This window comes from Lactuca virosa, chromosome 3 (assembly GCF_052849685.1).
Source record: "Lactuca virosa cultivar CGN04683 chromosome 3, Lactuca_virosa_CGN04683_v6, whole genome shotgun sequence".
Classification (NCBI taxonomy): domain Eukaryota; kingdom Viridiplantae; phylum Streptophyta; class Magnoliopsida; order Asterales; family Asteraceae; genus Lactuca; species Lactuca virosa.
In genome coordinates, this window is record NC_136428.1 from 383105506 (window position 1) to 383177594 (window position 72089).

A 72089-nucleotide genomic window follows, 5' to 3' on the forward strand; every position below is an offset into this window, starting at 1 on the left:
GGCTAATTTTGTCATTCTCATGTTATTGGGCCTTAGTGGCCCATTAATATGCTTGATAGGTCCTGAATGCTATCTATTTGTTTATTGGGCCTCACTGACCCATTAACATGCGCGACGGACCTTGGATACTATTTGCGTGCTATTTGGGCCTATAAATACCTTACATGTGAAATGGGCCTTAGTTGTCCTTTTACATATATTTTGGGCCAATGTTATATAATCACATTCCTTTTGGGCCTGAAAATGACTTACGTGTTTAGTGAGCCTCAGTGGTTCGCTTACATGGTTCATTGGGCCCGGAATGAGTTTATATGTTTCTCTTCGCGTAAAATTCGATTAAGGATCTGGTGAGACATGTCGGTTGACACCTATTGAGTGTACGATCGTAGCCTGTAGTTATAACCAGAGTCTCTCGGAGGGAGAGGGGGGTTTTATGTATAGATCTATACGGGGATGACACTCCACACCTGAGCTGTTCGCTACAGTTAGACTACATCAGTCTAGGGTGACGATAACCTTATTCTATTCCGTCGGCGTTCACAAACGCCAAGACAGGAGAAATTGTCATTAATTAGTATGGTTATGACGGCTCACTTAGAGGAATTAACATTATGAAATTTATGGGAGACTATTCATTTTCTTCTTTTACAGGCAACATAGGGTTGTCTGGGGGCATTCTATTTACATTCTCTTCATTCACTTTTGGCATTCTATTAAACAATAACACACATGCATTAATACCAGATCGGACACAAACATACTAAACTATTTTAAGAAAATACAGGATTTTCTTGTGCCTACAAAGTTATACAAATCTTTTTCTCAAACACGCTTATGAACTCACCAACATTTTTATGTTGGCCTTTTTAAATTAACTTGTATTCTTAGGAAACCGCTGAAGCGGGTTGGGATGAACAAACTAATAGATGTGTTGTTATATTTTTATTTCATCAGACTTTAATTATTTTGGCATGTAATATTCAAACACAATACTCGATGTAACCAATGTACGTTGTTATATTACATGTGTGGTGATGATGATGTTATGTTTCAATTATATACTTTGTAATGATACTACAAGAATGAAGTCACGCGCAAGCCCCCCGACGTTTCCGCCGTCTGGGTCGGGGGTGTGACAGATTGGTATCAGAGCATTGTTTATAGTGAACTGGCATATCTAATCATACATGATATGCAACTATAAATACAATGAGAATAAAACACTCTGAATAAAATGCATACCTAGGTGTACATTAAAACTGTAACACTAAAAGTCTCTGGGAGAAATTGAACACCGTGGTTAAACCCAGACAGTTATGTAGTCATATTGGGGATAAATATAGCCTGATCAACTATATTTGTTCAAAATACGACCAACATGTGTTCGGGAGTGATCATGTTGGGAAATGAATCTAGAAACTTACCTCGTATCCAAAAGTTTTAGGGAACTCAAACATAAATAATTAAAATACAATAGGAGTATTTTAAAATGCTATCTACATACACACTTCTCACCCTTCCAGTTTCGCACACAGCCTTCATGGAAGAAGTACAACAAGGACTCCTTTACTATCAGGCCTTGGTAGCCAATAGGCTAATCGAAGGAGACCCTGCAATGGGCCAAGAGGCAGAACCCGGCATGGGGCCTGAGGAGTATATGGAAACAGACTATGAGTTCGGAGAATCCGATGAGGTTATGGAGGTGGAAGGGGACACTAATGAAGTTCCCAGCGAGCCTCCCACTTCAGAGATAGTACAGGATCACTCTGCAGCACCACGATATCCCATCGATAGGACTCACTCCTTAGAGGAGGAGGTTACCACCCTTCGGAAACAGTTATTAGCAGCAGAGGCCCGAGCCGTACAGGCAGAGCATGAGAGGGACGAGGTCGTCAGGGAGATGACCGAGATGGCTGATCTTGTGGCACGACATTTTGGCATGTGATTCCCCCACTAGACCCTTCTCGTCACGACTAGCATCCATTACCGTTATGATTTTCTTTTATGTACTACCCTATGTACTATCGACTACATGATTAAGTGATCACACTACTCATGGAGTCGTTACTCTGTCGGATTTTATTTCACTTCATGTATTGTATGCCTTATGTAGGCAAATTTTCATGTACTCAAAAGAATATCATTAATGAAAATGGCTATATATTTTCTCGAGATGTTGTTATCTATTATGTGTTTTGTTGCTATTCTTACATGTTGATTGCATGCACTCACTTGCTTATACATAACCAAATCACCGACACCATTCTATAATCAAGAAATCGTGAAACTAAAATACACTGGATACTCAACATCTTTCCGTTTCATGACAGAAAGATCTCTCGAAGGCAGACACGCAGAAACCGCAACGCAACACCACCACCACCACCTCCACCAGAAATGAACTCAGCAGCATTTCAAGCAGCAGCTTCAGCTGCAGTTACAACAGCCCTGACTCATATTCACCACGGGAACAACGGTGGAGTTAATGGGCAAGGGACCGGAAGCTCAAACCACGGGATGAACCAAGGACCTACTAAAACCTGCACCTACAAAGACTTTGTAAACGCCAAGCCTCAAACCTTCAACGGGACAGGAGGCTTGATAACTCTAAAGAGGTGGTTAAAAAGGTGGAATCAGTGTTCGAGATCTGCGGGTGTCCCGAGGAGTGCAAGGTGAAGTTCGCGGCTTGCACATTCATCGATTCAGCTCTCTCCTGGTGGAATGGCCACGTGGAGGCCATAACACTCCCTGTGGCAAATGCGATGCCATGGGAAGAGCTCAAGGAAATGTTGATGGCTGAGTACTGTCCAATGGGAGAAATCCAGAAGTTAGAACAGGAACTGTGGAACCTCACAGTCCAAAATTCTGACATTGATGCATACATCTTAAGGTTCGGTGAGTTGTCACTCTTGTGCCCAGGAATGATCACGTCGGAAGGGGAAAAGATTGAAAGATTCATTTGGGGATTGACCTCTCCAATTCAAGGAAATGTAATCGCAGCAAACCCTGGAACGTATGACAGTGCTAAAAGGCTAGCCAAGAAGTTATACGACCATGGAAACAAGAAGGGTGCCAAGGCAGGAGAAGCTGAAGTTAAAAAGGAAAGTGACAACAAGAAAGGTAGAACAACAAGCGAAAAGGGTGACAAAACTCAGAGTCATCAAAGAAACAACAGACAATAGCTGGCCATGCTGCTACTGCTCAAGTTACCGCAACACCACATCCTCCAGCCTCATCGACACCAAATGCTCCCAAACCATACTCAGGGATCCTACCCAAGTGCAGCAAATGCAATTTTCACCACCATGGAGAATGCAAGGAGATGCATTGCACAAGTTGCAATTGAAAGGGTCATACTACAAGATACTGTAGAACTCAGCCATAACAGAACCAACAGTCAAACAACAACAACAACAACAACAACAATCGCAACAACAGTAACAACAATAACAATGTTGGGGCCAGTTACATTGCTATGGGTGTGGAGGAACTGGTCATTCCAGACGCAATTTCCCCAAAGCCAACAACCAGGGGGCGGGTGCATCAAGAAGAGTATTGACAATGGGTCAAGGCGAAGCAGTTCAGGATCCAACGGTTGTTACTGGTACGTTTCTACTTAACAACACTTATGCATGCATTTTATTCGATAGCGGAGCCGAGCGAAGCTTCGTTAGTTGCAAATTCAAACACTTACTAAATCAACAACCCCAGAAGCTCAACGAAGCCTTCACGGTGGAAATGGCTAATGGGAAAACCAAAACAACCAAAGATGTTTATGTAGGATGCACGTTAACACTAAAAAATCATTCGTTTCAAATAGATTTGATGCCAGTAAATATTAGGAGTTTTGATGTGATAATCGGCATGGATTGGTTAAGCCCCCATCATGCTGATATTATGTGTCGTGAGAAGGTCGTTCGCCTTCACCTCCCCAATCACGAAATCCTAATAATCTATGGTGATAAACCTGGCGTCAATCTTCGACTTATCTCGTGCATCAAGGCACAAAAGTGCCTACACAAGAAAAACTACGCATTCCTCGCTCATGTTGTGGATAAAACCAAAGAAGAAGTAAACATTAAAGACATTCCAGTGGCATGTGACTTCCCTGATGTATTTCCAGAAGACCTTCGGGAGTACCCCCAGAAAGACAGGTCGAATTTCGAATCGACCTAATACCCGGAGCCACATCAATTGCCAAATCACCCTATAGGTTAGCTCCTGCCGAAATGCAGGAGTTATCCAGCCAACTAAGTGAGTTGTTGAGCAAAGGATTCATCCGACCAAGCTTCTCACCCTGGGGAGCTTCGGTCTTGTTTTTCAAGAAAAATGACGGATCTTTCAGAATGTGCATCGATTATAGGGAATTAAATAAGCTCACTATCAAAAACCGATACCCACTTCCTCATATCGACGATCTATTTAACCAGCTTCAAGGAGCTAGTTACTTCTCCAAAATAGACCTAATATTCGGTTATCATCAACTTCGAGTCCGAGAAGAGAACATTCCAAAAACTGCCTTTCGAACTCGATACGGTCATTACGAATTTGTTGTGATGCCCTTCGGTCTAACAAATGCCCCTGCTGCATTTATGGACCTCATGAATCGAGTATGCCGCCCATTCCTAGATAAATTCATGATCGTCTTCATTGACGATATTTTTATATACTCTCGAAGCAAAGAAGAGCATGGTCAACATCTCCGTTAAATCTTGGAAACCCTAAGAGCTGAAATATTGTATGCGAAGCTCTCCAAATGCGAGTTCTGGATCCGCAGTGTAAACTTTTTGGGTCACGTAGTCAGCAAGGAGGGGATTCACGTAGATCCTTCCAAGATAAAGGCCATTGAAGGTTGGGCGATCCCGAAAACCCCAACAGAAATCCGACAATTCTTGGGACTCGCAGGCTACTACCGAAGGTTTATTCATAATTTTTCCAAGATAGCCAAACCCCTCACCACCTTGACACAAAAGGGTGTGTCCTTCAACTGGATGGAAAAGCAAGAAGCCGCATTCCAAACCTTGAAACGAGACCTCTGTAGTGCACCATTGCTATCCTTACCATAGGGAACAGAAGATTTCGTAGTCTACTGCGATGCTTCAAATCAAGGGTTAGGTTGTGTCCTCATGCAGCGTGGAAAGGTGATAGCTTACGCATCCAGGCAATTAAAGATGCATGAAGTAAATTATACTACTCATGATCTCGAGCTGGGAGCTGTGGTCTTCGCTCTAAAAATTTGGAGGCACTACCTCTACGGTACAAAGTGCACCATCTTCCCCGATCACAAAAGCCTCCAGCACATTCTAAACCAAAAGGAGCTAAATATGAGGCAGCAAAGGTGGGTTGAGCTGCTAAATGATTATGAATGCGAAATCAAGTACCACCCAGGCAAGGCTAACGTGGTAGCCGATGCCCTGAGCAGAAAAGAATACTCAGACCGCCGGGTGAAAACCCTATCAATAACCATCCAATCCCACCTAACCTCGCAGATCAAGGAAGCACAATCGGATGCAATGAAGCCAGAGAACGTCGCGAATGAAACATTGTGTGGGATGGATAAGAACTTTGAAGCCAAGGAGGATGGAACTTACTACTTCATGAATAGAATCTGGGTCCCAAAACTTGGGGGATTCAGAGAAATGATCATGAACGAAGCCCATAAAACTTGATATTCCATCCATCCAGGTTCGGATAAGATGTACCTGGACATCAAGTAACATTATTGGTGGCCAAATATGAAGGCAGAGATCGCCACTTACGTGGGCAAGTATCTCACTTGCGCCAAGGTGAAGGTGGAATACCAAAATCCCTCAGGACTATTACAACAACCAGTAATACCCGAGTGGAAATGGGAAAGCATTACAATGGACTTCGTAACCAAATCACCCAAGACGGCAGATGGATTGGATGCTATTTGGGTGATTGTCGATAGGTTAACTAAATCCACTCATTTCCTGCCAATAAAAGAATCGTACAAGATGGAAATATTAACACGAATTTATATCAAAGAGATCGTGAGACTCCACGGAGTGCTGATATCTATAATCTCGGATCGGGATAGTAGATTTACCTCACGATTTTGGCAGTCACTCCAGAAGGCCATGGGAACGCAACTGGACATGAGCACCGCTTACCACCCTCAAACCGATGGCCAAAGCGAACGAACCATCCAAACACTCGAAGACATGCTTCGAGCCTATGTGATCGATTTCGGCAAGTTATGGGATACCCACTTTCCCTTGATTGAATTCTCGTACAACAACAGTTATCACACAAGCATAAGGGTTGCTCCTTTTGAGGCCTTATATGGTCGCAAATGCAGATCGCCTCTCTGCTGGGCTGAGGTGGGTGACACCCAGCTAGCAACTGGAAGGCTCTCCCGCGAGCCTTCGGTGCATCGGCCTTCACCGACCGAACCTCAGTAGCTCGCACGGTGGCAGGGGCAGATCCCTGCGGTGCTCCCTGTGCTGTCCCCCGCAGCTGCGGACACTCGGCCTTCTGATGGCCTGTCTGGTTGCAATGAAAGCAAACCATGAACCCCTTGGGGAAATCCTTCGCGATATGCCCCTCTTTGCCACATTTGTAGCAAGCACCCGATCGACACACCCCGTCATGTCCCTTGCCGCACTTTCCGCAAGTGCGGCCCTTCTGGCCTCCAGATCTAGAATCGGTGGGCTTTGCCCGCTTGGCTGCCGGCTGAGACTGTGCCGGCCGCCGATCCGTCCCCAGAGACTCGGCCTCCTCCCTGGCCTGAGTCTCCAACTCAATCTCCCTCTTCCGGGCATTTGCCTGGAGCTCAGCAAATGTCTGGTAAGTCGAGTTCGACACGAACTCCCGAATATCCCTCCTCAAAACGCCCAAATATCGGCTCATGCGTGCCTGCTCAGTAGACACCTGCTCAGAGCAGAACATCGCCCTCTCATGAAACTTCCTAGTAACCACAGTAACCGAATCAGTACCCTGCTTGAGGGTCAAGAACTCCTGAACCAACCATTCCTTCTCCACGGGGGGAACATACTCGTCTCTGAACATGGTGGTGAACCTCTCCCAGGTCACCGCTGAAATCTCTGCAAGAGTAAGCTTGCCGTCACGAACTTCCACCAGTCCTTCGCTCCCAAGCGAAGCTGGTTCAACACGAACCGTACCCTCAGATGCTCCGGACATGAACACGTGTAGAAGCATCCCTCGATATCATAAATCCATCTCATCGCAGCGATCGGATCCTACGTCCCATCAAACTCTAGTGGCTTCGTGTTACTAAACTCCCGAAACAACAACAAGTCACCTCCCTGAGGCCTGGCAGCAGCCACAGCTGTAGTAGCTGCAGCAGCCGCAGCCTCAGTCACCGCTGCGTACCACTCATCAAAAGTCTCAATCAATGTGGTCTTGATAGACCCAAACATCTTCGGAATCTCGGCTCGAATCGCCGCCGCCACCTCATCGTGGATCATCTGACGAAGCTCCTCGTCACTCACGCCGCTCGGCTCAGGTCTGTGACGTGTCCCAACCATGATGTCTCTGAAATACAACATAATAATATCAGAGACTCGCTCGAGCATACTCGCACTCGATAACTCAACCCTACTTGTTCCTTAGTACCCAAAGGATTCTTACTTAGAGTGCGCACTGCTCCGGTGTCTTCAGTAGTACGGGCCCTATACTACCGTCCACACCGCATCAGTATTCACCCTAAGTCCTCCTCCTTGGATCCCAGATCACAAGCACCCTACATCTCGCTGGCATAGGCTACCCTTTGGTAGACCTCTCATAAGCTCATCACTGATATCTACTCACTCTCAAGCATCACATAGCAGCAGAAATCTCCCTAGGCTAAGGCATCACAAATCAGGCCACTCTAGTCCTAATATGAATACCTAGCCTACTCTAGCATGCATATCATAACATATCTCATAGCACATAATATAAGGGTATTTTGGGAAATCACCGTTCGGGCGCTGGCTGATCGTACACACTGCTCCTTTCTACTTTTCTCAAATCTTTTACTCTGTTAGAAAAATTGTTCCTTTTTATGAAAAACTTTCCGAAATCCTCAGTTTGAGTTCAGATACGCCCGAAGATGCATCTGAATCCCTTAAACCAAGGCTCTGATACCAACTTGTAACAACGTAAATTTCCAAAACAATTTTTCATTTTTAAAACATACTTTTATTCATAAGGTACTATCAAAACATAATGTATCCAATGTTATCATAACAAAACATATCCCAGAATCTCAAGACATAAACTTCATGAGTGTGTACGGATCATGCCGGCGCCTTCCCGCGATCCTCGCTAGTACCTGAAACACATAACACAACAACTGTAAGCATAAATGCTTAGTGAGTTCCCCAAAATACCACATGCAGCACATACGCCTTTCCAGGCCATAACCCTGTAGGATCTTCTGATCCATGTGTCTTAGGGGACTTCTGTCCCGAATCCCGGTAGACCTTCCGGTCCTACCCGTATCGACCTTCCGGTCCGTAACCTCTTGACCTTCCGGTCCATATCATCTTGACCTTCCGGTCCTTATCATGCATAACATACATAACACATACATATCACATAACAACATACAACTCATACATCTCATAGCATATAAGACCTTCCGGTCACACATAGGTACCCTTCTAGGTACAGTATAGTGAGAAGACTCACCTCGATGAAGTCGGATAAACTCTCGTGCTCAACGTCCCGACCTAGCCTCCTCCTATTATTCAAATAACATCCCCGATCAATATTCTCTCATAGTCTCATCTCTAAAGATTGGGTAGAAGGCCATTCTACCCCTCTCTGAACTCTCTTGAATCAGTCTTGACCAGAACCCTAAAGTCAACGAAAGTCAACGGTCAAACTTTGACCCGACTCGTCGAGTGCACATGGGCGACTCGGCGAGTCCATGCGGGTCCTCTGAATCCTTCTAGCCTCTCTTGGCTCGTCGATTCATCCTTCCACTCGACGGGTTTCTCCTGTCACGAATCGCGGGGCCACCCCGACTCGACTCGTCGAGTCCACTTATGGACTTGGCGAGTTGCTTCCATGTTCTTACTCAAATGACCTTCTAAGGTCAGATCTGCTTCCCTAACTATCAGATCTACCCTTCAAGTGCTCAAATGTCACGTAAAGGTGCAACCTTTACGTGCATGCAACCCACATCAAGTCACAAATGGAGAAATAACTCTAAAAAAGGCAACCTAGTCTCCAATCTCTCATTTGCTTGCATAAAGCTGAGGGATAGTGACTCTATGGACCTCTCATGGTCCAGATCTGATGCTATTAACACAAAGGAGACCTCCTACTCACTGGATCTTACATATAATGGGGGTAAAAACCCTAAAATCATGAAATCTATCATATCAACATGAAATAGAAAGGATTACACCTCCAGAGATGAAATCTCAAGATGATTATCCCAGATCCAAGCCCCCTTCACGCTCTAGATTGGTGTTTCCTTCTTCCTTCTAGAAAAACTACACCAAAAGTGATGTATTAACCTCTTCTTGCTCTCAAACTCTCCTACTGCTCTCTCTAGGGTTTCTCTAGGATGAAGTGGCCGCAAATGGAGGCCATAAAGGCCTTTAAATAGGGCACAGACCCTGAGAATTAGGGTTTCCGATTACAGCACGGACTCGTTGAGTCCACCCTTTCCGACTCGTGGAGTCCGTTCATTAATCCAGTCAGCACACGCGCTCCTACTCGACGAGTCTACGCCTCAACTCGTCGAGTCCCTCCCCTTTTCTCAAAAGAATAAATGATCAAACATAATACCTGGAAATCCGGATGTTACACTCTTATTGGGCCTAATGGACCAATAAACTTTCAATTTGATTACTTTGGGCCTAGGAACCCTATTTGGGCTCTAATTGGACCCAAATCCATGAAATTAAGGTATTTTGGGTCATATGGACCTAGAATGATCCATCCTATTTCTAATGGGCCATAACTAGTTTCATAAGCCCTAATGGGCCGTAAACTACATCCTTGGGCTTTATTGGGCCGTGAACCCTCATAAGGGCCCAATAGGCCGAAAAATATTCATGTTGGGCCTCCTTAAATCGGACTAAGTCAAGGGAGGGCCCAAACCATTTCATTTCCTTTTTCCTTGCCCCTATCTCGGCCCAACAATAAAAAAAAGGAAAAGCAAATGGGAAGGAAAGGGAGTGACACCTCACTATTGCTTGTTTGATATCCATGCAAGAGAGCATGTATCCATGCAACTCTTACATCACCCTCTTCCAAAGTCAACTTTCCTTCTCTCTTATCACTCACTCTATCTCTCGACCTCTCTCTGACTCTCCAACCTCTCTTGCATTTCAAGGTTAACACCAATTTTTCTCAACACTCTTCCACTCTTTTCCCTCAAGAAATTTGTGAGTCTTAGGAGAGTCATCAAGAGGATCACTTCAAGCTTCACATTGTGGTAAGATGTTACAAACCCAAGTTGATATGCTTCATTTTTAAACTCAATCACTCCTCTTACACCCATGTTTTCGTGAATTATGTTTCTTAGAACCATCTAAGTTCGAAAACCTTCTCAAGAAGCTTACTAGGGCCGAGATCTTCTCATTTCCTCACCAAAAACCGAAAACATCAAAGTAATGTGAGTTCATACCCCCTATTTTCGATTTTCACTTTGTTTTGGGGGGAGAATACAAGTTGTTTTGTGTAGATCTATGTGTGTATGCATGATTTTGTGTGTTTTCTTTACTTACATATGTGTTTATGTGTTGAAAACTTCATGAACTAAAAGATCTACGAAAAGATGATGATATAGGTATAACATAACACTTATTCAACCTATCTCACAAGAAAAAGGTTTAAAATACATCAAGGATACTTGAATCTAAGAAAAACTTCATGAAAGGGGCTAAAAATGACAAAAGTGACAAAATATGGGTCGTTTATGTAACTCTCGGTAGTATGGGGTTCAAAAATGAAATTTTTGCTAAATAATGACTAATCTCGACATTTGAAACCTTATAGGGACCAAAAATGTAAATATTTTCATAATTGGGCCTTATTTGGGCTTCTCACGGTTTTGGGCCCAAGAATTGAAATTTTTGGTCTTTTGTGGGTTAAATTGTCATTTTCAAGAAAATTGTGTCAAAAATGTAAATTTTTGATAAAAAGGGGTCAAAGTTGCGAAATTATGAACATTTGGGCCAAAAAGATGAAATTTTCTCTAAATTGGCCGAAAATGTATATTTTCACAAAAATCAAGCCAAAAATGATATTTTTGACAAAAACGTGTTAAAAATGTTATTTTTACACAAACTAGCCTTAAATACAAGTTTTGTCCAAAATAGGGCCTAAAATGTTATTTTTACTAAAAATTGGGCCTTAATTGTAAATTTTTGGCTTATTGGGCCAAGAATGTCATTTTTACAAAAACTGGGCTTTTTATGCTATTTTAGTAAATAATTGAGCTAATTCTAGTAAAATAATAACAAACTGGCTAATTTTGTCATTCTCATGTTATTGGGCCTTAGTGGGCCATTAATATGCTTGATAGGTCCTGAATGCTATCTATTTGTTTATTGGGCCTCACTGACCCATTAACATGCGCGACGGACCTTGGATACTATTTGCGTGCTATTTGGGCCTATAAATACCTTACATGTGAAATGGGCCTTAGTTGTCCTTTTACATATATTTTGGGCCCATGTTATATAATCACATTCCTTTTGGGCCTGAAAATGACTTACGTGTTTAGTGAGCTTCAGTGGTTCGCTTACATGGTTCATTGGGCCCGGAATGAGTTTATATGTTTCTCTTCGCGTAAAATTCGATTAAGGGTCTAGTGAGACATGTCGGTTGACACCTATTGAGTGTACGATCGTAGCCTGTAGTTATAACCAGAGTCTCTTGGAGGGAGAGCGGGGTTTTATGTATAGATCTATACGGGGATGACACCCCACACCTGAGTTGTTCGCTACAGTTAGACTACATCAGTCTAGGGTGACGATAACCTTATTCTATTCCGTCGGCATTCACAAACGCCAAGACAGGCGAAATTGTCATTAATTAGTATGGTTATGACGGCTCACTTAAAGGAATTAACATTATGAAATTTACGGGAGACTATTCATTTTCTTCTTTTATAGGCAACATAGGGTTTTCTGGGGGCATTCTATTTACATTCTCTTCATTCACTTTTGGCATTCTATTAAACAATAACACACATGCATTAATACCAGATCGGACACAAACATACTAAACTATTTTAAGAAAATACAGGATTTTCTTGTGCGTACAAAGTTATACAAATCTTTTTCTCAAACACGCTTATGAACTCACCAACATTTTTATGTTGACCTTTTTAAATTAACTTGTATTCTCAGCAAACCGCTGAAGCAGGTTGGGATGAACAAACTAATAGATGTGTTGTTATATTTTTATTTCATCAGACTCTAATTGTTCTGGCATGTAATATTTAAACACAATACTCGATGTAACCAATGTACGTTGTTATATTACATGTGTGGTGATGATGATGTTATGTTTCAATTATATACTTTGTAATGATACTACAAGAATGAAGTCACGCGCAAGCCCCGAACGTTTCCGCCGTCTGGTTCGGGGGTGTGAAAAAAATTAAATGTTAGATAAACCCGATATCTATGAAGAAAGTTGTAGAGGTCGTGGCAAGGATTCCGGAGATATAAAGAACGCCGAAAACCGAGTTATAACGAAGAAGTTATTACCTGTCAAAGTTTCGCGACAAAACCGGCATGACACCGGGAATCGTAAAAAGTGAGTTTACGATAAAGTACTTTCTAGCCTTAGGGGCCTAAAGGAAAGTTGTAGAGTACGTCTCCTTCTACGCGTGGCTATAAAGAACTTCAAAAACGAAACTCGTATGCAAAAGTTATGACCTTCCGAAGATACAATTGTCTGAGAGCACGACACGTGTCAGAAACCCTAATCTGACTGGACTCTCGACGTGAGCATGGATTCTCACGACGTGAGGAGTCAAATGGTCACTTTTCAAGCCTAGAATGCAGATGACAAGTCTATGGAGTGATAGGTCAAAAGCTCACGACGTGAGAGAGCCCAAAACTGCCTATAAATAGCAACTTCGACCATTTCATTCCTTACACCTTTCTTTCACTCTCTACTCTCTCTCTAGCCTTCCAAAACACCCCCGAAGCCTAGGAAACCTCCCTAGAACTAGAAGAAAGCCCCGGAGCACCCGAAGGCTTCGAGAAAAAGAGTTTTTTGGTTTGAAACACTACCCGCACAGAGCCCGATTTTCAAGCAAACCTCCCGGTTTCATCAAAGAAGATTATTTTAAGAAGCGAAGTGTTGTCCGAATCACCCCCTTATCAAGTGAATGTATAGTCACTTTCATCTTACACATAGATATGAAGTATTTTATGTAAATTACATGCTATGTGTATATATGTTATCTGTTTACTTGAGATATATGCTGGATGAAAGATTTGAACCTCTTTCTTTTCAGATTTGAAATGTATATGTATTTTATATCTACAAATATGTTGGGTAAAACATGGGTAGATGAAATAGTTGGTGTGTGATGAAATAAAATGATGAGAGGCCTCAGTGTTGACGATGATCCAGTCATCTTGCGGAGTATGGATGACGACCACATACTTTTCTAGGAAGTCCAGTGGAATGCTAGCAGGCTCGCAACCTGTAGGTGTTTGTGAACGATGTGTTCACCGGTGTACTCCATCCCCCTAATGGTTTCCTTACGGATCTATATGGCTGAGGAATCCCCTTAGTAGTAGTGTCCATCCCGATGAAATTCCCTTAGGATAGGTCCCTTATAATAGATGCTTTAGGGACGTAAAGTGAGGATAACGGGAACGGGTAATCGGGTTGAATGATTGTTGAAAATGATAAACTTATTTATTGTGGGTTGAAAACCTTATATGCTCACCAGGCTCCCCAGCCTGACCCACTCAGTTTCTTGTATTACAGGTAGTGGAAAAAGCATAGTTGGATGATCTGACGAGAGTTTATGGATTTATAGGCCATTATAAAATAAATAGAATGTTGTAAGGCCTATATTGTTTTGAGGCCAATTTTGTTTTATGGCCTATAATGTTTTTTTTATGATTTTGATCTGAATTGACGATGACATCCCGAGTTTTGTAATGTAATGAAAATACATATCTTTAAGAAATGCTTTGATAAATTTTTATCATATTTTGTATTGGGAACAAATTCCACAACACTTTTTTTTGAAAAATTACTCTGATTTTATTATAAAAGCATAAACGAAATCGGTCTTTTATGGCCGTAAAAATGGGGATGTTACAGTTGGTATCATAGCATTAGTTTAAGCGAACTACGAATTTGTAGGATTTCTAAACTTAAACTTAGAATGCTAATCGATGATCGTGAGATGAGTGTCATCCATATTTTAGACACGAGCACTAGTTTATTTTAGGAAAGATGCCTAAAATGTTTTTATGTGCTAAATGCTTTATGTTTGCCTTGTATGTTATTATTTGTTCGGATCTATGGTCTGTTGCCGACCGGATCTGGAAATATTATGTGTTCAGGATTCTAAGCGTTCGATTACGATATTAGAACTAGCATGTAACATTTCGGAGTGATAAGGAGAATTTAAACGTCTATCGTGAATAAAAATCTAAATTCACCTAATTTGGTGTATAGATCGAAATGGAAAGAACCCGAAGTGGAGCTGGAGACGCAAATGGAAATAGGAATCAGCGACCTCAACCCCAAGTGATTGAGCAGGTGTCGATAGTAGAAACTGCACCAGAGCCAGTCACTATGGCCGGAGTACAAGCCATGATTCGGGCAATGATGGCTGAACAAAGGGAAGAGATGAGATAACTATTGCTGAATAACAGGGATGAACCTTCGATTCCTGTTGAACAACCTGAACTAAATGACGGACAGTTAGAGGAAGAGAATTACAGCCGCATTGTCAGTCAAGTGGAACCCCCAGTGGTGAGAAGGAATGACCCGGAGAGGAAAATCGACAGAGATGGACATATGTATAAGAACTTTTTGGGTGCCAAACCACCGAGTCTTTCCGGAAACCCAAAACCTATAGAGATTATAGACTGGATCTCCGAAATGGAGATGGTATTTGAAAGCTGCAACTGTAGCGATTAGCAGAAAACCGTCTTTGTGGTTCGACAACTGAAGACCGGAGTCCTGAGTTGGTGGAAATTGTTGGCAGATACGATGCCACGAGGAGAAGCTTTGAAGATGTCTTGGGAAGCGTTCATGGAGCAGTTGAAGATGCAATATTGCTCCGAGATAGATCTGATCGATCTAAACAATGAGTTCCAGAACTTGAAGAAGGGGAAATTGAGCGTTGATGACTATGCTACTGCGTTTACTGAGAAGATGAAGTTATTTCCTTACTTGGTGCCGACTGAACTCGCCAAGATAGAGAAATTTGCTAACGGATTGCCAGCAGACTTTGGCCCGACAGTCAAAATGGCAAGCACGTTGAAGGCAGTTGTTAGAGCAGCCAAGAATGTTGAGACCCAGTTAAAAGAAAGGGGTCTGGAGAGAACAGAGGTGGGTGAGAAGAGGAAGTTCGAAGGACTTCGAGATCTAACAAGAAAAGTAAATCCTCGAAATCTGGTTCAATAGGAGGAGGAGGCGAAGCGAAATGGTGCGAAAAATGCAAAAAGAAGCATCATGGGAAATGTGACGGGGAGGCCACTTGTTTTAAGTGTGGAAAGCTTGGGCACTATGCCAATGAGTGCACCTTCAACAAGAAAGTTTGTTATGGGTGTAATGAGGAAGGGTACATCTTAAGGGACCGCCCTAAGAAGAAGGAGGCAGCAAACCCTAATGTTCCACGGAAGCCAAAAGCCAGAGCTTTCCAGATGACACTCGAAGCCGCGAAGGAAGCAGCGGACGTCGCTTCAGGTACCTTTCTTGTAAATGGATTGTCTGCCAATATATTGTTTGATTCTGGAGCAAATTACTCGTTTATATCACATAAATTAGGTGGAAGACTAGTATTGCCTATAGAAAAACTTGATAATGCTCTAGTTGTAGAAGTTGCCAGTGGAAAATTCATACCTGTTAGCGATTGCATTAGGAATATCGTCATCGACTTGAACGGAAACGAATTCCACGAGGAGCTGTTACCGATTGAGCTGAATGGTTTCGACATCGTACTGGGAATGGATTGGCTTGGTGCCATTGATGCAGAGATATTGTGCAAGAAGAAGATAGTGAGGGTAAACCCGCCTGGAAAAGATTCGTTTGTGGTGTATAGGGACAAATGCAGGGTAAATTATGGAATCATTTCCCTGATGAAAGACAGAAAATGTTTTTCTAAGGGATGCACATCATACTTGGCGTTTGTGATCGATGCTAAGAAGGAGAAGAAGGAGATGCAAAGTATACCAGTGGTGTGCGACTATCCAGAAGTCTTTCCCGAAGATCTTCCTAGATTGCCCCCTGATAGACAAGTAAAGTTTCGAATAGACTTGTTACCAGGAACGACACCAATAGCAAAAGCACCATACTGACTAGCACCAACGGAGATGAAGGAGCTTATGACACAACTTCAAGATTTTTTGGACAACAGTTTCATTAGACCTAGTTCATCACCCTGGGGAGCTCCGGTGTTATTCGTAAATAAGAAAGATGGAAGCATGAGGATGTGCATAGACTACAGAGAATTTAACAACAGTGAAGAACAAGTACCCATTGCCAAGGATTGATGACATGTTCGATTAGATGCAAGGTTCGAGCTATTTCTCCAAGATCGATCTTAGTTCAGTATATCATCAACTAAAGGTGAGAGAGCAAGATATTGAGAAAACCGCATTTAGAACGAGGTACGGATACTATGAGTTCTTGGTTATGTCATTTGGACTCACCAATGCTCCAGCAGCATTCGTGGATTTGATGAACATGGTTTGTAAACCATTCCTCGATAAATCTATAATAGTGTTCATAGATGACATTCTGGTTTACTCAAAGAGACAGCAGGAGCATGGCAAGCACCTGCGAGAAGTGTTAGAAGTTCTGAAGAAGGAGAAGTTGTACGCAAAGTTATCCAAATGTGATTTATGGATTCGAGAAGTCCAATTCTTGGGTCATGTGGTTAACCAAGAAGGGATCATGGTTGATCCAACAAATATTGAAGTTGTGATGAAGTAGGAACGACCAAAGAGTCCCACGAAGATCCGAAGCTTTCTGGGATTAGCCGGATATTACCGAAGGTTTATCCAAGGCTTTTCTTCGATAGCTGCTCCATTGACAGCTTTGACCCATAAAGGAGCAACTTATACTTGGAGTGAGAAGCAGGTGGAAGCATTCGAGAAGCTAAAGAAGAAGTTATGTGAAGCACCAATTCTTTCTCTACCCGATGGAGTTGAAGACTTCGCAGTTTATAGCGATGCATCTGGAGTTGGGTTAGGTTGTGTTCTGACCCAAAGGGATAAGGTGATAGCATATGCATCGAGACAATTGAAAGAACACGAAAAGAACTAACCCACTCATGATCTGGAGTTGGCAGCGGTAGTATTTGCACTAAAGATATGGAGGCATTATCTTTACGGCACGAAGTGCAAAATTTTCACTAATCATAAAAGTCTTTAGTATCTCTTCAATCAGAAGGAATTGAATATGAGACAACGACGCTGGCTAGAGCTGCTTAAGGATTACGACTGTGAGATACTTTACCACCCTGGTAAAGCAAATGTCGTAGCTGATGCTTTGAGCCGAAAAGTGAGCCTTTAAAGGAAAAGGCCAAGAGCATTAAGAATTGAAGCTGTCTCAAGGATTGTGGAAAGCATCAAGAAAGCTCAGGAAGAAGCTTCAGAGAAAAATAACTGAAAGGAAGAGTGTTTGGGCAAAACGCTGGTGTTCGGTACGAATAATCAAGGATTGAAGTTATTACAAGATAGGATTTGTGTACCTAAGACGGGAGGAATAAGAGATCTTCTGATGGAAGAAGCTCACAATACCATGTACTCGATTCATCCCGGCAGCACAAAAATGTATAGGGATCTAAAACCCTATTACTGATGGCCGACGATGAAGCTCGATGTTGCAAAGTATGTGGCCGAGTGTGTGACATGTACGAGAGTTAAGGCACAACATCAGAAACTGTATGGGAGTTTAGAACCTTTACCTGTACCCATGGGTAAATGGGAAGACATTACCATGGATTTTGTCACTAAACTGCCCAGAACAAAGGACGGTCACGACATGATTTGGGTCGTCGTTGATCATTTCACTAAAAGTGCACACTTCATAGCAGCCAATGAAATATGGTCTATGGATAAGCTTGCAAATGCTTACGTGAAGGAAGTAGTAAGACTTCACAGTGTTCCTTTAACGATAGTATCAGACCGTGATAGCCGATTCACGTCAAGGTTTTGGAGGAGTCTACAAGAGGAATTGGGTACAAAGTTGTGTTTAAGTACAGCCTACCATCCGCAGACCGACGGTCAGAGCGAAAGAACAATTCAAACACTGGAGGATATGCTAAGAGTGTGTACCTTGGAATTCCAAGGTAACTGGGATGAGAATTTACCCTTGGTAGAATTTTCCTACAATAATAGTTTCCACTCGAGCATCAAGATGGCACCTTATCAAGCTTTGTACGGACAGAAATGTCGTACGCCGTCATGTTGGCTTGAAGCTGGAGAAAAGCAGTTTATGGTCCCCGAGATAGTCCATCAGACTGCTGAAAAGCTAAAGGTGATTAGAGAAAGGATGTTAGCAGCTCAGGATCGTCAAAAGAGCTACGCTGACAAGAAGAGACGACCAGTGACATTCGAATTTGGAGATTCGGTTTTTCTTACAGTCTCACCATGGAAGGGACTTATAAGATTTGGGAAAAGAGAAAAGTTGAGTCCAAGATTCATTGGTCTGTTCAAAGTTCTTCAGAGGATTGGGAACCAAGCTTACAAGCTAGAACTACCAGAAGAACTAGATGCTATTCATAACACATTCCATGTGTGTTATTTGAGGAAGTTCACGGGAGAAGTTCCCGACATAATTCCAATTTCTGAGTTAAGGATGGATGAAAATAAGAGGCTAATTGAAGAACCGGAGGCGATTGTTGATCGTAAGACTAAGAAGTTGTGACGCAAGACGGTCGACTTAGTGCTTGTGTGATGGAAACATTCGAATGGGCCAAATCCCACCTAGGAAACGGAGAGTGACATGATGAGTCGCTATCCGCATTTGTTTCCTGATGCATGATTCTGCGACGGAATCATCCTAAGGGGGAGAGAATTGTAATGCCTGTGTTTCAAGGCTAATCATTGATGCGATGATGTAATAGTCTAGGTCAACCGTTGTAACCTATTTTAAAGTAATAAAGATGAATTACTTTAATATTATGTGACTATTGTGCTTTATACTGGTTGATAAAGATATAATAAATTAAAAATGAAAATAAGAATCGAAAATTAAATGTTAGATAAACCCGATATCTATGAAGAAAGTTGTAGTGGTCGTGACAAAGATTCCAAATATATAAATAACGCCGAAAACCGAGTTATAACGAAAAAGTTATGACTTGTCGAAGTTTCGCGACAAAACCAGCATGACATCGGGAATCGTAAAAAGTGAGTTTACGATAAAGTACTTTCTAGCCTTGGGGGTCTAAAGGAAATTTGTAGATTACTTCTCCACCTACACGTGGATATAAAGAACGTCAAAAACGGAACTCGTATGCAAAAGTTATAACCTTCCGAAGATACAGTTGTCTAAGAGCACGACACGTGTTAGAAACCCTATTCTGACTGGACTCACGACGTGAGCATGGATTCTCACGACTTGAGGAGTCAAATGGTCACTTTTCAAGCCTAGAATGCAGATGGCAAGTCTACGGAGTGATAGGTCAAAAACTCACAATGTGAGCATGGATTCTCACGACGTGAGGAGTCAAATGGTCACTTTTCAAGCCTAGAATGCAGATGACAAGTCTACGGAGTGATAGGTCAAAAGCTCACGACGTGAGCATGGATTCTCACGGCGTGAGAGAGCCGAAAACTGCCTATAAATAGCAACTTCGACCATTTCATTCCTTACACCTTTCTTTCACTCTCTACTCTCTCTCTAGCCTTCCAAAACACCCCCGAAGCCTAGGAAACCTCCCTAGAACTAGAAGAAAGCCCCGGAGCACCCGCAGGCTCCAAGAAAAAGAGTTTTTTGGTTTGAAACTCTGCCCGCGCAGAGCCCGGTTTTCAAGCAAACCTCCCAGTTTCATCAAAGAAGATTATTTTAAGAAGCGAAGTGTTGTCCGAATCACCCCCTTATCAAGTGAGTGTATAGTCACTTTCATCTTACACGTAGATATGAAGTATTTTATATAAATTACATGCTATGTGTATATATATTATTTGTTTACTTGAGATATATGCTGGATGAAAGATCTGAACCTTTTTCTTTTCAGATCTGAACTTTTTCCTTCAAATATAAACTTTTTTTTTTCAGATCTAAACTTTTTCTTCCATATCTGAACTTTTTCCTTCAGATCTAAACTTTTCAAATCTAACCCTTATATATGAATAATTTATACTTGAGATCTATGTTGTATGAAAGATTTAAACTTCGTTTTCAAATCTGAACTGTATATGTATTTTATATCTACAAATATGTTGGGTAAAACATGGGTAGATGAAATAGCTGGTGTGTGATGAAATAAAATGATGAGCGGCATCAGTGTTGACGATGATCCAGTCATCTAGTGGAGTATGGATGACGACCACAGTCTTTTCTAGGAAGTCCAGTGGAAAGCTACCAGGCTAGCAGGCTCGCAACCTGTAGGTGTTTGTGAACGATGTGTTCACCGGTGTACTCCATCCCCCTCATGGTTGCCTTACGGACCTATATGGCTGAGGAATCCCCTTAGCAGTAGTGTCCATCCCAATGAAATTCCTTAGGATAGGTCCCTTATAATAGATGCTTTAGGGACGTAAAGTGAGGATAGCGGGAACGGGTAATCGGGTTGAATGATTGTTGAAAATAATAAACTTATTTATTGTGGGTTGAAAACCCTATATGCTCACCAGGCTCCCCAGCCTGACCCACTCTGTTTCTTGTATTACAGGTAGTGGCAAAAGCATAGTTGGATGACCTGACGAGAGTTTATGGATTTATAGGCCAGTATAAAATAAATAGAATGTTGTAAGGCCTATATTGTTTTGAGGTCAATTTTGTTTTATGGCCTATGATGTTTTTTTTTATGCTTTTGATCTGTATTGACGATGACATCCCGAGTTTTGTAATGTAATGAAAATACATATCTTTAAGAAATGCTTTGATAAATTTTTATCATATTTTGTTTTGGGAACAAATTCCGCAACACTTTTCTTTGAAAGATTACTCTGATTTAATTATAAAAGCATAAACGAAATCGGTCTTTTCTGGCCGTAAAAATGGGGATGTCACAAACGAGTCCCCGGAGAAGCAAAGTTCTCAAAGAAAAACATGACAACCTTAGGCTACATCAAGCTTTGATCCCGCCTATATTCCCAAGAAGGAACATAAATAGGACTAGCTTGGTGCGACGCATTGATCTCACGAGGCGGATTGTTCATATTCAATTGAGACACATATGATAAGGGACAGTTAACACCGAGGCTGCTAGCGAAATCACGAAAAACATTGGTTCCAAGGAACGATACCTCTTGGGAACTCTACCACTAATACCTTCTCCGCCTGATAGAACAGCTGCCAGAGCAGCAGAGGCAGCAAAATCCTTGTCTCTCTTACACCAGATTAAGGGTTGTTCGCCACTTCCATCCTCACCATCACCATCAACATTAATCACAGGCCTAGTGGCAACAGGGAAAGTATGACCATCGTTCGTGCCATCATAAGAATCACGAACCCTGATCGAAGACTCAGAACTCTCCTCCTCATCACCGTGAGAATTACTGCCATTACTACCACTATAGATAAAGCTATCATCAAGAATTGGGAGGTCAAAATCCTCCGAGCCGAGATCCCGTGCAACAATTTTACCCTCAACAAAATCAAATAACAAGAAAGACAGTTGAGTTCCATCTACATGAGACGAGCATTGAGTCAATACATATAAAAAAGCAAGAATACAAAAACATCTTGTGAAGAAACCTGCACCACGAACGACTAATGTCGGAACAACGTCAAGATGCAACCAATATGGACTCATAGCAACTTGCCCCAACACAGCCTCAGGGAATTTATTCATGGTCACATTCAAAAGAGAGATCTTGTCTATGTCCTGGCTTAAATCACTAGTTCTAGCGGGTTTTTGGACATCAATGGTCCCAGGAAGGTGAAATTCGTTCCGATAACGAAAGCATGAAGCGTTTAACCAGATAAATTCGTTCTTAGAATTTTTTATAGAATCCAGAAGACCCTCGATAAAACTACATCCCATTGAGCGAAAATTATACCAAGCCCCATTACTACAAATGAGGAAGAAGTATTGGAAAGAGACATCAGTATGAACAACCAAGGAGGCATGGCAGAGGAGTTCAAAGCAGATGATTTTTGAAATCGAATTGGGTTGCAGTTGACAAGTATGAATCTTGTATGTCTCAATAATTGAACCAAAGAGCGCCGATGGGGGAACTCGCAGACCGGCTTCAAAATAGTAAAGATAAAAACAGTGTTGTAAAACCCGCCGAGTTGACTGATTACTCGGCCGAGCACTCCATACTCGGCCCCCTACCGAGGCGAGTTACAAAATTCGAGTACTCCCCGGTCGACCCCATACTGAAGCGAGCAGTGTTGTAAAACTTGGTCAACTCGATGATTAATATATATAATATACTTAATGATTTATTATTTAACACACACCCACATATAGTTAGTACTACCTATTTATCTAAAAAATTTAGTAATTATTCACGAAGTGATACCATTGTGTGTTTTTCAGGTTTTGTGTATGCACATGTATCTAATTTTGTTATATATTTCAATAAAATTATAATTTTAACTTATGATTTTGACATATATAATTTCCCTAAAAATATTTATACATGAATTACCGAATTCGAGTACTCCCCGAGTACTCCTGAGTACTCCCGAGTACTCGCTACTCAGTAGTCGGCTGAACAGGTACCGAGTAGCGATTTCTACAACCTTGGATAAAAACCAACCTTACTTGGTGGAGGGCGATCGATGACGGCGTTCACAGCGGGGAGAACAAAACCATCCTCTTCGACAAGATGATACTTGACAGTAACCTGGTCGAGCCGCTCATGGCTGACGGTCGAATGAACAACGTGCATCATCAAACAAGACATTCTTTCGCAAAATGTACGAGGATTCAGGAAGAAGAAATGGCGAAAGGAATACGGAAGATCAAGAGAGAAGAATAAAAGGACGCAACTGACAAAGATTTGACAAGCATTTATGAAATAGAAAGCGAAAAGCCAACTGCTACCAGCAGTAGTTCAAGTGCCTATAAGCCTACGATCAGGGCGCGTGGACAAACAAAGAGTCGTTAACTGGGCTGAGTAATAAAGCAAGTAAAAATAACTCACTTAAGCCCAATTATTATACATCGGCAACGCTTTATAACAATTAGTTTGAGGGGCTTAATGGGGTAAGGGTACCAGTCCACATAAAACCAAGTCAGCAACCAAACCTGCCTGTCCAAGACACAAGCACATACCTAAATGCCGAACACTAGAGCAAGAATCACTTTATCATCGTACACACACTATAAAGCATCTCCAAGAAACACGGAAAAAATGAGACTATTTTAACAGAAAAAAAATGCTCATCATTGCAACCTGAAGATTAATGCAAAACCCAAAAGAAGAAGCTATAAGAACTAGTCCAAACCCTGCTATAAAAATGAACCTTCACTGAAAGCAGGAAATTGGAAATCATCTAGCAACGTACATACATTTAAAACACCAAATATGACTCCTAACTTAAGCATCGGAAAGCAATACCTGGGGTCCGCCCTCGGTATGGCTTTTTAACCTAATTTGTCACATACCATTCAACGTGCTACTTGGACTACTCATTGGAAGAAGCTCTAAGAGGGACCACCACAAGCATCCAAGTCGCCACATAGCAACAGATTTCATGTAACAGTGTGCAAAAACAAGAAAACTCTGAAATTTAATATGCCACAATCAAACCAACACATTACTTTTGCTGAATTTATTCTCATTCCACATTCTAACAAATTTAGACCTACACCCCTATATACACATTCATACTTACCAAAACTCAAGGGGTGCGCAACTTCAACGCCCAAATTTATAACCAATACAACATCAAACTATACATTTTCCTTCAATTCCATACAAATTTCATCACCTCACATCACATATCGACTTTTAACTTGAAAAAAAAAAAAGGAGAATTCACACAAACATTGCTCATATTCATATTTTTTTTAATTCTTATGAAGCATTAACTTTTTGAGTTGAACATTTAACATATCATGTTCGTGTCTCATTTTTTGTAGCAATGTTTCAACGATTAGCATCTCCTCTTTGAGATGGTCAATCTGTTTGTTTAGTAAATTGACCGTTTCGCCCCTTCTGTCTATGCGTGTGTTGCTGTTGCTCATCCAACTTGTGTCGGAAACTACTTGGACGGTTTGTGGTCTTAGTAGCAGCACCACGATGCTTATCTGTAAAAAACCAAAACCAAAAACAAAATGAATGATAATTGCAAAAAGACCTTATTGCCCCTCATCAAGCCACATATGAAAAGGACCAAACTACCCTTAACAGTATCAAACCTGCATGAGAAGGATGACCACAGCCATGAGTATAACAACAAAGGAAGGGACATGATTCTGAGACTTGAAAGATGCAAACAGCGTCGGAATGGAATCTCTTAAATTCGATGCAGTCCCAGAAGAACCACTGCTGCTGACCTGGCGCTTCACTTCCTGGGACACTGGAACAGTCTGAGTCATCATCGTTATGTCCCCCTGCTGACCTGGCGCTTCAGAACGTTCCGGAACCTGTGTTTCTTCTACGTTTACAGCAGCAATCAAGTTGGCTACAAAGAAGAACAAATTTGTTTATTATAGCATCCTACTATTTACTATTTAATATTTAACTATTTACAACTGGGTTAATCTCATAAAAGACCTTATATTTTTATGTTTTTCTGGATTAAATCTCAACTTTATTTTTTCACTAAAAAAGACCTTGCATATTTTCATTTTTTCCGATCTGGCCCTTTTAGTTAATCTCATAAAAGCCTTTATATTTTGTGTTTTTTCGGGATTAAACCTCAAATTTATTTCTTGCCTGAAAAAGACCTTGTATTTTTCATTTTTTCCAATCTGGCCCTTTTAGTCATTTTTTTCCAAAAAAATTGTAAAATGTGAGGGTTTTTTCGAGAAAAACTAAAAAATTCGAGGGTTTATTTGGAAACATTTGGAAGGTTGAGGTTTTTTTCCGAAAAATACAAAGTTGAGGGCTTTTTCAGGTAAAATGAAAAAATACATGGTCTTTTTCAGGCAAGAAATAAAGTTTAGGTTTAATCCGGAAAAAAAACACAAAATATAAGGTCTTTTATGAGATTAACCCTTATTTTCCGAAAAAACTTGTAAAAATTTAGGGTTTTTTTCGGAAAAAAAAACTAACAATTGAGGATTTTTTAGGGGAACAGTTTGAAGTTTGAGGGTTTTTTTCGGAAAAAAATACAAGGTTTTTTTCACAGTTGAGGTTTAATCGGAAAAAAAAACACAAAATATAAGGTGTTTTTATGAGATAAACCCTTTACTATTTAGTAGAAGTTACCTTCTTTCTCAATGTTCTTCTGTTTCAGTAACACATGTGCCTGAAAGAAAATTATACATTAACTTGCTTATTATAGTATCCTACTTTCATTTCTTTCTATTATAACATTCTACTTTTTTTCTTTTTCAAGGCGTTGTACTTGGAAAATTATAGTTTATGACTTTTATTCAAAGTAAAATGCTATAAAACAATGAAATGAATTTTTTTAAAGGAAATGGAAAAATAAGGAATGAAGATACAAGTTCTATCCATGCTGCAAAAGTATCTCTGCACTCTTCAATAGTAGCCTGCACTATTTTCCCTGAAAATTATAAATTCACTAATTATTTCACTACATGACAATAAAATTTAAAGCTTATAAAGTTTAAAGCAAGCTATGAAACCTTTCCACATGGTTTTCTTAGAGAATGCGACATTCACATACACCCTTAATCTGCAACTATTATTTGAATCTGCTACCACCTCCCATAGCCCCTATAAGCATATCAAATAAAGTGAAAGAAATAGCAAAAATATGCCTTTCAATTTTATTCTTATTATTCATACCTCTACACAAAAGTAGTCTCCATAGGGAACATCATTGATCACTTGTGATGTCTTCACAACCAAATGACTGATAAAATTAAACACGGAAAAAAAAAATTTAAATCATGCAACAAATCTGGAAACAAAAACGTTAGCTGAAAATTAACAGAAGGACATTAAGCAAATGTTGAATCCATATTTAAAAATGCAGTTTACCTGTTCTTGTAAACTCGAAAGTTTTGTACTTCGTTGCAAGAACCAAATCTTGCACCTAAACAAAATCATTAAAACAAAAGCAATATGATATTAAAAATGTACAAGCCAATTATTTTATATATAATATATAATTATGACTATTCAATATTGATTCATACCAAAATAAATTTTGATTGGATGCTGAAACGATACTTCACGAGCATAACCAAGTTGATCATGGGGTTTCCATGATGTGCACTTAAGATCTGGAAACCAAAAAAGATATTGATATAAAAATAAAATTCAAAATTTCACATTTATTTAATATCAGTTTCAAAGTACACCTTTATCTCCACATTTATTGTGATATGATTCAAGGAAAGGGAGGGCCTCATCTGAGAAAAATAGACTAAAGAACTCATCCACTTTTATCTGCATAAGAGATAAAAGAAATTATTATAACAACTTTTTATAAACAGAAGTGAGAAATTGTATTTTTTTATTTTTTATTCTTTTAAATAATGCTACCGGAAATGTAGATTCTGCAGCCAGTGTATAACCCTCAGGGACTGCAAAGACAAAAAAAATATATTTTAAAAGACTGCAAGATTGTTATAACATAATTTATTGAAACAAATGTATAGTTTCTAGGATATTTAAACAAAAGAAATAGCAATGTACTTTTATTTATTTGTTTATTACTTTATTTAGCATCCTACTTTCATTTCCTACTATTACAGTATTTTACTTTGAAAAAATCTGCCTAATTATAGCATTGTCATCCAAAAACAGCAATTTTCACTGCTAAAAATGGAAAGATTTTTCAATGTCAATGCCCTAATAACAAATAATTGGAAGTACAATGCGATTATTTGCATAGAATTTTCAAAGTAAAATACTTAAATATGGAAGAAAATAAGTAACAGAAAGAAAATAAAGTAGGTCATTTATAAAAGGCTAACCAATTGGTGCATCTGAATCCCCAACTTCCCATGCTAAAGATTTCCCAGAAGATGAACAATCAGTATTTTGAACAACAATGGTGTCATCATCTACAGCATCTTCAACTCTTGAAGATCTCAATGACACGTCAGCTTCACTGCCAGGTGTACGGTTGGGATCTTCTGGTGTATTGTCACCTGTGCTTCTGTTTCACATGAGGTTGACTAATCAATATAACTATTAAACTAAAGGGAATTACAATGTTTTACAATGTTGCAATAGAAAGAAATGGAAGTAGGATTCTATAGATGAATAAAAGTATGTTGCTGTTTGATGCATTTAGCTAAAATTAAAAGAAAAACAAACCCGTTTGTAATTTCAAGATCATCCCCTAGAGGTCTAGCTTCATCTGAATCTTCAACCATAACAATTTCAGGCTCTTCATCAATCAGCCCGGATCTTGAAACCTGAAATCAATCAAAATAAGAAGATAAGAAGTATTGAAAACCAAAAAGTATCAAACATAATTATCAATTTATCATAATGTGTAAGTTGTGTTGAAGGTTTTAGAAACCTGTTGATCAGAAATAGCTTTACTTCCACTTCCATGTTCTAACCAACCATCACTAATGAGCTTAAAGGCTTCATCGCGTGACAAGAACGATGTAAAAAAGTACTGAAAATAAGGCAAGTGAAGATGTCAAGAAAAAAACAGAAATGTAGCTCATGTTATATTTCCAGAAAGATCCCTGAAAATACAGATAACTGTTGTTTAAGTTAAGATAAATATTAGAGAAGGATATAATCAATACTACCTTTTTTTCAGAAGCTGTTAATTCTATGGCAGTAGGGAATATTCCTGCAGTCTTTGCTCTTTTTACCTCTGTAATTTCATCAAAGTGAATTATTTTCTGCATTTGAACAGCCAACATTCCAATTAACTCAAATCATCAGATAGGAAAATGAAGGAAATAGTAACTCAGAGTTCAAGATATACCTTTGTCTCAAACCCAAATAGGTTTGAATAAAAGCATATGTGATGAAAAAACAGGTACATATGGCCCTACAATAAATCAAGTACTGATATCAGTTAGAAACAGAAAAATGTATACAACCATGTAAGAGCTTTTTAATTGGAGCAGAGGAAGCCAGGAGGGATATCTGAAATAGCAATCTCTAAGGTATTATGCCATCATTTATTACCAAAAATGGTCAAAATAGCAAGATCAGTATGGGAACTCGATACATGCAACAAATTGTAGGAGATAAAAACAGGCATCAAGATAAGAATAAAGCTTATAAACTCGACATTAAAGATTAAAGGGGTCAATCATACCTGAAGAATGAAATTCTCTTGCAATGCACAATTGAAATCTTGAATAAGGACCTAATACAACGAACAAAATAATTAAAGAAAGATGGGGAAAAGAATATACATTCTAAAGTTGAGAGAACTATAACACTCCAAATGTTCTTGCATTCTAGTCCAACAAAAAATGAGGGAGGCAAAGAAGACACGCATTAACCAAAACTCCACTAAATGGGGCCAAAATGCTCAAGATCAATATGAGATTCCTAAGCATTGCATACTTATCTTTTATAGAGCATGATTCATCAAACTACTCGCTCCTATGTGTAAACCTTCTATTCTTGATATCAACAAATCAATCATGTTCTCCAATCTTCCCTTTGAAGTCTCAATATATAACTTATCAAAACATTCCTCAAACGATTATACCAAAAGTTTAAGCTTCCATGTATATGTTGCCCTAGCATCAGTGTTTAGGCTACTGTTTTATTCTCATTAGCGTTTCATTGTTTAGTGCCGTATAATACAGCCTCTTCATAAGCCAATCATCTAAAAGTTGAGGCATCCCCAATAACCAGTTACTACTACTACTACTACTACATCTTACACCTGGGATTGTAAGATGTATCCAAGAAAAGTCATATTAACAATGGCAAAGAGTAGACAGATCACATCACCAAGAACCTAACATAACTTCCATCCAACCTGAATAACTTGATAATCAAGAACATGAAAATCTGAAACCCCTAACCTCCAAAACATGATGATCAAGAATATGTAAATTTAAAACCTCTGATCTCAAAGAAGTTAGAATCAAAGCAAAGAGATACGTTTCCTCCTTTTTTCGTATTGGTTCTCTGTTAGGTTAAAACATGACCAAATTTACTGAACTACTGAAAGTGAAGATGATTACTTCTTCAGGAGGAAGGCGAAACAGTTGTCGATATTCTTCGCTCCTCAACGACGGCTGAAACAAATCAACAAACAATTTAAATATACAAATTCAAGAAATTAAAAAAAAAAAAATCACAATCAGTCAAATAGTCAACTTGATCTTCAATTTCGAATCCAAATTTCACAACGAAGCTTAATCGCACCTGAAATTCGAGTTGTCTGGAAGGTGAATATGAGGATTTGGAGTTATCAGCCAGATCTGCCGGAGAGGCAGATGAGGAACCATTTACTGCCGACAAAGGTTCGGTGACGGCAGCAGCATCGGTTAAATTCGTCGTAGGTGATTTATCCATGGATTGTGATGGAGGTGCGATGTTGTCGCTGGAGGAGGTCGTCGCCACCGCCATGGAACGGAAGTTATAACGGAAGAATCACCGTGAAATGACGTGTCCCGGCGGCGATGGTTAGTCACTGGATGATGAACCACGTGGGTTTTTCACTTGGGAGTTGACGTTGGAAGACGGGAAAAGAAAGCGTAGGCAATTCGCCACTATACAAGTGAAGCTAACGATCTTTCCTTTTCCAGAGCTTAAATTCGTAGGTACAGATTAATGTACAGGTTTTAATTCGTGATTTACAGTTTCATAAAGCTATATCACTCTGGATTTATAAATTTCTCCGTGGAAAATAATAATAATAACGTTTACGCGTCTTTCCATGATCTCGTTATATTCTTTTGGGCAATTGGGCAATATCGAAAAGCATTGTGTATATGTTATAATCGCAAAAATATAACATAAAGTATATAGTAATACCAAATTTTTGTAAACACTTTTTTAAAGAATTTAACAAATATATTTTGAAATTGGGTTGTTGTATATTGGACATTTTTATTTTATTTTTGATTTGACCATTTTATAAGTTTTACCAATAAATTTTCGGTTTTAGACAATTTTTTGAAATAAGCCTTAACTTTCATCTAAATAGATATTTTCCTAAAAAAGAACCGTCAAATGGGAGGGGGTTTTTAGTAATAAAAAAGTTGAGGGTTTTTTTCCGGAAAAAAAATGTTTAAAATCGTAAAATTACCGGTAAACCTATTAAAATGGTTAAGTCGGAAAAAATGAAAAAATGCAAAGTCTTTTTTAGAAAAAGAAATAAAATTGAAGTTTAATCAAGAAAAACTCAATATGTAAGAATGTTTTATTATTATTTTTGAACTCTTTAATAAAAATCTAAAATGTAGCACTAATATCACACAATAATAAAGAAGGGTTTCTTGAATGTATTTCGTATTATAGAATCGCTCATTATTATGTGTTTATATAGATGAAGAAATAGCCGAATGTGATGGATATTAGAGATATAGAAGATTTTGCATCAATCGGCAATTCAACTCACACAAAAACTTATTAATGTTTATCTATTGTTTAAAAAGCGGTTGATCAACAATTTTAAATAGGAATTCATATTAATCTTGAGTTTAATGGTAACATACTAAAATATCTAACATATTCAAAGTGGATCATGAATATTTAAATGTATATATAACCATGTAAGTTCTTTAATATATGTATCATAATATTGATACCCTTCAACAATATCGTCCATTGATGATAATTGTATAGATAAAAGTAGGTTTTGTTACAATTTATGTAAATAAACCATCAATAGTTACATATACATGTATAACTAAATGACATAGATTAAACATGAATTTGTAGTTTTGAAATCAACATAAATTTCCTACGATTTCCTCTTTAGCTTGAAGTGAAATCAAATTTCACATAAAGTGCAAATAATAATGGAATAATATGATGATTTTGTACAATTTTAATGGTCTTTCAATACTAATAGTACGCACCCATGAAGAACTTTCGCAGTCATATTCCATGATTGCCTCATAACATACTACAAATTTGGTTGACATAGTCAACGAAGCGACAAAATATATTTAGAACTCTTCCACGAAATGGTGTGACATCCCCAAATTCACGGTCATTTTAAAAAATTTATTTATGCTTATTTTAAAATCAGAGTATCCTTTTTGAAGTATAATATTGCGGAATTTGTTCCCGAAAAACATGATAATGATATTATCAAAGCATTTCCGAAGATATGTATTTTATTTATATTAAAACATTAGGATGTCATCGTCAATACAGAAACGTAAGCATAAACAGACCTTACATTCATTTACACTAATGATCTACATCTCCTTGAATCCCTCAGCAGAATGTATCTTTAATATTGCTATCTGTGATACAAAAAACTGAGTGGGTCAGGTTGGGAAACCTGGTGAGTACATAGGGGTTTCAACCCACAATAATATAGTTAATTTGTTTCTTCACATATTTCATGTTAAACAGTTAACCCGATTACCCATCCCCATTTTCTTTATTTATCATTCCCTAAAGATTTATCCTAGGGGTCATCTCCTACATCGTATTTACCTCTCTTCGCCTTACATCGCATTTCCTTATATGTTTGTTCCTAAGGAATTTTCCTAAGGATCATCGCTTACATCGCATATATAGTACTGATTCGGGGATTACTCCCCTAATACGTGTCCAATAAGGGTTAGAGTATCATCGCATGAATACGTAGTTACTACATCGCTTGAAATCGTAATTCATCACCTACAGGTTATGCTCCTGCCGGTGTTTCCACATGACTTGTTTAGATTAGTCAGTGGTCGTCATCTATACTCTGGTAGATTACTACATTGCAACATCGCAACACCATATCTATCATCACCTAGTTATCATCACTTTTCTATCATCACCTATCTCTCATCACCCGTTGCTACCCAATACATATTTATAAGTATATAATACTTATATGATTAAATCAGTTAAACATCATCTCATAATATCTTATCTAACACATAATATTCTCAACATAGACAATAAGCACATAAGCATGTAATTATCCAGATACTTCATATCTATGTGTAAGATGAAAGTAACTATGCACTCACTTGTTAAAGCGACGACTCAAAATTCGGGCAACGCTTCGCTTCTAACAATTGTCTTTTCCTTTGACGAAACCTAGTATCATTATTATTAATTCTTAGTCTAATATTTATTGCGGCTAATTATTAGTCTAGATTCATCATTAACTCAAAGTCTACTTTCATGGTCTATCAAGTGAGGAACAACCAGGTAGGGTCCATTTGGTATACGAAGTATACTGTTTGGAAATCCCACTTTAAACACCTCACTAAATCATAGCCTAGACATCATCCCCTTAACTTAGGTTGTATGTAAGTCTAGTACGTGGTTCACGGGTGAGGTTACCTGGATAGGTGGGCAGTTCCTATCGGTGGAGCTAAGACACCTTCGAGAGATATAGCTCTAGCTCTTGATGGCACGGGCAAGACAGTTCATGAATGAATGGCGAGTTTTCTATTTAGTAGAATATCTTTCCTGCGAAGGAAGCTTCTTTTTAGAATTTCTTGTGTGAAGAAATTGCTAGATCAAGCAGTATAACGACTTTGAATCACTGATAAATCTTGTTTATAGGTTCATAATAATGATAATGAACTTAAACATAATTTACGCTTAAATTATGGTAAGCATAACTCACGTACTGGGGGTTTAGCAAGAAACCGAAAACTGGGCGGGCAGAACTTCTGAGTCGAAAGCTCTTCTTCTCGGGGCCTTCTGATGCTCCGGGGCTCGCTACTAACACCTAGGAAGTGCTAGAGAAAAGGCCTAGGGACTTTGGGAGAGAATGGAATGGAAATGTGTGATGAAATGAGTGAAATTCGGCTCTATTTATAGGCTGTCCAGGGGCCTCTCACGTCGTGAACTTGCATAGGCACCAAGGCTTTGTCTGGTGCTGACATGTGGCGCATGACGCAGGTAAAACAACCAATTTTAAAAAAATTCACAACTTTCGCATACGAGCTCCGTTTTTAATGTTCTTTATATCCACGCGTAGGTATTGACAAGATCTATAACTTTTCTTTTGACCCCATTGGCTAATTCTCGATCGATTTTAAATTTACAGTCTGAGAAGATTGCACGGTTAACGACCATGTAAATTTCATAACCTCTACATACTGACTCCGTTTTCGACTGTCTTTTTATCGTTGATCTCCTATGAATGAGATATTCAATTCTCATTTAGATCATTTTGGCTAAAAATTGACCGATCTAAAATTCGATTTGTGAGCTGTATACTACTACGCTAAAACTTCGAAAAATCATAACTTCCTCTTGTGAAGTCAGATTTAGACGTTCTTTATATGCACGCTCTCGGTTTAATGACTACTATGAATTTTTTTTACATATCTAAGGCTAAAAAGTATTTTTTTTTTTCAAAAATTCACTTTTTACGATACGCGGGGCAGTGCCGATTTAATCGTGAAAATTCGACTGGTCATAACTTCTTCATTATAAGTCGGATTTCAGCGTTCTTTATATGTACGGAATCCTTGTGACATATACTATAACTCTGGTTAAGATTATTTATCCTGAATAATCTTCTATCAAAAATTCATTTTTGACGCTTATTGTGTCTAAATTGTCTAGCCCGAATCTGTGAACGTTACAAATGGCTCCTTGTAACACCTCTCATATAGGCCAATTAGAATTCGAACTTGAAATATTTTCATAAAATAAAATAGTTTTAAAAACAAACTTTACGGATAAAGGTCCAAAATTGTAATGTCTTGATACTCAAATTGATGCCAAATAATTACCAATTCCAATGGCACGATTATATAATATATGGGTTACATCGATGCCAAATTATTATCCATTGTTAAGGTGCCAAAACCCAACAAATAAAAGTGTAACACCCGATTCAAGGTACTTTTCACTTTTGACCATTGGTGTGTAAATAGTTTGCAAATTTGGTCCCTAGGGGGCATTGTTGCCATTTTTAGAAAAGTGGGAGTACGTTGGGCGTACTCCTCGTACGCTTGGCGCACGCACCCAGGGGACAAACCTTAATTTTTAGGGTTTGGACCATATTTAAGCAACATTATGACCCATGATCCCCTCATTTCTTAGCCTCCATTACCCTTTGAGCCTCATTTCGGAACCCTAGCCCCCCCCTCCCCCCATAGAAGATTTGACCCTCTTTGTGTGTGTTTTAGTGTGTGTTTGTGAGCTTTGAGGAAGAAGAGCTTGAAGAAGGGGCTTTGATCAAGGGAGAGCTTGTAGATCCAAATTTCACTCATCATTTCCAGCTTCATGGAAGTATAAAGCTTAGAACTTGCTCATTGTGTGCTTATATCTAGTCTTTATGGAGTTTTAGTCACTTTTGGTCCCATGAATGAGATCTAATGGGAATTCTTCCACTCCAGACGTTAATATTTTCTTCTCTTGATGTTTCTGAGGTCCCTAGTCCATAAAGTTAGCATATTGATGGTTGTGGATCAATCATGCATGTATTTGTGTCCATTTGGTGAAAGTAGAATGATAAATCTAGAGTTTGAGTTATTTTAAGCCATGCAAAGGCTCTAAGTTAATGAATTTATGAATTAAGACATTCCACAAGGCTTGGATCTAAAGTTTCGACGTTTGGTTGCAAGCATTAAGTGCTTGAAGGGAAAAGTGTCACACCCCAAAATCGGAACGGCGGAAACGTTCTGGGGCGGAGGACGTCATGCGTAGTATCACAACAGTTGTATCATAGTAAGCGAAGTAAACACAACCATTACATTATAATATGAATATTTACATTGTTCAAAAACATGGTTTATACACATCGGCATATAACAAAAGTAAAAGACGTGACTCCAAAATGCTCCGTCTTCTCCAAAAGTTGACAAGAGTACCTGTCTATTGTTGCCCTGAGAATACAAGCAGTTTTAAAATATCAGCATAAAGCTGGTGAGTTCATAAGCGTTTAGTTCTGGTGAAAGAAATGTTTCTTTGATCCTTTGAAAAATGTCTCCCAAGAAAATCCTATATTTTCTTATGAAAGATGTTTGATTATCCATTCGTTGTTTGTTAGACAGTTTGTTTATGAAAGGTCATGTTATCCCAGGAAAATCTTATATTTTCCTTAAAAGTTGCCAGTTGGTTATCTGTTCTGGTATGAGGTGTACAAGTATCTACCATACTTGTATCGTTAGATGTAGTTTCCTTGAAAAACCCTGTTTTGTTCTCTGTGAGATGTATTAGCCTTATTACATAAATAAAACTAATAAATAGGTAGTGAACTAGATCCTAAGGGTATTATCAATTCCCTCTAGTAATCAATCGGTTATTACTTTAAGGTTAGTTCACTTGTTTCATTTTCAAAAGTAAATCTCTGCTATCTAGGTTGCGAGTTTTATAACCATACATTAAACTGGATATGGCACGTAACGGGGCCAGTATCCTTTTATGACTTTGTCACCCGTAGACCTAACGGTCCCACTGTAGCTAGCAGCGAGGTGCGGGATAGTCAGTCCCGTATAGATCTATACACAATAGTCACGCTCTCCCTACAAGAGATTCTGGTTACAAGGGTTAGTCCTACACTCACGAATCCAGTGGAGTGTTACCAAGGACGTGTCTCCAACTTAAAATAACAAACTTACAAGTAATAATATAGAAAATCATGTTTATGTTTTGTATGAATCCTTTGTAAAATATCACATTTTATGACAAGATTCACAAGTTTCCTTGCTTTAGTTCTGAAAACTGTTTCTACGAGTTGATTTCTTAATCGTTTGGTAAAACTGTTTTCTGTGTTAAAAGCATACTGAACATGTAAGTATTTTATACGAAATAATATACTTTGAGTACAAGTTTCCTTGTACTTTTGCTTGTATTCTCCCCTGAAAACATGAAAAACTCGGAAAAAGCATAGGGGTATGAACTCACTATTTGACGTGGGATTTGAGTGTAAGCTGCTAGGAATTGTTGAGTGTCAATTAAAGCCTCGGACACAAACGGATCCTATTTAGCATGTAAAAGTACATATATACATTAGGTGAGGGCATAACACTATTCGTTATGGAAGGAAACCACCTTAGGGACTAGGAAACACTTAAAACTAAGTGTTAGAATCACATGTGATTTGAAAATGGGGAGTTTGCGGTCGTAAAAGGAGTATACGGTCCATGGGTTTACGGTCCATGGGTTTACGGCCCATGGGTTTACGGCCGTAAACTCTTGGCGAAAAGTGCGATTTTTGGTGGTGCAAGGTCCTTTATAGCCTTCTGGAAGTGTTCTAGGCTTAGGAGGGTGTTGTGGCAACTTTGCACCACTTAAATAGAGTTTACGGTCAAGGAAGATTGCCTTGACCGTAAACACCCTTCTGGTCACAATTTCTAGATGTTTAACAACTGATTCTTGTATCCAACAAGCTAAGGGTAGTGTACTTACGTAGTGGAAGCTTGAAAGGGTGGTTAGAGTCCAAAAACACTAGTGTGTGTTCTTGGTGTTCTTGGTGAGAGAGAAAATCTAGAAAAAGATGAGATTCATGAGATAGGAGCATGGATTCATCACTAGAAATGGATTTGTAACAACATTCAAGGTGAAGAATCACTTACATTCTTGAGGATCCTTAAGCAAATTCGAAGTTTTGTAGAGAGAGAGAGAGAGAGAGAGTAGAGAGAGAAAGCTTCTGGAGTGTGTAAAGTGAGAAATGAAGGCCACTCATCCCTTATATAGGGGTGAGTTTACGGCCAAGGGGTAGGGTGGAGGGTTTACGGCCGTGAACAATGTTTACGGTCGTAAACAGAGTTTACGGTCGTAAACTGAGTTTGCGGCCGTAAACTCCTCTTGAAGGGTTGTTTGGCCCGAATGCTATGTTTTGACTTAGAAAACCTCGTTTTCGAATACGGAACTCGATCGAACTGAGTTTAGAATATTCCGTTAGACCAAAAATAATACTAATATGAACATAATTAAATAAAAATCCAAATTTGATTAACGGAAATTGGGTAAGGATAACGGGAAAAATTTCGGGTTGTCACAAAAAGTGCTTAATGGGCACGTACGCTGGGCATAAAGCAGGACCGCCTCAACCCACCTGCAAACACACAATCAACACATAGATATCAAACGATAACATAACATCATCCTATATACCGGGATACAGATCTAACAGATCACTAAACATAACATCATCCTATAACCAGGATACAATCCAAAAAGGGTCGGCCTTGGTGCCTTAGACCCTGTTGATATAGTGAGAAGAACTCACCTCACAATGTCGAACTGAACTGAAAACCTCCGACTGTTGACTCACTAAAAATCCCGAACTATCACAATAAACGAACACTAATCAACAGTTGGAATATCAATCTTGGCTAAGGGCCTAAACATAGGATAATAGTCCATTCTATCCTTTCCTTAACTTGGGCCAAGGCCCAACTCCAATTCCTTAATCCAAAAGCCCAATATACAAGGCCTATAATTGGCCCAATTTTCCAAATTGGGCCCAACTCTCTAATTGGGCCTCATCATAAGATCCACTTCAAAAATTGGCCCAAAACACTTCTACTCAGAAAGCCTAATAAGAGTCCAAATCAGCTGGCCTAAAGGTGGCCCAAATATGAAGCCCACTCGCAAAAACCCATCAGAGGACGTACGCTAGGTGTACTCCGAAGCTACACGGGGCGTACGCGAGCCTCACGTTGACTGAAAAACGGAGACGTTGACTGCGTACGCGGGGCGTACCCTCGCTGTTGTCAAAAGTCAAATAAGTGCTTAATGGCTTAAGCACTTAAGCCCAAATTCTAGATCCATCGACCAAATGTGTCTTAAAACCGTAAAGTCTTAAACTTTAAGACTTTGAACGTCCAAAAAGTCCTTAATGCAAGGTCTTAATCCATTAAGACCTTTCCACCACTTGCATCGAACACTTCTAGCCATTGGTCTGATACCAACTAGTAACATCCATAAAATTCATAAAAATTGAAAACTTTTTCAAACATCCAAAAGCCATTAGTTATTACAAAATGTTTTCAAAATAGTTTCATGTCAGGGAATCCCAAAAATCAAAGTCATATAATGTGAGGAGGTGCACGACCAATCCTTCGCCTTCCCGCGATCATCCGATGTACCTGAAACAAAGTCCACAACTGTAAGCCAAAATGTTAGTGAGTTCCCCCAAAATATCAACGTCATACAAACTAGAACAATATCATAACAAACAGCATGCATACAGAGTCTTCAGTATGACTGGACCACCCTCAGCGGGCCTTCAGCCTATCTGGCCCACTCTTAGAACCTTCAGCATGTCTGGTCCGCCCTACCGGGCCTTTAGCATGTCTGGACCATTCTCCGTGCCTTCGGCCTGACCGGTACGCCCCGATGGGCCTTCAGTCTATCCAGGTCGCCCTAGGTTTGTTGGTCTAGAGCACAAAGCAGGACCGCCTCAACCCACCCGCAAACACACAATCAACACATAGATATCAATCGCTAGCTAGCATGTACAAACATTCATACAGATTTAACATATCACTAATCATAGCATCATCCTATATACCAGGATACCGATCTAACAGATCACTAAACATAGCATGATCTGATAGGTTTTGAGCATATCTACATTCCTATGTGATCATGCAACCCTAATTGCTTTGGATCTAAGTTTTTCACTAATTGAACATGCAAATAGAACACCAAAACAATAACCCTAGATCTAGCATACATGATTCGAAATTCATATGAAATTAGGGTTAGAATATTACTTCACTTGTTATATAGTAATAACAAGAACAATCCTTGAAGATTTTGACTCTTGAAAGCTTAGTGCCCCAAGTGTTGCACCTCTAATGGAGTCACAAACACCCAATGCAAAGGATAAGAATGAGAGACAAGAAAATCGGCCAGGGTTTCAATCTAGAGTGCATGAGCCGAAAATTCCATGTGAAAGGGTTTCTTATATATAGTTGTGGGCTGCTAGGGTTTCTGGAGGAAACCCTAATTCCTTCTTAAGGCTTAAGCAACCCATGGACTCCTCATTATGAGGCCTTGGACGAAATCTATAGGGCCTCCCTATAGGATTTCGTCCACTCCTAATTAAGGAGTCTAATAGCCCAGTTCTGCAACTATCAATGATTTGCAAAACAGCCCCTCAGTTCTTTTAATCCCAAAGTTAATATCAAATTAATTTCTGATTAAATACTAATTAATAATATGATTTCCAAATAATATATTAATCTTGTAATATATTAATAAAATCATTTGAGTACCAATTTATTATTTCAAATAATAAATTATACTCTCTCCACTAGTCATCCTGTCAAGTTGCATGAGTGAAGGCAACCCAAAAGGACCATGCTACATATTAAATCAAGTACATACCAATTATAGTTATGGGCTTAGACACCAAATCCAACATCATCCTATATACCAGGATACAGATCTAACAGATCACTAAGCATAGCATCATCCTATAACCAGGATACAATCCAAAAAGGGTCGGCCTTGGTGCCTTAGACCCTGTTGATATTGTGAGAAGAACTCACCTCACAATGTTGAACTGAACGGAAAACCTCCAACTGTTGACTCACTGAAAATCCCGAACTATCACAATAAACGAACACTAATCAACAGTTGGAATATCAATCTTGGCTAAGGGCCTAAACATAGGATAATAGTCCATTCTATCCTTTCCTTAACTTGGGCCAAGGCCCAACTCCAATTCCTAAATCCAAAAGCCCAATATACAAGGCCCATAATTGGCCCAATTTTCCAAATTGGGCCCAACTCTCTAATTGGGCCTCATCCTAAGATCCACTTCCAAAATTGGCCCAAAACACTTCTACTCAGAAATCCCAATAAGAGCCCAAATCAGTTGGCCTAAAGGTGGCCCAAATCCGAAGCCCGACTTGCAAAAACCCATCAGAGGGCGTACGCTGGGCGTACTCCGAAGCTACACAGGGTGTACGCGAGACTCGCGTTGACTAAAAAACGGGGACGTTGACTGCGTATGCGGGGCGTACTGCTCTCTATGCGGGCCGTACCCTCGCTGTTCTCAAAACTCAAATAAGTGCTTAATGTCTTAAGCACTTAAGCTCAAATTCCATATCCATCGACCAAATGTGTCTTAGAACCATAAAGTCTCAAAATTTAAGACTTTGAACGTCCAGAAAGTCCTTAATGCAAGGTCTTAATCCATTAAGACCTTTCTACCACTTGCATGGAACACTTCTAGCCATTGGGACCTCATTTTTATCACTTATAACCCTTCATAGGGTCTGAAAGAACAACTTAACACGTCCAAAACATAACATGCACAATATTGGGACTTTTTAGGACAAGAAAGGTGTCATAAAGCTATCAAGGCAATATCTGCATCATATAAGCATAAAGGCAGAAGCTTTTTACCTCCTGGGGCTTCTAGAGGACAAGATAACCTCAGATCTTCAAGCTTGCCTCACTTCTCCAACACCTTGATGCAACTTCTTCTTCTTCAACTACTCAAAACACACACTTTTAGCTCATACACTCAAGAGAGAGGTTAGGGTTTGGGGAAAACAACTCAAAACTATGGGGGCTGAAATGGTAGAGGGTTATGAGCTCATAAGGATACTTATATACCACCCAAACCTTGAATATTAGGGTTTTCCCTTGACGTGAGTATGCCCAACGTACACAAGTGTACGCCAAGCATACTAGGGCGCGCCTAGTACGCTTAACGTACCCTTATGTATGCTTAGCGTACTCCTCCTGATCCAAAGTTGCAACTTTAGCCATTAGGGCATCTCATGGCTCCACCCTTCCATCCCCAAGGACTAAAACGAGAAGGATAATAATAAAAGGGAGGATTCAAAAATACCTGCAAATTCCAGGATGTTACAGCCATTGAGCTGGGCCTCGGATATTGGGCCAAGTGAGGAAAGGGTAAAATGGTCTTTTACCCTAGGTGTTGAACCAATGAACTAGATTCCCGGTTATGGATTATGACCCAGTTATTAATTGGGGTTTTATTTGGTTGGTTAGTGTGGGGATTCTCCGGTTCAACAGCTAGAGCATCTATTGACTGAAAGTAGACTGAGGTGAGTTTGCTCATTATACTGTAGGACACTAGGATATGTTATGTGCTTGTAATCTTTGTGACTCCTGTTGTATGTTTGTGTGCATGTTTGCTATATGTATATGGGGTGAAATAGACCTGGTACAACCTTGTCCTGACATATGAGTTGAAATAGACTCGGGAGGGGGGGGGGGGGAGGAATAGACCAGGTACAAGCTTGAGCTAGAATATGAGTTGAAATAGACTTGGGGTAAAATAGACCCAACACAACCTTAAGTTGGCATATATGTATGGTATGCTGTATTTTGGGGAACTCACTAAGCTTCGTGCTTATGATTTTCAGTTTATGTTTTAGGTACCTCAGGATCGAAGGGGAAGAGCTCGGGGTGATCGCATCACACACACCATGATTTTTCACCTATTTGACTCTGATGTGTATTGGATGATTATGAATATACTATGATTTTCCTTTTGTTTTGATGAGCACATTTAGTTGATGCTTTAAATAATATGAAAATAAAAACTTTTTGGTTTTAAATTTTGGGACGTTACAAAAAGAGGTACAAAATGACTCCAAATAAACTACTAATATGCACTATAAAGTAATACAAGGAAGCAAAGTCGATCCTTAAAGACACGGGATAACTACTTATGCCTTTTTGCATAGGGTACAAGTTAGTCACAAAATAAGGGGATTTGTTTGTAAAATTTAGAACGACAACTAAGGAGATAACACGTTGTAAGAGAATTCGAAAATGTAAAGATTCGACATATATGTTTGACTGTCTTGTTGGTGTGGTTAAATTAAGAAATGACATTCACACAGTTCTATCCAAGTTGGTACTTGGAAGTGCTAACAAACTCTAACACTCTCATTCACCAAATTATTAGATTTAAAAAAAGGTCTTTAAAACTAACCTAATCTTTGAATTCAAGTCTAAATTGTTGGATTAGGTGTCTAAGCCCATAACTATATTTGATATGTACTTGACCCGATAGTAGCATGGTCCTTTTGGGTTGCCTTCACCATAGCAACTTGACTGGATGAATTATGGAGAAAGAGGTTAATTATGATTTATTAATATATTATAGAAATAATATATTAAAAGAAATCATATTATTTAATTAGTATTGGTCAAGAATTAATTTAGAATTAATTCTGTGGTCAAAAGAGATTAAGTAAATCAAGGGGACTGGTACTTTAATTATAAGATAGTTACAAAGTTGGGCTTAGGGTCCATAAGGAAGGATGGACAAAATTTATGTGGGAGTCCACATAGAATTCGTCCAAGGGGCCTTCTAGAAGGATCCTATGGGCTGCTTAAGGACTAAGCAACTGGATTAGGGTTTTGACTGAAACCCTAACTGCTTGGCTATATAAGGAACCCTTGGGCATGCAGAAATCGGCCACTAGAAACCCTAGAAGGATCTTCAGCCGATTTTGTGCCTCTCTCTCTCTCTCTCTCATTCTTCCAACTTGCTCTTGGTGTTTGTGATCTATTAGAGGCATCACATTTGAGGTGCTAAAGTTCTCAATGGTTGAAGATCAAGCAAGCTACAATTGAAAGGTAGATTCTAACTATGTATTAGATATAAATTTCGATATTATGCATGCTAGTTTAGGGTTATAACTTTGGATGATTATTATTGCATGTACAATTAGAGAAAACCTAGATCCAAAGCTTTAGGGTTGCATGTGCACCATAGGATTGATGTAATGCTCAAAACCCATAAGTGGTATCAGATCCTAGGTCGTTTTTCTGTTATATATGATGCATTGCTTAATTGTTCTTAGCTGAAAAGTCAAAATTCTGCAATCTGCCTGATGAATTCGTCGAGTCCTCTGATGAACTTGACGAGTCAGAGCTACTCGACGAGTCCAAAGTTTGACTCGACGATTCGGATCGTCAGTTGGCAGATTTTTCAGGATTTTGACCAGAATTGGATTGGGATAATTACCAAAAACGTTTTTGACTGATAAAACTCGAATTTTATTATATGGTAATGATTATCCTCATCCAATTAGAAGATAATTATCAAACTATAAGATAATTATTAGCTTATATGATAAAGATAATTATTTGTATTATTTGATGTGAATTATCTTGCCATAAATTGAATTAGGTCAAATTTAGATAATGACAAATTATTTGATTAATTAAATTATTTTTGTAATTTGATCTGGAAAGGTTTTAAAAAGTTTCAACAACTTGCCCTTAAGTTTTGGAATTTAAATTTTGATTAAAAAGTTTTAATTTTTGAATATTTAAATTCTAAACCCTAGAGTTTTAAAAGTTTAAAATTCAACCCTTATACTATTATAATATTAAAAGATTAGTAATTATATATATATATATATATATATATATATATATATATATATATATATATATAAGATAAGTCAGTCTTACCGTTAGTAGGCCTCATTCACGAAGCTGGTCTATAAGGGGTGTTTAAGGAAGCGGCCTGTAAAATGACCGCCATTGGGTATCCACTCTTACCTACCGCACTCTTGACTAGTGGATGGTCGTTAGCCTAACGGGTAGGATAGGACAAACTAATTTCTCATTAATAAGTATAATGATTTTATAAAGTAACTAAATGTTTTCATAAATTCCCAATCTTAGTTACTTTAGGAAAAATGTGAAAATGATGTTATTCCATGAAATTGCACTTTTCACCTTGCCAAGTCGTTAGTGGAGCGTGTATGGCTAACTGGCACACGAATTTCGGACTAGTAAGAGTGGAAAAGGGTAGCTTGATGAATATCATAGATTAATGGAGCGTGTGTGGTTAACCGACACATTGATTAGGTGATAAATGACATTGAGAGTACCAAGCACATTTGCATGGTTATTCACACCTTGTTTGTGATCCTCGGTATCCCAGTCACAAACTTGAAGGGCATAATCAATATTTAAACATGCCATTGAAGAGTTTAATGAATCTCAAAAGAATTTAGGAATTTCGATTCATTTAAAACCTAATGTTCTTTTTCGTTTTTCATGGTGGAAATTGGTAAATCGCCATTTACCTACCTTCAAATTATTTGCAATTAGATTACGGCATCTCTTTTCTGAATTGTAAATAATTGTGTTGGGTCCTAGCCCTAATTTTTCATTTGGGTGTTAAATTGGGGATTCTTATCTAATCTAAACTTTGTCTCTTTTCTTTTTCAGATGTCTACCTCAAACAACAATGCTTCTGGCTCCAACCCTTCTAGCTCTTTGTCCCTCATGAACTTGTGTGGGAGGGTGATCTTTGATGGATCCAATTTTAATGATTGGATTCGCAAAATTCGCATGGTCACCCGCTACGAGGACAAAGAGTATGTTCTCGACAAGGAGCTAAAAGAGATTGACCACAACACTGTTACTCCCGAGCAAATCGCTCAATATGATACTCATGAGAGGGACGCGACAAAGGTGTCGTGTATCATGCTTGCGACCATGAATGCCGAACTCCAAAAGTCCTACGAGGACTACTATCCTTATGAGATGCACCAAGATTTGATGGAAAGGTACCATCAAAGTGCTAGGCAGGAAAGGTACGAGATCATTGCCTCCATGATCACTACAAAGATGAAGGATGGAGAGTCCATCACGACCCACTTACAAAAGATGCAACGGTACGTGGACCGCTTGTTGAAGTTGAATGTAAACTTAGACGAAGAGTTGGCCATATATATTATCTTACACTCTTTGCATCCTTGTTATAATCAGTTTCGTATGACCTATCACATGAACAAGGAGGAGGTCACTCTAAGCAAGATTCAGGGCCTTCTGCAAATTACTGAGAGTAGTTTGAAAGGCAAGTCTGTTGCATCCGCTCCTACTGCTGCTGCCCCTGTCTTGGCAATTGGACAAGGGAAAGGGAAGAAGAGGAATGCTCCTTCTAAGAGCCACAAGGGTAAGCCCCATGATGGATTCTAGTGGGACCAAAGGAGGTTCTGCTACTCCCTCTTCCAATCCGAAGGATGCAGAGTGCTTTCACTGTCACGACAAAGGGCATTTGAAACGAAGCTGCCCGAAGTATCTGCAAGCCATCAAGGATGGGAAGATAAAGCCCACCTTCGCAGGTATGTACACCATTCAATCTAACAACTCATCACATGTTATTTCTTGGGTCCTTGATTCAGGATGTGGTTTTCATATTTGTTCTGATTTGCAGGGTCTAAGAAGAAGTAGGGATGTGGAGCACGGGAAGATGAACTTGATCATGGGGAATAGGAAAGCGTCGCCTGTCACCAAGATTGGAGTTTATTCTTTATTTCTTAGTAGTGGGTTAGGTTTAGAGTTGAATAATTGTTGCTACTCGTCAGAAATGACACAAACATTATTTCTTTTCATGGTTTGTATAAACAAGGTTTTAGATTTTCATTTAACAATGAAATTGGTTCTATTAATGCTTTCTTGAATGGTACTTTCTTTTTTGAAGCATTACATTGTAATGGTATATATGAAACTGTGATGGTTGTAGACAACTTAGGAAATAATGTGTTGCATATCGATTCGTCCAATGGTTTGGACAAAGCATGCTTGTGGCATTGTCGTCTTGGACATGTTAAAAAGAAACGCATAACCCAACTCCAAAAGGATGGAGTCTTGGAGTCATTTGACCTTAGGTCCGATGACACCTGCGAATATTGTTTGCTTGGAAAGATGACCAAGTCACCCTTCACTGGTACTTATGAAAGGGGTGAGGGTTTATTGGATCTCATACATACGGATGTATGTGGGCCCTTTAGATTCACCACAAGGGATACGAACCACTTCTATGTGACTTTTACTGATGATTATAGCAGATATGGGTATATCTACTTAATCAAGCACAAGTCAGAAACCTTTGAAAAGTTCAAAGAGTTTAAGCAAGAAGTGGAGAATCAGCTGGGCAGGAAGATAAAGATGCTCCGATCCGATCGAGGTGGTGAGTATCTTAGTATCGAGTTCCATGACTATCTTAAGGAATGTGGAATTGTTTCGTAATTGACGCCGCCTAGGACACCGCAGTTGAATGGTGTGGCTGAGAGGCGCAATCGAACCTCGTTGAACATGGTTCGTTCCATGATGAGTCGAGCTTCGTTACCTATCTCATTATGGGGGTATGCCTTAGAGACTGTTGCCCATATCCTTAATCTAGTCCCAACTAAGAAGGTTGCCAAAACACCTCATGAGATGTGGAAAGGGAAGGTTCCCTCGTTGGCACATATCAAGATTTGGGGTTGCGAGGCTTTTCGTAAGACGATAGACTCACGACAAGCTCGAACCTCGTAGTAAGCGTTGTATTTTCATTGGCTACCTACAGAAGTCCTTTGGATATCTCTTCTATAGACCAAGTGACAATGTTGTTTTCGTTGCGAGGAGAGGGGTTTTCCGAGAGAGAGAACTCATATGCCAAGAGGACAGTGGGATGCAAATTGATCTTGAAGAGCTTCAAGAATCAAGTGGTGAAGGAACCTCGAACACTAGCGCTCAACCCGAGGAGGAAGCTCCTATTGAACTGATTGACTAGTCCTTACCTCTTAGACGTTCCAGTAGAGTTAGCATTCCACCCGAGTTCTATGGTTTCCATATTACTACTGAAGGTGATGCGTTTATCAGTGATAGCACACTGATAAATTTGGATGAACCTAACAATTACAAGGAAGCCATGGCAGGCCCGGTGTGTGAGAAATGGAAAGACGCGATGGACAGCGCGATTTAGTCCATGTATGACAATCAAGTTTGGAACTTGGTTGACAATGTACCAGGTCGTAAGACAGTCGGGTGCAAATGGATCTTCAAAAAGAAGACCGACATGGATGGGAAAGTACACACATATAAGGCACGATTGGTTGCGAAGGGCTTTACTCAAACTCCTGGAGTTGACTATGACGAGACCTTCTCACTAGTAGCGTAGATCAAATCTATAAGGTTTATGCTAGCTATAGCTGCGTTTCATGATTATGAAATATGGAAGATGGATGTCAATACCGCTTTCCTTAATGGGAAGTTGGCTGAGGATGTATAAATGAGTCAGCCAGAGGGTTTTGTCGATGCGAAGTACCCTAATAAAGTGTGTAAGCTTGAGAAGTCCATCTGTGGATTGAAGCAAGCATCTCGCAGATGGAATCTTTTTTTCGATGAGAAAGTCAAAGAGTTTGGTTTTTCGAGAAGCGATGATGAGCCTTGTGTATATGTCAAAGCCAGTGGGAGTATAGTTAGCTTTCTCGTTTTATATGTAGATGAAATACTGCTAATAGGAAACGACATCCCAACCTTGCAGGAGGTCAAGTCCAGGCTTGGGAAGTGCTTCGCTATGAAGGACCTGGGAGAAGCTGCTTATATTCTGGGGATAGGGATATTGAGAAATAGGAGTGAAAGACTAATAGGAATTAGTCAAAGTACTTACTTGGATAAAGTGTTGAAACGTTTTAGCATGGAGAATTCCAAGAAAGGGGAATTACCAATCCAAAGCAATACCAAATTGAGTAAGACTCAGAGTCCGAGTACCGATGCTGAGATAGCAGAAATGAGTCGAATACCTTTTGCTTCCGCCGTTGGCTCGATCATGTATGATATGACGTGTACTCGCCCTGATGTGGCTTTCGCTTTGAGCACAGTCAGCAGATATCAAGGGAATCCTGGTAGAGTTCACTGGACTGTGGTAAAGAACATTCTTAAGTACCTGCGGAGGACTAAGGACTGGGTTCTTATCCTCGGTGGGAGTGATGACTTGAGAGTGTGAGGGTATAGTGACGTCAGTTTTCAGACCGACCGAGATAATTTCCGCTCTCAGTCGGGCTGGGTATTTACCCTAAATAGAGGAGCAGTAACTTGGAAAAGTTCCAAGCAGGACATCGTAGCTGATTCAACGTGCAAATCAGAGTACATAGTAGTGTGCGAAGCATCGAAGGAGGCAATATGGCTAAAGAACTTCATTGGAGACCTTGGGGTTGTACCTGCCATAAAGGAGCCTATGAAAATTTTCTATGATAACTAGGGTGCGGTCGCCTTAACCAAGGAACCGAGGGATCATGGCAGATCCAGGCACATCGACAAAAAATACCACTTCATCAGACATCGAGTAGAAGAGGGACTCCTCGTAGTGAAGAGGGTATCGTCAGAGGAGAACCCAGCAGATCCCCTTACGAAGGGACTGAGTAGGGTTGAGCACTTGCAGCATGCTAGGAGTATTGAGCTGAAGGACGATATTAGTTTTAGTGATTAGATAGCTGTTTAGAAACTTGTAATAGATAAAATGTAATTGACATTTGATGATTAAATAAAGGAGTTTTATTTATGAGTAAAGTTACTGTCTTGTGTCAATTGTTTACTATTGTTTCATTTTGCATGTTTTGACTTCCAGAATAATATGATTATTCAAACCATCCACAGTCGATCATACTTTGGAAGTAGGTATTGAGGCAACACTGTCATGAATTGGCTTGTAGATTGTCTAAGCATTTAGACATAGCAAAGGTTTGCTGCAACGTTCATGAGTGCTCCTGAAATAAGATTTGAGTATTGGATTAAACCCGCGCTCACATGAATCACTTCATGGAATTAATCACGAGTGATTGTGAGACGATAATATCGTATAGTCTTTAAACTGAGATATATGAGTTGTTGTTTACGAGTTGGTTTTGCATTGATAATGTGTAAACGCATCAGTAACTTGATGTTATAAAACATATTGTTGTGTACGATTTAATAAGTAAATAGTACAAGCATATAAGTCAAAGTTGATCTGTTCCTTTTATCCTAGGAGGATTAAAAGCGATATCTTGGGCCCCTCGATGATTTTGTTTTGACTTATGTGCTGGGCCCGGTCAGGACTAAATTGATGTGTTCAATTAAGTTCTATGCCAAACAAATCAGAAATCGGGAAACAAACTGTTGGACAATAAGTATGACTATGTTCCATGTATTTGTCCGCATGATATCTTGAGAACAGATGACTACATGATCCCTTATCTATAGGACGTGTCAGAGTTCGACAACAGCTTTTGAGAGCTACGATTGCTAATCAGATTTTGAAGTCGTACTTGCATCTATAGTTATTAGACTTATCCAAGTGGGAGACTGTTGGATTAGGTGTCTAAGCCCATAACTATATTTGGTATGTACTTGACCCGATAGTAGCATGGTCCTTTTGGGTTGCCTTCACCATAGCAACTTGACTGGATGAATTATGGAGAAAGAGGTTAATTATGATTTATTAATATATTATAGGAATAATATATTAAAAGAAATCATATTATTTAATTAGTATTGGTCAAAAATTAATTTAGAATTAATTTTGTGGTCAAAAGAGATTAAGTAAATCAAGGGGACTGTGTCACACCCCCAAACCAAGGATGGCGGAAATGTCCGGGGGTGGCGGACTTCATGTATAGTATCATAACAACGAGTATAATAGTAACCAAAGCAAATACAACCATCATAACATAAATGAAAAAGTTACACCGAAGTATAAGTTTACATATTCCAAAATCATTTACACTATGATGACAAAATGAACAGTTTGATGCCTTAGCGTCCCATCCTCAAAAGCTGCGGTTTACCTGTTTTACTGATTTCCTGAGAATACAAGTAGTTTGAAAAAGTGTCAACAATTAAGCTGGTGAGTTCATAAGCTTTTGGATGTAGAGTTTGAAAACCTTTGTTTGAAATGGTAATGTATGCTTCAAGAAAAATCCATTATTTTCCTTATAAAAAGTCATGTAGTCTTAAATCCCAAGACCGAGAGTATGTGTGTGTTTTGTACTTATAACGTGTTTGAAATTGTAATGTGTATCCAAGAAAATCCAATATTTTCCTTATAAAAGTCATGTAGTCTTAAATCCCAAGACCGAGAGTATGTGTGTGTTTTGTACTTATAACGTGTTTGAAATTGTAATGTGTATCCAAGAAAATCCAATATTTTCCTTATAAAAGTCATGTAGTCTTAAATACCAAGACCGAGAGTATGTGTGTATTTTGTACTTATAACGTGTTTGTAGTTTTAGATAGATAAAACCCCTTTGCTAAGTAGCATTTTCCCGTAAACTTGAAATGTTGTTAACTCCCTATGTGAGTCGTTATAACCATACTATAACTAGAATTAACCTGCTACAACATTTTTCAGACGTCAAGATCCTATGACTTTTGTCACCCGTAGACCTGCAGGTCCTGCTGTAGCTAGCAGCGAGGTGTGGGGTGTCAATCCCAATATAGATCTATACATAATTATCACGCTCTCCCTACAAGAGACTCTGGTTATAACTTGCAGGAATTTAAACCCGTACTCTAAAAGCACAATTGAAGAATTGTCTCACAACTTACGTTAACTAGTTTACGTATAGTTTGAATACAAAACCTTTTCCGTGGTGGAAGTGAAATCACCCTTTGTGTAAGAAATTCGTGATGTGAAATCCATAAACTATTACTATTATAGTTTATCATGTAGTATATGAAAAACCCATTTGTATTGAGTGTAAAACCTTTTTCTGTGTAAGTAGTATGTTTAGCAAAGCATAACTAAAATTCTTATGTTTCACCTTGTATATTTGTAATGATAAAGGACTCTTACAATTCAGTGAGTAATTTCTTGCTATTTAAATGTAACTTAACAGAAAACACATGTAAAATATGAAATCATCAAAGATAAACACTTTGCTCAACATGTTACAAAGTGTTATTAAAGTTGTAGGCTGTTAACTAGTTTTTAACCTTTCTACACTATTTTAGAAAGATAATAGAAAAATCATACGAAGTCAAAAACTGAATCCGTAAACTCTGAGGGTTTAGTAAATGTGTCTAGTTTATTCATAATTTTTATTATGATTTGTAGAAGTCTCTAACTTGTGTGAAAATGCTCATATTCACAGACTGGTCCGAATTCGTTTCTGAATTGATAGACAGTTTTATAAAAATCACCATAAATTGTAGAAAAATCGTATGGAGATGTGCAAGTAGTAATTAGAAAGGTATAAACCTGAACTACTTGCATATAAAACAGTTTTGAAAGATATTAAGTTTAAGATGGTCAAAACAGTCCGTGAATAGGACTCAACTTTTCTGATGAAAGCTGTTGTTTGAATTTAGTTAAGTTTTTGGTGTATTAACTTGTATTCCCCCTAAAACTTGAAGAAAACATGAAAATGTAGGGGTATGAACTCACCTAGAGTGATTTCCTTAGATGTATGCTGAAGAGAAAGGGTTTCCAAGTCAAAAACACTTGATAGGAGCTTGGACAGTTGAAAATCTAAGAACAATTATGGTGACATTTGTTATGAGATATTCATAATCTGAGTGAAGGAGTGAAGAATGTTCAATGTAGGATGAGAATACTTACTGAATGAGGGTGAGAAGCTCAAAGGAAGCCTTGGAGTCTCGAGTTCTTAGAGAGGGAAATGAGAGAGAAGTGTTTGTTTCTTGGTGAGAGAGTGAGTAAAGTGAAAGGAGAGATGAGAGTTTCCAGGTTTTGATCAACTGTCCACCTAGAGGAGGGGTGTGGAAGGACAAATAGTTGACTAAGTATGGATGAATAGTGACTGAGGGTTGTCCTATGTGGATATGGGGGTTAGCTTGAGTCAAACTTCATGGAAAAACCAACACTCTAACTCAATATCTCACCCACTAGATATTGTTCTTAAGTTGAGATTTCCCCCAAAATGTGATTAAAATATGAATATATATGGTCTTATATGTCAAAATATAAGTTTGGGTGAAAATCCCACGAGAAAATCATGAAAAACGAGCTTAAAAACGCAAAAGTGGTCGAAAACCGGGAGAAGGATGCGAACCTGCGAGGGTTCCGGAGTGCTTAGGGGAGTTCCGGAGCCTCTTAGCAAAAATCTGGAGTCAACTGGGGCATTCCGAAACCATTTTCTCAATTCCGGAGGTCCGGACCGGAGGGTACCGAAGCCGGCTTGAATTTCCGAAGCGGGACTTATTCTTTCGGTGCGAGGTTCCGAGACACTTGAAGACTCCGAAGTGATGTGGTCCGAATGAGAGGCTTATTCCGGAGTGAAGAAGTTCCGAAGCTGAGGGAGGTGCGAAATTGTCCGGCTCCTAAGAGGGTTCCGGACCAAGAGGGTTTCGGACGAAGAGGGTTCCGGACCAAGAGGGTCCTTTTGGGTTTTCTCCTTCGGTTTTGGGCTGTTTTCGACTGAGGAATGTACATAGAGAGATTTGGGAGAGATTTCACATACTTGGAGAGATTTCACATACTTGGAGAGATTTTGGAGAGATTTCACATACTTGGAGAGATTTTGGAGAGATTTCATATACTTGGAGAGATTTGGGAGAGATTAAGAGAGACTTTGTCGGGGGCCATTATTAATGTTTTTCTTTGTAGTTCAAAGACCGTAGACTTAGTTACATCCCATTTTGAGTGTTATACACCCCCGAAGGGCGCGTAATATTGTTTTATAGAGTTGTTACTTCCCTCAATCTGATTAGGGTTTAGAATTTTGAACATTTGAAACTTTCAAGTGTTACTTTGCATTAAGATTTAGAGTCATACATTAGTAGACATAAGGTAATACCTAACATATTAGCACTAGTTGAGTTGACCAGTTTGACTTGTTGACTTTCTTTGACTTCGACTTGACCAGAAAGTTGGGCTTAGGGTCCATAAGGAAGGGATGGACAAAATTTATATGGGAGTCCACATAGAATTCATCCAAGGGGCCTTTTGGAAGGATCCTATGGGCTGCTTAAGGACTAAGCAACTGGATTAGGGTTTTGACTGAAACCCTAACTGCTTAGCTATATAAGGAACCCTTGGGCATGCAGAAATCGGCCACTAGAAACCCTAGAAGGATCTTTAGCCGATTTTGTGCCTCTCCCCTCTCTCTCTCTCTCTCTCATTCTTCCAACTTGCTCTTGGTGTTTGTGATCTATTAGAGGCATCACATTTGAGGTGCTAAAGTTCTCAAAGGTTGAAGATCAAGCAAGCTACAATGTAAGATTCTAACTATGTATTAGATATAAATTTCAATATTATGCATGCTAGTTTAGGGTTGTAGCTTTGGATGATTATTATTGCATGTACAATTAGAGAAAACCTAGATCCAAAGCTTTAGGGTTGCATGTGCACCATAGGATTGATGTAATGCTCAAAACCCATCATAAATAAGCTCTTAGAAATAAACCAAAAGATTGCATTAAGCTTTATGTGAATGTTCCTAACAAAATCTGATACTCCTCACAAGCTCAGGAGCATAAGAATATCTTAATAAGATTTACATTAATCCCATTCATTGGAAATCAATTTAATGCTTGTTACTAAGTCTAGTTCACAAAACAATTACGGTTTTTGCAAGGTAGACAACTTGAATGATCGAACCCTAATTTAAATGGCCAATAAGAATTAAAATTAAAATCAAACTCGTTGTTGAAACAAAATCGAATTCATTAGATAGAAATTGAACATAAACATCAATTCATATGATTAAACCACAAACGACAAGTCAAGACATACAATTGGAAAACCTAGGGTTCTAGCCACACATAACTAGAACAAAATCAACAAGTCTATAAATGAAATTAAAGTACGAAAGTGGCTTACAAAGATGAAATAAATTGTTTCCAAATGATCTCCTTAAAGTTAATAGCTAAACCCTTCTTCAAAAAAATCGCCCCTTGGTCGCCTGGAATGAGAGATAATGCATGGACTCTGGAATGGCTAAAAGTCTTGAAATAGGTCATAAAAAACTGCCAAAAGGCAGTTACGCATCTGAAATGACCCCGTATAAAATATGGATAATTTGACATGACCCTGTATGGATTGAAAGTGCGTTGCCTACCATTGACCTGTTTTCCAAAGTACATTGCTGAAATTTGCCCAATTCTTCATTTGACATGCCCCCATGTCGAGTTGCACATAAACGACACGACCCGTGTGAAGCTTTATGCCTAATTTGACATGCCCAATGTCAAATATTATGTGATGAAATCTTGAATTCTTCGTTTGAGCTCCAAAAATTCTGCAACTTTGCTTCTGGCCCCTTTTCACCATTCTGAACCACCTCTAACCTCCGGAACCACCTGAAACGGCATAAAATGTGGAAATAAAGTATGCTAAAATTTGTCCCAAAAGAAGTAAAAAGCATGGTTTATTATTGAAATGCAATGCAAAAGAGTGAACTAAACATGCTGAAAAGGAGCATAAAATACACCCAACAAAACTCCCCAAGCTCAAACCTTTTTTTTCTCTCAAGAAAGACAAGACGAGACTAAAACAGAGAGATAAAAATAAGGAAATAAAATTAACAATAGAACTTTAAATATTTACATGAAAAACAAAGGTGATCCATACCCATAACCTCAACCATATCAAACAATTAGGAATGTGCCAAACACCACTTGCTTTGAACCACCTTAATCTTATCATATAATTAGACATTGTAAGGTTAAGAATTTATTACTCCTTAACACAACCCAACAAAATCAAAAGTCAACAACAACCTTTTTCAAGGTCACCGATATTTAGTTAGCAAATGGAACAAGATACGGTCTTTTTCCATGTAAAAGATATACGATAAAAACATGTTCAATGAATTTGTTTTTCAAATTGAAACAATGACAGAACACAAATATTTTGTTGATTGCAACAACCTTTTTCTAAAAGTTATTTTCTAAGAATTTCATAGAACTTACCCAGATTGGTTACTTGTTTCGCACCACCCAAACTACTCCGAGTTGTCAACAATCACTCCCGATGTCTTTAGTTCATGTCCAAGTCCAAGGGAATCTTTTGACAACCAAACAATTTTCGTAATTATTGAACTTTTTCAACATATGGTGATGTGGATTATTCACTTACTCTTTTTATTTTACTTTTATTATTGTTGTTGTTGTTGTTGTTGTTGTTGTTGGCTCATGAATTTCTATGAAATCCATGTAGCGGACTTCTGACCAACACATCCAGACCATACGACCTTAGTGTGCTAGATTTAGAGAAATACCTCGGGTCTACTTGTCCGAATTTCACAGGCCACATAGTAGCTTTATTTAAGTATATACATATATTGTTTTAATTTTGTGTGTCTTTCAGGTTCAAGTAGATGTGTAGAAAGAAGTGGAGTTAGTAGTGGTCGGCTTGGATTCTTACACTAGATTCTTGTAAGATCCTCTTGATAACTACTTGTACTGATTTATAATACGAATGTGTTGTGATATGTCTCCGGCTCGACTCCTTCTCCTTGAGGGATGGAAATGAGGGGTCTGAGAATGACAACAAATAAAATAAGACAGTCAGTCGTCGTCCGGGATGTCGTCCCGGAACAAGGCTCTAACGATCAAGTTAATTCATGATTCTGGTGAGGGGGGTAAAAAAGTATGAGAAAAATGGTTAATGTAGAGGATGTCCGTCCCTTCTCTTGAAGGAGAAAGGGCCTTTATATACCTGGAATCTGGGTGACAAAACCCCGACCATATCTTCTACTTTTACAGGCCTTGCAGAGACAGACAACTTCCGATTGGTAGATCGTGCCCCGTGAGTGGTTGTTTACTATTGGTGCAGGCTTGCCAGGGGATCAACGTCCTAAGTGTTACACATGTCATTCTGGAGGACGACTGGTACTATTTTTTCTTGACGTTGGCCTTGGAACTTGGGCACCAAGGAATGAATACGGGGTTGCGAAGAGTGAGGGTGAGGACGCGACGTTAGGCATACACTGTCTTTTGCCCAGACTGTCTATCAAACTGACGGTTCTGTTATACCTGATGGGATACGTCAACAAGTCCCCTAGGCTAGTAGACGTCAGCATTTGCTTAGGGTAGCTGAGTTGTTCTAGCTTGGATCTGGACACATGTTCGATGGGGAGGGCTTTTTGATGACTAGTGACGTGACAGAGGCGTTTTCGCAGGCGGTTTTCATCATTGTAACCGGTTGGACTTCCCGCCTGTATTTAAAACTTCCCCCATTTGAGTCGGACACCCTTTTTATGGTTCTTCTCACTTCTGTTGCTTCTTTTTCTTTTCTGTTTCTACTCTTCGACTGATAATGGCTGACTTGAATACTAGAATCGTTCCTTCTTCGAGCGAGTTCTCCGCTCTTCAGGAGCGGTTTGGTTTCCATCCCGAACATGGCGTGGAGTATCCTCGAAAGAGGGTGATAATTTCTCCCCCGCCAGAAGGGAAAGTCGGGGTCCATATTCCGATCTTCGAGGCTGGTATGAGACTGCGGACAACGGACTTTTTTGAAGAGATAATGTGCAAGTATGGCTTTCATGTGGACGACCTGACTCCCAATGCTGTCAACAAGATTGTTGGCTTTGAAATCATCTTTCGGACCCTTGGAGTTCTGTCGAAATTTTGGGCATTCAAAGTTTTCTTCAATTCTTCCACTTAGTCCGGTGTTCGTACTTTTTCCCAAAGGGCGGGGTGGTCATGCCTTCATTATCAACCAAAAAGCTCCAAAAAAAACTGGCAAGATCGGTGGTTCTGGGTAAATCGCAACCTTGTGGGTTTTTGGCTATCCTCGCTTGACAACTTTTTCCGATCGAGCGCCAAAATTGTTTGGTGACAATGCTACTGTGGTGCAAGCACTGAAGACCATTTGTGTCAATGGAGAGGACTGGGAGGATCATATGTTGGTTGCAGTTAGGATGAGTGCTGCCTGGAGGGCTCGGGGGATGATACATCAGTTCTACGTTGAGAAAGACGGTAAGTATCTCTTCTTCCTCCCCCATTAGATCGTTGTTTTCTTGTTTTTGTTTGTGTGTTTTGTGAACTATGTTGCCTTGTTTCTTGTTTGCAGGTCACAAGAGGATCCTTCCCTTTGATATGGTGCTGAGGGGTCATTTTCAGGGCACCTGCCAGTATCGGGACGTTCCCTTGGTTGAGATGATCCCTCCACCGGTCAGTCCTGACCGTGCCTTGGCCCTTGTCGGTCCTCTTGTTGTGTCTCTGCCTGGGTCTGATCCTCCTGTTGGTCAGGTATTGATTGATGCGCCTGTCAGTGGTGTTTCCCGTGAGGAACCTTTGCCTTCTGATACGGAGGAAGAGGAGATGTCGATCGGGCTGACTCGGCGTAACACCCGTGCAACTTCCAAACGACGGCTCTCCTGGCTAGATTCGCCGCTTGTAGAGTCTACTGAGGCCAACTCCTCAGGTCGGCGCCTGCTAAAGAGGCGGAACATGGAATTCCTTCTGGGGGAGGACACGATGGTGGTTGACATCCCCGATGATGACACTCCGAAACAGTAGTAGGGGATGAGAGAAGGGGCGACTGAACTGCCTCATGAACCTAAAGAGGAGCCTCTGGAAATTGCGGCCTCAGATGCTGCTTGCGAAGGTGTTTTAAACTCATCAGTCCTGCTTCTGACTGGGAAGGGTGTTGTCGAGGGTTCTGCTTCTGCTCCTCCGGTAGCGCCGGCCATATACGTGCCAGGGTGGGGGATAACCCGGGAATCTTGTCTTTCCCAGCACTCGACGACGTATGATTGGGGCTCTCATGCTTTTCCCCCTGCTACCATTGAGGCTTTAGAGCTCCTCTCTAACTCGTACTTTTCAAACAACCTTTTATATGCAACTGTACAGGTTGGTTCGTACATGGTGGAGACCGCCTCTCGCCTTCGTCAGGGCGATTCTAGTTTGAGCGAGCTTACTTCGATTAAAGCCGAGGAGATGAACTGAAGGCAAGGTTGCTGGAGTTAGAAGTAGAGAAACGGTCGTTCGAGGAGCGTTATGATCTGTTGGCAGGGGAGAATGTATCTTTGGAGGACCAAGTGGCTACCTTGGATAGGTCGGTGGAACGCTTTTCTCAGCGGATCGAGGTTTTAGTGGAGGAGAAATGGATACTGGAGAGCCAGGCGGATTATACTAACAAGAGGTTGGAGGAGGAGATCGCAAGGAGGAAGGTTGCAGAGGAAGATTTGGGGTGGTTGCTTCAGAAAGGCGTTGTTCGGGTGGTTGATAAGGTTGTTGAGAGTGTTGAGGTTGCGTTGGGGGTTAAGCAGATGAAAATGTCATGTGTCGCTTCCGGTGTGGAGAATGGCAAACAGGTGATCCGGGAGCAAGTTGTCGCCGAAAAGTTTGTCTTCAGGGAAAAGGACGCTACTTTGGAGCATGCGCAGGCGATGCATGCTGCTATAAAATCTTTCATGGAGACGGAATTTGCCTCGTACCTTTGCCTGGGTGAGCTGGACATAGGTGGCCTTCGTCAGATTTGCGATGATCCTGAATCTGAGGAAGGCCATCTTGAAGGTGACCCTTCTCATGCTGGACCTTCCTCCACCCCTCCGTAAGGGCTAGCTTTTACTGTTTGATGTTTAAGATGATGTTTTCATCTTCATGGTGTTTGTCGACCAATTTCTGAAACAATGTCTAATTTTCTTCTTTGGCCCTGCGTGGTCGTTTTCAAATCCCGGGGGGTTGTCCGGGTCAAACAATTATGTTTTATTTATTTCTTGTGCTCTAATTTTGCTTTTAGTTTATCATTTTTCTCTCCCCTTTTTTATCGTATTGGATGGTTTGTGTTGGCCAACCTTGGTTTGGATTCTCCCAGAGGTTCGTGTTGGCCTTTGAGGGTCTTGTTCGTGTTTATCATTTGTTTAACCAGCTTTGGGGGGCTAAAGCGTCTATTCTGACGGGCTCGGCACTCACCCTTAGGTTAGTCTCTGTGAGTCGAGGTTTTAGTTAGCATGTAGGTGCGAACTCTGGCCTGTTCATTCCGTTAGGATGTCTTTCTTGGCTGAAAGCCTTCGCTTTTGGGCTTTGCTCTAAGCCCTGGGTCAAGGGGAGTTGTACTCCGGCCCTAGCCATCTAAGCAAGATCGAGGTCGTCACCTTGGGGTCTAAAAGCTTAGGCATTATGAATTTCGAGGGAAAGGTTATGATCCTTTAAGGCCTCTTACTTGTCGTGATCAGGTAATGCATCTCTCCTAACCTCATCGACATGTTTATTAGGGAGAAGTGATGAGCCTTTGATGTCTATGATTGTGTTTTGTCTCATTGCTTTTGTGTTGGGTAGCATGGGTGATCAGTCCGTTATTATTTTCCATTTGTACGAAAGTATTTTGATACTCGTTCGCTACAAATTTTCTTTTCATTGCATGTTTTTTGGTGCCTTGGAGGCATCTACATTGTCAGATAAGTATCGGAAGTCCGATAGTTTTTGCTATTCTAGGTTTAGCTCTTGGGCTGACTAGTTGGGGCGTGATTATCCGTTAGGAGTTTGATCACTTGGCCCCTTCCCTTGATTCCCCTCGAGCCAAGGCTATTGGCTTGGGCTCTGGGGCTCCCAGGTTATTGGGACGAGTTCTTCTTCTTGGTCTTTCTTGGCTTGTGTCCCTCGCGGCTCGAGTTTACGAGCTTTCCAGCATTCGTGCTCGTATGTGAGCCGTGATTGGCTGTTTTTGGGTTGGTCGTCTTTCAGAAGATGATTTTCACATTTCCTCCATTCTCCGATTTTGGTCGCTTAGTCATCATCTTTGGGTGGTTTTTCCTCATTCTGCAAGTCTTTTTCATTGCCAGCTCTGTTTTCTGTGAGGTTATTGACTTGGTATCGTCTTGGGGGAAGCCTCTTCCAGCTGCGGACTCTTATGGTTGTAGTGAGTCTCCTTTCTACGTTCTTGTTTTTAAGGTGATTGCATATCCTCTCTACTCCGGTACTGGCGGCTCCTTGTTTGTGCCTCCCGTTGAGCTCCATGACTTCGCGCGTGTGTTCCTTCGGTCCCATTCTTTTCCATGCCATGTGCCCTTGCTGCCCTAAGGTGTGTAGGTACGCTTATTGACGTCCAACCTCGTTTGGTATTCATGAGGACGATCCTTGATGCTTCTGGAGTGGTAATATTGTTGCTATCGCGCCCTTCCCCCGGGTTGTTCGTTAGGGGTTGGCGTCCTTTTCGCTTGTCTTGAGTGTGGATGTTTGTTTTTTTGCACTTGATCGTGTGGGTGTTAGTTATCGTCGTGCACTGCTTTCTTGGGATGTGTGCAGTAGCCTAAGCGGCGATCGCCCAAAGTGGTTTTGCCTGTGTGTTCAGGGATGTTACTATCGCTGATCCGTTCTTTGTTCTGAACTTTACTGTACCATGTATCGTTGACGGGATGGCTTGTAGTCGGAAGAGGGCAGGTCTCCCTAAGATCATATCGTCTTCTAACTTATGTTTAACTACCGAGAACTCGATTACTTTTGTTACCCTTTCCTTCCCATCGTGGCTAAGTAGTGTCAACGGGAGGTTTATGGTCCCGAGTGGCCATAATTTGTGTCCCGTGAAGCCAACGATTGGGGCTTGGGTTGGTGGTCTTAGGCTTCTCTTCAAGTATGACAGGAGTCGATCGAGGCAGTGCTCGTAAAGAATGTCAGTGCTGCTACCTCCGTCGATTAGGACTCGCCATATTTGATGTTGTTGTACGAGGACGGGGATTATGATTAGATATGTGGGGTCCCAGTTGGGCGCTCGTGGGTCTTCCGATGAGAAACTTATGTTGAGAGTATCGTCGGGTAAGCCGTCTACGCCATTGGCTGGTAGTCGACGCTCGACACTGTTCTCGGGGCTTGCGATTGCAAAGATTTCTTCCTTTTTGATTGGTTTGTTCTCATCTCCTTCCAGGTTCTCCCGTCTTTCCGTTCGGCTTCGAACGTTGATCGTAAAGTCTGCGCGATTTTTGTTAAGTCTTCACTCAGTCGTTTTTCTTCTACTTCTTTTATGTGGATCACGCGCTCTCCAGTGTCATGGGTTTTGCTCTTGTGGTATTCGCAATATTTGCTTTTCTCTTTATCTGTCTGCTGAGGGGTTTTTTCCAGCGTGTGCACTTCCATCTTATGGCTCCTGGGCTCATCCTTGACGAACGGGTGGAATCTGCGAGACGAGTGCCTCGAATGTCTGTTATGCTTATAAAGGCTTCCATCGTTACGCTCCTTATGGCTATGGCGATAGTGGGAGCTGGCTGATTCTTGTTTGAGGTAGGCATTCACTACCGCTTTTAGATTAGCTTGTGTTCGTTCTTCTCTTTCGATATGCCTGGGTATTTTTCGACCCTGTATTTGAGCTTTTCCCTGGATTTTGGCACTGTTCCCTGCATTTTCTTTGACAGGGGGCCTGGGAGTAGCCTTTGGGCGAAGGCGCCCGTGACTAGAAATTCCTCGTGGCCGGGGACGCTCAGGGTTGCGAGGGTAAACTGATCATAGTATGCTCGGATGGATTCTCCCTTATTTTGCTTGCATGCCATGATAGAGTTGGCATCTCCTTTTACTTTCCTCAATTGCATGAAGTTTTGGAGGAAAAGGTACCTAAACTGTTCAAAGCTGTAGATAATTCCCGGACGTAGTGCCTTGAACCATTTGCTAGCATTTCCCAATAGTGTGGCCGGGAAGTAGGTGCAAGTGAATCTCTTGTCCATCCGAAGGGATGTCATTGTCCAGTCATAGGTGTCTATGCGTTCGTCAGTATCTGTCGTGCCGTCATACTTTGGGATGGTTGGTATCATGGTGGAATGCGGTATTTCGTACTATAATAGCTCTTGGCAGAACGCCAAGCTGATACTTGATATGGGGCTATTCATGTGTGGGTATTTGAGTGCTCCGCTGGCCATCTCCTGTTGTGCGTGGTATGGGTTGTTGTACCCTTGGCCATACTCGTAATGGTACCCGTGGTTGTACATAGTCACTTGAGGCATATACGATGCCTGCGTGGAGTATGTGTGCATTAACTGACTCGACTGTGAACTTAACTCCGTTAGCCCCATAGTGTGTGCGTTCATCCCCAGTGTTTGCGTGCTTTGAGTGTTGTGGGTTTGTGTCTGTGTTTGAGGGTACACGCCTTGGTAGTGGTATGAATATGGGTTGAACATTGGTTGTTGGGCGAATAATGGGATATGCGACATGGAGGCCATCGGGGAAGACTGGTGGCCTGCAAGTGGCGCGGCTGATAGAATGGTGTCGGGGGACCAAGCGATAGTCCCTACCTGTCGTGCTGATGGCTGTGGTCGATTTGCTATTTGTTGTGATTGGGTGGTCGGCACTCTTTGAGGCGCAGTGGTGGTAGTCGGGGCTAGATGTTCTGTTGGGTTTTGTATACTACAACATCCTATGGTGCACATACTACCCTAAATGCCTTGGATCTATGTTTTCTCTAATTATACATGTAATGGTATTTCCAAAGCATTAAGCCTATAACTAGCATGAAATTAACATAAACAATATGAAATACTAGTTAGGATGACATACATTTTATGTAGCTACAAACCTTGTTGTATTTGGCCTTAGGAGCTTAGCACCAAAAGTATGAATGCCTCAAATGGCTCACAACTCACCTAGGACAAAGGTTGCTCTTGAGAGAGAATCTCCATGCACCAAAAACCTCCATGAACTCCAAGGATTACAAAAAGTGGGCATTTCTAGGCTATGGAGTATGTATTTATATGTAGGATTTCAAGGGTCATGGGTATAACCCAAATCCATACCCATGGGTTCTATGATCCATGGTTCATGTGGCCCAACTCTTTATGTGTCCATACATAAACTTGGTCCAACATGGATCATAAGCCCAACACATATAAATATAACTAATTACCATAATTAGTCCCCATAGATTTAACTAGTCTCTTTTGATCACTAAATTAATTCCAAATTAATTCTTGATCAATACTAATTAAAACATATGATTTCATATTAATATATTAGAACTTATAATATATTAATAAATAATATATAACCTTTTCTCAAGAGTCCATCCTAACAAATTGTCCTGGTGTTATGCAACCCAAATGAACCATGCTACTCTCGGGTCAAGTACATACCAATAATAGTTATGGGCTTAGACATCTAATCCAAAAGTCTCCCGTTTGGATAAGTCTAAAACTATTACTGCAAATACGACTCCAAAATCCCGACTAGAAATCGTAGCCCTTAAAAGCCGCTGTCGAACTCTGACATAGTCAATGACGTGTCCATTAGATAAGGGATCATATATTCCTCCATTCTAGACATCATATGGACTGAGACATGGATTAAAATCATTCTCTCTGTCCATCTGTTGTTTCCCGATTTCTGATTTATGACGATTGACTAATTGAACAAATCAAATCAGTCCAGGCCCGGCCCGACCGAGCACTTAGGGTTGTCATCACTAAATCATCGAGGGGCCCACATATATCGCTTTTATCCACATGGGGTAAAAGGAACGGATAAACTTCGACCCAAATGCTCGCTTGTACTCACTCATCAAATTACACACAACGATATGTTTTATAACATCCAAGTTACTGGTGCGTTTACATATGTCAATGTGCAACCGACTCGCAACTACAACTCACACGTCTCCGTTTAAAGAATATAAGATATTATCGTCTCATGATCACTCGTGATAAAATCCATGAAGTGATTCAAATGAGCGTGGGTTTAATCCAATACTCAAATCTTATTCCAGGAGCACTCAAGAATACTGCAGCTATGTCTAAAACATCTAGACATACTACAGACCCATTCATGACAGTCTTGCCTCAATACCTACTTCCAAAGTATGATTGACTATGGACAGTTTGAATAACCTAGTTATTCGGGAAGTCAAAACATGCAAAGTGAAACACAAGAATAATACTAATCCTATATGGCCCCAAAACTTTGAGTGCCATATTGATTACTCATTATTCATTGTATAATGTTTCAAATAATCAACTTAATACTTGAACTAAAACAACAGTTGTCCCATGCTACAAGCATGCACACTATGTTTACCTATGGTCCTTTCTTTGTGGAATAGATCAGTTGAAAACATTTCAATGATGCTCATTTCACAATTCCAAATCCTTATGATAAATGTAAGAGTACCAAATTCTTGTCATTTACTATAATCTGTTAGATTCTAAACTTATATGCAATGATCATCTTGTAATGACTATGCACAAAAGTCACAGAGACTTGGAAATAGACATTACAAAATATTCCCAAGGAGAGCAATTCCATGGAAACGAAGTCTCACATTAAAAGTACATTCCTTTAAACATGCTTCTTGCTTTAAGTTTTCTAATCTTACACAGATTTAAAGAATAACTTCCATTTATGGAAACATTTCCATATTCCCATTTTGACTATCACTTCTGAACAATAGTTGCCTATTTTCAGAATATGTCAATATGGTCCTTCCAAAATTAACACTATACTTCCAACTATCCATGAGTAACCAATCTTTGGTAAGCCCCAGATTGTCCTCGACAATTGCTTAATCGTCTTAGTCATATACAGTTCTGGTCTTTTTCCCTCTTAATGCCCTAGGCATTTGGAAAATTCAGAACACATAGAAATATTATAGCATATGCAATCGATCCTATACCCGAAGCATATGGGATACGATTCATAATGTCTCACATAAAGACATGATCCTAGACCAGTCTTTTGCTATAATTTTTCTATTAGCCATGTTCTCAAAATTCGGACTATGAAGAGGGATGCCGTAAGCATAATCGAATATTAGGAACGCAATTAATATTTCCATATATCGAATTTCCTTATGTTGAACCATTCCAACATAACATTCATATATATACTTGACTAAATTCGATTAAAATCTCAATTTAAGCTTTTAGAATTGGAATTGAGTATAATTTCCTCTCCCTTAATTATAGAAAAACAACTTTTCAAACCCTGCAACTTTGCAAATTGAAACTTTTGTTTTCTATAATTAACATTGCTAACTTGCAACATTCATCATAAGTGATTATACTCCCACTAGCATAATAATCATTACTTTTACTAGCATAACATTTATGCTCCCACTAGCTTTGACATGTACCCAGAAATCAGCTGGATTTCTAGAAATCGATACTTATTGACTTTCTTACCAAAGTTCAAATTTATGATACGAGACGCTTCGATAAGACTTTATCTAAGCTTCCCAAAATCATACACCTTTCCTTAGATAGCTCACATGTATGTCTAAACAATTTTAGAACTATGAAAAGGGATGCCGTAATCATAGTCTCAAATGTTTAGACCTTTGCCATTGCTCACAATTCGAATTATAGAAAGGGATGTCGTAATCATAATTGAATTTGAGAATGCAAATATCACAACAACTATCTTCTTAAAATCTACTTAGTGAAAGCATTTCCTCACCATCATTTTCATGAATCGAAGAGAAACCTTATGACACTTAGATTTTATGGTGTATGTGTTCCTATCCATGTGAATTTGTCAAAAACATAACCACAAGAAAATGTTTGTGACAAATCCAAACTCATATGGACTGAACTTGTTCAATCTTAACTTCTTGCCACTTGGTAGCACAAGGGTCTACCATTGCTTCCAAGTTGTTATTCAAACAACTGAGAACTCATAGAACTCACATGCATAGTCAACTTTAACTGGGCACAGAAACAAGAATAAGTCAACACGATAGGTCATAAACTTAAAGTCGTGTGCTAGTGATAAGAAATACCCTTGATTAGTTCTTGAAACTTTTCAAGATCTTTAAAACTCCCACTGACCTCTTGACATATAAGATTCTTTTGTCAAGAACCATTCCTTGACAAAGCAAATATATTCAAGAGTTAGGGCGGATTCTTATCAAGACAAACACTTCACACAATTGGCCTTAGTTGGTCTTTGTTTTATCCAAAACATCACAACATACCAAATTCAAATGTGCAAGAGTAGAAAGCATTTTACTCTACATTTGACAAGTGTTATAAACATTTCTTAAGATTATGTCACTCGAGTTACAATCTTGGAGTATTACCCTAAGACTCAATTTTGGAACGAAGTATGACTCATCTTCTTGATTTAACCATTTCAACAATTCACGATTCCTCTTCTTAGCCAAACAAATGCACTAAGATGTCCTTAAAGGATCAATTGTGATATGGTTATTCATAATCATTAAGATGATCATAAAACATGATATTAAAATACTCTCCCATCTTTTCAGATTGGAGAAACTTTTATCTTTCTGCCTAATTTGATTCTTCTCATTCGTCCTGCCATACATTGAAACTTTTCCAATGTTTCAGAATTACACTTAAATTTGTAAGCACAACCATATTTTCTAAACTTTAGTAAATCATGACGAATAGCCTTATCGTTCTTTGTGGTGGACCTGATCAACGCACAACCAAGTGCACCCGATCTCCTAGTCCTTCACTTGACTCATATATACATGTGAACAAGGAATTAGTCTTAATTTCCCAAAGATGAAAATTCTCATTCATCATACAATACAAGTTGCATGATTCCAAGTTTCTATCCAACTGAAACTTGGGTGACGAGAATCTTTCCTTATTTGGTAAATTATGACACTACCACAAACGAAAGAATCAAATCCATTTTCCAATATTGCTATCAATGGAATCATGTAAACAATAATTTTTACAAATCCCATTGTAAGGATACTTAAAAAAAATTTCCTTTTATTTTAAAATTGCAGAAAAACTTATCCTTACAATGTAAATACATATGAAAACTATGTTGTTATCCATTCCTAAGCAATCTATCATGACTCTTAGCAACAACTTCAAATTCTGATCTTCGAATCATGCGATCGAAATCCATTTTCGCAATCAGATTCAACATACTCTTCTTCTAAGCTTCCTCTCCTTTTTCGATTCTACAAAACATCAAAATGTGACCTAGTCACATCATGTAATAAGAATCTCCAAATAGGAACTTAATAGAGTAAGATAGTGGACTTTACCTGAAGCATAGTCAAATTTATGACTTTTACCATCCTAGTGAACTTTCAGGTAAATAAGGCAGCTTCGCAACCAATGCCCCTTCTTTTGGCAATAGAAACATATGTACTCTTTAGTAATGGTACATGGGACTATCTCAGACTTAGCCTTTCTCTTTACCATTTGGTCAACCGGGTTGACTATGGCCGATCCCTTTCCATTGGGAAGAGAAGACTTTTCCGGACTTCCAATGTTTCCATTGTCAATGTCCATGTAAGTTTGGGAAGTAGATCTTCCAATCAAATTTGATGTATCAGTGCTCCAAATCATTGCTGATTCAGCAGCAACAAGCAAATAGGTAAGATCGATAAGGGTCATGTCGTGGTCTGTCACATAGTAGTCCTTTAAAGAACTCACTATGTGACTCAAAAAGTGATTAAAGAACCTAGTCAACAGTCAACTTCCTTGAGACTTCGACACCTAACTCTCCCAGCTTGTCAATATGAGACTTCGTCTCCAAGATGTGAGTATATATAGACACTGCTTGCCAATAGGGATTGAGTGACCTTGAACTTTTCAAGAACTTGTGGGTTAGGGAGAATAATTAGAGGAGGTGGAGGAAGTGAAGTATGATTTCCATTTGGGATATCATCTTCATTAGGAAAGCTTTATCTAAAAGGATAAGGAAGACCATAGTTGTCATTACTAGATATCTATGAGGGAGAAATTCAAGTTTAGTTTATTTAAGTCCTTAATATAACACCCAATATGAAATATTAAGGCTAGGACCCAACACAATATTTTATAACTTGGAAGAGGGATGCCGTAATCCAAGCTACAAAATATTTGAAGGTAGGTAAATGACGATTTACCAATTTCCACCATGAAAAACGAAATTTAACCTTAGGTTTTAAATGAATTGAAACTCCTAGATCTTTTGAGATTCATTGAACTATTCAATGGCATGTTTAAATCTCGATTGTGCCCTTCAAGTTTGTGACTGGGATGCCGAGGATCACAAACAAGGAGTGAATAACCATGCAAATTAACTTGGTACACTTAATGTTACAACCACCTAATCAATGTGCCGGTTAACCACACACGCTCCATTGATCTATGATTAACATCAAGCTACCCTTTGCCACACATTGTCAGTCCCAGATTAGTATGCCGGTTAACCACACACGCTCCACTAACGACTTAACAAGGTGCAAAGTGCAATTTCATGGGTTAGCAACAAATTCACATTTTCTTAAAGTAACAATGATTGGGAATTTAATAAAGTTTAGTTACTTTATATTTATCATTATACTTTTAATGAAGGGAGAGTTAATGTCCTATCCTACACGTTCAGGTAACGACTCTCTACCAATCAAGGAAGCGGTGGGTGAGAATGGACACCCATTAAACTGCCATTTTATAGGCAGTAACCTTATACCCCCCTTATAGACCGACTTCGTGAATGAGGCCTACTAACGGTAAGACTGACTTACTCTTATACATATATAAAAATATTAGACCTATAATATTATAATAGTATAAGGGTAGAATTTTTGACTTTTAAACTCTAGGGTTTTATTTGGAATTAAAGTATTCATGGGGGGGGGGGACTTTACAAATTCCAAAACTTGAGGGCAAGTTTTGAACAATTCAAAAACTTTTGGTTTCCATAACTTATAAGTTTAATATGGTTTTTATGGAAGACTTTTCAAGTTCCATAACTTGAGGACAAGTTATGGAAGACATTAAATCTATTTTATGATGACATTAAAATTAGAGACTCTTCCATTTTCATAACCTATGAGACTTAATGTGCTTTTAAATGAAAAACTCTTCATTTTCCATAGCTTGAGGACAAGTTATGGAGTTCATAAAAACCATTAAAATCAATTATTCCAATTAACACAATAATCAAATAATTTTTCTATGATCTAGATCAAACTCATAAGTAAAGATAATTCATATCAACAATTTTCAAGAACTTAGCTAATCACATAAACTAACACAAATCTTGAAACTTTGAAAATTATCCTTTATTTGGATGAGGATAATCATTACCATGGCATCAAAATCAAATTTTATGAACAAAAACATTTTGTGGTAATGATCCTAATCCAAAACATGCCAAAAAAACTCAAAAATCTGCTGTCAGGGGCTCCAACTCGTCGAGCACATGAACAAACTCGGCGAGTTGGATGAATTTGTTCTTGGACTCAGCGAGTCCCCCAGTGGACTCGGCGAGTCCACTGTCCAGAACAGCAGAAAATCGATTTTTTTGCTCCGAAAACCAATAATAACATCAAATATAATAGAAAACAACCCATGTCTCTGATACCACTGTTGGGTTTTGTATACTACAACATCCTATGGTGCACATACTACCCTAAATGCCTTGGATCTATGTTTTCTCTAATTATACATGTAATGGTAATTCCAAAGCATTAAGCCTATAACTAGCATGCAATTGACATAAACAATATGAAATACAATATAGGATGACATACCTTTTATGTAGCCACAAACCTTGTTGTATTTGGCCTTAGGAGCTTAGCACCAAAAGTATGAATGCCTCAAATGGCTCATGATGATATATGGTTCACTAGCATGGCCTAGACTGATCTAGAGTGCCAGCCTGGCCTGGCGCGCTCCTACCAGCCTTGCCTGGCGCTCCCTTGCCAGCCATGTTGGGGACTCTCCTACCGACCCAGCCTGACACTCCCTCGTCTGGCGCTCCCTTGCCAGCCATGCTAGGGACTCTCCTGCTGGCCCGGCCCGGTGCTCCCCGGCCTGGCACTCCTCTGCCAGCCTTTCCTGGTGTGCGCCCGCCAGCCTTTCCTGGGGCGCGCCCGCCAGCCCCGCCTGTCGCCTCCGGGCGGGCTTGCCCAGCTCCTTGCTAGTTGGGCCTGAATTGGGCTGGCCCAAGGCCTGACCTAATTCCCCTTGACCTAATTGTCCACTATAAATAGAATAGTGCCTCCTCCATGATGGAGGACTCTTCCCCAAGTGGTTCAGCCGCCACTAGACCTTTCCCTAGGACTCTTCCCCTACGGCTCAACCGCCACACTATACTCCGGTCGGGTGGCTCAGCCGCTACCCACCACCGTTAGTCACCATACACCACCACCAGCACCAAGATGGTTCTCTCTAGCTATGGAGGACCATCTCAGATCTACCAGCTAATCTAACTTGATCGTTGGAGTCCGCTCCCGGGGCACAGTCCCTGGGAGGCTCTAACGACCTTGTCTGTTGTGACCTCGTAGATTCGTCTCTAGTGTGTTTAGAGTCAACCCAAAATAATAAAAAAAAGAAGAATTAGATCATGACTTATAACTCTACAAGTGAGGGATGAACAACATTGGGTTCCAACAATTTCTTTTGGGCCCCTCCTATGATAAGTGGGCAAATATATATTATTTTGGGCTTAAGTTGTATTGGATATGTCATGGGCTACCTCTACAATTTTAATAGGCCACCATAGCAAAACAAAATAAGTTGTTTGACACTCATGCACCGCAAGCCCCGCTCAACAAAATATGTATTACGATCCAGACCACTCAGCTCTTTTAGAAAAAAAGGAAGGAGAAAGATTAGAGGTTTTATGAGTTTTTGCCACACATTTGTTCATATTTTGGTGTTTTTTATATACCAGCTTGTGGAGAAAAGATATTTTTACCAGATTTTACATCATTCCCAATTCATACATTACTAGAAAATCTTTACAGTTGAGCCTTTCCTGTATACAATTTCACACACTAAAACATTTACTTGTATATACTGCTGTGTAACTTGTACATTTTACAAAACCAACAAAGCATATGATGTGTATTCTTAACCAAAATCCAGATCATATCTTTGCCTCAAGAGTTACCCCTACCCCATAGTTACCATTTAGTAAATGGTTTAGAAAAAAAAAAGTACAAGAATATTGTGTATGTCTCTTTAAGCAGACAAAAACAAAAAAAGGGAGAGAAAGGAGGGCAATTGGTCCCATTTACAACAATACTCTTAAAATAAAAAAGGCGTGTGGGTCCCACACGTTTAAAGAACTACATAAAAAACAAAACGGGCCCCATTTGGTGACTCACCCAACTCATATCCTCCAATTAAATCAACCGACAACAACCTTCGAGTCATCTTCACCGGTCTTAACCAGACCAACCTACGAACACCTCCAAAACAACAACCCCAACATCACCAACTGACCACCAATGTCGCCAACGATTGTGGGCTTCTGGTTGACATTGTTGTCACTCTCACCAACAAGTACGAAACGGAATAGCAATGTTACCTTCGTCGGTCACCCTCAGCACCGGCGATACAAGCCCATCTACAGTCATTATCCAATAAAGAGCCCCACACCGTTGGTCGACAATTGCAGATCCACCATAGCCGCGGCACCGCCAGTCGACCATCTCTTCTAGCTGGTCAATCGGCGATCCCTAGCCCCCAAGCAAACATAATCGCTGGAAATCGGAACCCGATTGTCACTGGCTACTCTCACATATCCGAAAACAGGCATAGAAACCCCACCGACGCTCGAAATTTGAGCACCTCCGACCGTTCCCAGCTCATCAGATCGCCAGGACTCACAGTCAGTTACCCATTCTCCAGTCGACGACCCTCCAACAATAATCGTTTCACAATAGCGACCTTTGGACCAGCGCTAGTAGTCTCCATTGCCGGTCGATCCCAGCTACCTGACGTCGCTCTTCCGACGAAGCAGTTCCCACCACCGCCACTTCCTTCTCCAAGCGGTGGTTGTCGGAATCCGAACGGCTGCTCCAACTCCCTAGAACCTGTGTAAACCTACAACTTTCGATCTCCGGTTGCAATCTGCCACTCTGTAATCCCATTGACCCTCCAGCAACATCAATTTCAACATTGAAGATCATTACAACCACCGAACGTCACTTGCTACCGTGAATTATATATCCTGTGACCGATGTTTTATCTTTTGATACCATTTCCAAGGGATCGGGATAATGGGAGGCGGCTGGAGGAC

At 39.8% G+C, this 72089-nt stretch overlaps 1 protein-coding gene across 1 annotated transcript; it reads right to left on the reverse strand.

The window, feature by feature from the left end:
* Window positions 1–24091: 24091 nt before the first annotated feature.
* Window positions 24092–30110, reverse strand: VAD1 (GRAM domain family protein). The gene is made up of 18 exons (XM_079086937.1): window positions 29775–30110; window positions 29591–29644; window positions 28705–28755; window positions 28366–28431; window positions 28184–28279; window positions 27943–28044; window positions 27735–27835; window positions 27389–27573; window positions 26955–26995; window positions 26771–26858; window positions 26606–26692; window positions 26448–26502; window positions 26253–26319; window positions 26090–26180; window positions 25946–26007; window positions 25707–25746; window positions 24692–24957; window positions 24092–24580 (listed from the first exon to the last, which is right to left on the reverse strand). The coding sequence occupies exons 1-18, from the start codon at window positions 29976–29978 to the stop codon at window positions 24341–24343; spliced, it is 1896 nt and encodes a 631-aa protein (XP_078943063.1). The 5' UTR covers window positions 29979–30110; the 3' UTR covers window positions 24092–24340.
* Window positions 30111–72089: the final 41979 nt, after the last annotated feature.

Coding starts and splice junctions, on each gene's coding strand:
- VAD1 (XM_079086937.1), bottom strand. CDS start 29,978: ATGGCGGTGGCGACGACCTCCTCCAGCGACAACATCGCACCTCCATCA. Junction 26,859..26,954: donor CTGCAGAATCTACATTTCCG/GTAGCATTATTT, acceptor TCTCTTATGCAG/ATAAAAGTGGATGAGTTCTT. Junction 24,958..25,706: donor GAAGAACATTGAGAAAGAAG/GTAACTTCTACT, acceptor TCTTCTTTGTAG/CCAACTTGATTGCTGCTGTA.